Source organism: Syzygium oleosum, unplaced genomic scaffold, assembly GCF_021117445.2.
Source record: "Syzygium oleosum isolate NSW1041296 unplaced genomic scaffold, Sole_v2.1 Sole_v2.07, whole genome shotgun sequence".
NCBI lineage: Eukaryota > Viridiplantae > Streptophyta > Magnoliopsida > Myrtales > Myrtaceae > Syzygium > Syzygium oleosum.
Genome location: NW_026607491.1, coordinates 12,910,821 through 12,978,607, shown reverse-complemented (window position 1 = coordinate 12,978,607; position 67,787 = coordinate 12,910,821). Strand labels below are relative to the sequence as shown.

Sequence of the window (67,787 nt, the reverse complement as noted above, 5' to 3'; positions counted from 1 at the left end):
ATGGAGAGCCTGTGGGGAAATTTTGAAGCTATCTTGATTTAAATTCTGGCATGCGCAAATTTCTAGAAGTATATATTTGGGTTCAAAAGATTTCTTTTTTCTTTTTCTTTGCATTGATAAACTAAGCATGAGTGTGAGATTGCTTTGGTTCTCATGCATATTGCATATAATGCATAATCATAGATTGATTCGGTGAGAATCTTTTGATTTGAAAAAAATATACTGTTTTGGATGATTTTGCCATTATCTAACCAGTCAGTTTGTACTTACCTAATGTTATTATTTTTTTAAGTATAATTATGCATGAGAATATCCAACTTAAATCCGTAGTGTACCAAACAGTAGATAGGATAGGATATGAGAATATCCGATTTTAAATCCGCAGTTCACTAAATAGTGGATAGGATATGGAGAAATGCATAGATTTTTTGTCCTATCCTATCTAGTCATATCCTGTTTAGAATCCGGACGACCAAATACAGCTTTAGGATTTCTTTAGGATTACTATCAGTATGGATAAAGGAGAACTCTTACAAATAAGAGAGCAGATTATGGATAGGCCTCTCCCTTGAGAGAGTACATTAAGCATATCAATTTGAGCATGATCATGTTGGTAATTGCATAGTGAAATCAACTCGGATATGAGACGTTAATCAAATGGGACTCGTAGAACCCAACCATCAAATTGGGTCAATCGAACTCAAACATGAATTGAAAATCAAATGATTTTATAATGACTTGGCCAAAGGAAAAAGAGTGCATTTCTTCATAAATGTCATCATGGTAAAGCCACGAAGTGAATAAATGACTCCTCACGGAGTGTCCTCATGTGGCCTTATTGTCATGTCTTAAATACGATATTCATGTCATATTGCATTTAATTATTGTTATGTCACGTCATTTTGTTATTATATCTTGCATATGATTTATCATTCATGCCACATCTCATTATTGTCATGTCATATTATCTTGTTTTCATATTTTGTATTTTATTTGCCATCTCATGTTACATGTGATTATTGCCATGTCATATTATTATCATGTCTTATATCTAATTTGCCATGTCATGTTATATGTGATCATTGCCATGTCATGCCATCTTATCGTCATGTTTTGCAAATAATTTGCTAAATTGTATGTGATTATTGCTATATCATGTCATTTCATCAAGCTGTCTTGCATCTATGATTATTGTAATGTCATGTCACTCTCACATGTCGTGATTGAATTCTGTATTTCTCAACATTTACATCCTCACTTCCACCCACAAACAAAGTCACGCCATTGTACACGAGAAAACGACCTCGTTTTATCAATAACACCATCAAATAAGTATTTTTGTGACTTTTGAGGATTTAAAAACATAATGTCATGCATAATTAGGAAATTGATTGATGAGTGCTTAGGATTCAACAAATAAAAAAGGGTGAGGTTTGAAAGTGTTTCGTGGGATGCTAATCCGCCTCATGTGTAACCGAACTCCATGATCCATGATTTTACTATTAGTTTGACTAGTTCCTTCACAACTGTACCTAGTTAATTGACTTTTCCATTATTATATGGCTCTTTGCGTGCTCAATGGACTAATGTTTATCTAAATTGATTGGTGACGACTCGAGTCTATTATATAAGTTCACAGTCCTCTCTCCCATAGTTTACCTGAATCTAATATATGGAAAGATTTTAAGCTACGTTTGGTAGGTTGGATAAAACTTCGTATATGATAAATTTTATCATATCTAGTGTTTGGAGTTATGCGAAATCTGGATATGACCCAGGTAGGAATATGTGATATTTGGAAAACTGAAAAATAAGGTGTCATGCAATCTTTCCCAATTTTGCGCTTGCTGATCGCTTTTCCTCTCTTTTGCCTAGAGTCACCATCATCTCTCTCTCTCTATCTCTGTTTTCTATTTCCCACACTAGGATGGCCACCACAGAACTAGAGCATGAGCATCGCGAAGATACCCATAGAAGCCTACGCCAACTCTGATAACTCTATAAAAATAAAGTTATTTTACTTACTTTAGGCAACAAATAATATTTGTGAGAAAATATTTAGATTTCCTTCTACGTTCTCAAATTTTCCTTGTTTATGTAGAATAATGAGATATGGAGAAAATAAGGAAAAAAATGGCAAAAAGAAGGAAATGAATATGCTACTAGAGAAAAGTTAGAAGGTGAATACCAAATCAGGAATTCTGTGATTTATTCCCTATGGTTGCGTTTGGTTGTTTGGATTTCTAGTCAGGACAGAATTGGATAGCATAGGATATGAAATTCAAGAAATTTGTTATATCCTATATATTGTTTGGTGAATTGCAATAATAAAGCCGAAGATTTTCACATCTTACCATGTCTATTATTTGCTATGAACATCATAATAGTGTAAATGAACCTAAAAATTGCACAAACTGAGATAATAAAAATCTCTCACGACACTCTTACCTACTTCATTTTTATTTGCTTATTTTTTTATTATTTTTCCCTCTCTTTTTTAATTAATTTCTTTTTTTATTTCTTTTTCCCCTTCCATCATTCTCTAATAAAATTTTATTAAATTGAAAACTATACTAATGTACCTAAAATATTTAATAAATATAAATACTAAATGTATTTATTTATATATATGAAATTTATATCATAAGATAGGAAGAAAATTGAATATATAAATAAAAATAAGAATAAATAAAAAAGAAATTATTTTTATTTTTTGTTATTTTGAATTTTTATATTAAAATTCAAATATTATTTTTATTTTATTAATTTAACAAGTTTGTTATTCGAGAAAAATAACTTTTATTTTATGGACATTAGAAATCCTATCTACCCTTATCCCACCTCCCCTATTGGATAATTTTTTCCGAGCTATATCAATTTTATATCCGACTTTATTCTGTCTTGGGCAAGCACCAAATATGGGATAGGATAAAATATTTTATATCCTGAATTTTATTCCGACTACCAAACGTAGCCTAATTTTATGCGAAAAATAAGTAATTGCCTTGTGATAGGAGTCTTAGATGTTATCCTAATAAACATTGAGAGCTTGGGGGATAGCTAGTTTTTATTTTTATCATTTTTGCTTTCACTGTTCTTGGAGTTTTTCAAGTATTTTGAAGAGAAGACAAAAAGTGCTGATAGAATTCTTGTTCTTTGATTCAAGATGTTGGGTTTAATATATATTTCGTTTTTTCTTCTATTATGTTCAAATTTTCTTTTATTAGGGTTACGATGTAGTCTAACCATAATGATATGAATTTCATACTTTTTACGTTTTGTAAGTAATTTAATTCATGTAAATTATATATTATTGTGCTTAATGCCTTTAAGTGACTGGCCATCATTTGGATGATCGCATGTTTGAGATTAAGAAGTGATAATATGCAATTGCTCCTTATAATACATAACCTTGAATTAAATATGGATAGAACTATACGATGTTATTTGTATAGCTTTTGGTGATAAGGTGGTCCAAAAGATTCATTATAAACCGGGAATATTCACAGATTTTAATGCACTTATATTTATTTAAATTCACATAGAGATATAGTTTATTGATAAATTGAGTAGGTTTGTTATACCTAGAGATAGGATAGTAAATAGACTACGAAATTCCGTTATCACATGTTCTTGTATGCTTAATGATATGAAATTCAAATCTAGTGGTTATGGTGAAATTGGATGCTCTAACATATTTTATTTGATTGATTATCTGCCTTTAATTTCGATATTTCATTTTTAAAATTGTTAATTTTTATTTATTCTCAATTCTATTTTGATCTGTTAGATAAATTTTAGAATTAGTTTAATTTTAATATTTAATTGGTTTATTAATCATCAATCTCTATAGGATGATACTTTTCTCATTATTATATTACTTGTTTATGTTCATTGGCACGTTCATTTGTATTTAAAAGTTTACAAACAAACGCGTTCCTGAGGTGGACCTACCCCACAAAGGCCTGAGCAGACTCTAATGGCTATTGCTCCTCCCACCGGTGATGACCTGCTTCTCGCCTTCGGTCACTGGGAAAAGCAGGGAGCTCGCCCGGCCCTTCCTCTTCTTAGGTCACTCAACTCTATCTCGGCGGGGTGCTTCGTAATCTTGATCAAAGCTCGGCCCCTCCTCCGTGAAGAAGATGATCCGACAGAGGTGGCAACCGGGGCGATAGAGCTCCTCAATCGGGTCACTCGGAGCGAGTTGAATTGGAGGAGCTGCTCACTCGTGAATTGAATCTCGAGCGCTGTTACGGTAGAAGCTGTTGAGGCAACCAAACGAGTAAGAGCTTCACGCTCGTCAAAGGGATGGATTTGCCATGGAAGATGAAGGCATCGCGAGGTTTATTTTAATTTTAATTATGTAAATCAAACACTTATTTGGATAATATATATTTGAATCCATGCTATATTCGGACGTCAACAAACATTGGATGGGATATTTAAAATCCCATCTTATCCTTATTTTATCCGACATAATTCGATCCAACAAAAATGTTCGGCCGAGCAAACGCAGCCTTAAGAACCTAAGACGCTATTTGTCTATTAATTATCGTTGAAAAAATGAAAATAAAAAGAAATAACTTCAAAAATACAAAGATTAAAACTATAATCAACTTTACCTTTTAAAAAAGTTAAAATAGAACCCTAGCAAGTGATGACCGAGAAATGAAAGTGGCTTATAGGGTGATCAAGTTTAGGATAGAAACCCGGAATTAGACCGGGCAGAGTTGGTTCCCAATTTGTGAAATTAGGAATCGGCTCACCTGATCCTTGAACCAGATTGGACCGATCAGATTAGTTCCAAGTTTAGTCCCGGAATCGGTGGTGAATTTTTTTTTTTTTTGGTTTTTTCTATTCCCTAAAAAGTGGGAGTTTCCTAATATTACTAATTAGAGTTTACTTCAAAATTAAAAATAAAAAAAACGATTAAGAAATCTTGATCAATTTTGGCGATCACTTCCTTACTTGGAATCGAGAATTGGACTAGTTATTTTCGGTTCCTAAGTTGGACGGGACCGATGCACACTCTAGTTAGTGACATGCCCCCTTTTCTCTCTCCACTCCAAACATCAAATCGTCGAAAGATTACCCAAAGGAGCGAGAACTCGACTCAAACCTCAAAAGCATCAAAACATAAAGGGAAATTATCAAATAAGGACCCAAAGTGGGTGCCTTTTTTCAAAAGAGGACCTCAAGTGGACAAGGTATCAATTAAGGACCCAAAGTGCCAAATTAGTATCAAATAAGGACCTGAGCTCGCCGGGCGGCCAAATGTTATCCGGCCGGTGACCGGCCAACATTTCAGGCACCGGAATAGGGGCAATTTTGTCCAATTTTTTTTTCTTTTCTTTTCTTCTTCCCCGGTCGCCGGCCGGCAACCGCGACCGGGCGAGCCGAGGCCGGCGGAGCTTAAGCTCGCCGGCCATCTGGGCGAGCTCGGCCGGCGAGCTCTGCCCAGATCAGGGCGAGCTCGAGCTCACCGGCCATGGCGAGCTGCCGGTGAGCTCCGCCCAGATCTGGGTGAGCTTGAGGAGGCCGATCTCGCCCGGATCGCGTAGTCGAGAGCCTTGGCGGGGCCGTCGCCGGAGGCGATGGTGTCGCGCGTGAGCTTGAGGAGGAAGGGCCCGAGATCCGGGTTGTCGAGGGCCGTATCGGGTGGGGCGGGGCTGGCGGCGGAGCCCGGGGACTCCGGTGGGGGCTTCCGTGGGGAGAACTTGGAGCGGGAAGGGGAAGGGGAGGGTGCCATGGCCGGCGAGCTCGAGCTCGCTGAGACCGGCGGGAGCTCGAGCTCGCCGGCCATCTAGGCGAGCTCGGCCGACGAGCTCCGCCCAGATCTGGGCGAGCTCCGCCCTCGCCAGCCCGCACAGCCATGGCGAGGGCCGGCATGAGCTCGAGCTCTCCCAGATCTGGGCGGAGCTCGCCCAGATCTGGGCAGAGCTCGCCGGCGCCCGAGATGGCCGGCGAGCTCGAGCTCGCCCAGATGGCCGGCGAGCTCGAGCCCTCGCCCTCCGCCGGCGAGGTCGCCCTCGCCCGCCCGGCCCGGTCGAGGGCGACCCTCGCCGCGTCGGGCAAGAGGGCCTCCGCCCGAGGCCGGCGACCTCCACCGGCCCGGCTATGGCCTACGGAGGAAGAGAAACAAAAAAAAAAAAAAAAAAAGATGAAATGTCTTTGGTTCTTGAAATTGAATCGTGTCTTCAGCCGTACGGCGAACCAGCGCCCTTACCTGAGATAAATTGAGTATTTCGGACCCCTATTTGAGACTGATTGGGCACTTCAGGTCCTTATTTGATACTATGTTCACTTTGAGTCCTCTTTTGAGAAAAGGACCCCACTTGGTCCTTAATTGGAATTTTCCCAAACATAAAACCTATTTTGCCGGATAGTCTGCGATCGAGTCCAACTTGAGTCGACTCGCCTTCTCCTGTCGTAGCGCTAAAAAAATCTCGAAAAAACAAAAAATTTTGAAAAGAAGGATAAGAAAGGATTCCCGAAGCAGCTTATTTTGCTTAGAGATCAAGCGTGATCGTGTGAATTCCTCTGCGTCTAGTCCAAACTTAGGGTTTCGATTCGCTCCCTCCCGATCGAAACCCTAGCTGAAGCCAATGGATCCCTCTTCCAATCACTTGGATATATTCGACATCTACAGCCGATTCTGCGGTAACTTGAGACGTGCCGATCGATCGTTCAATCGCTGTTTTGCTTTGGCGAATTCATCTGGGTCGTTTCTTGCGAGTCTTGAACCCGATCTTGTCGTTTCTTGTTGTTTCGTTGGTTTGCCAGAACTAGGAAGGGTGGTGCCTGACGTGTGTTTTCTTGATTTTGATTGATGGTGTCTCAATTGCCCGTTTGTTTGTCTATGGTTCTTGGTGCGCTTTCGCTTTTGAGTTCCCAATTTTTTTTTTCAATTTGATGAATTGGCTTGCTCAAAGATAAATTAGAGCGAAACGGGAATGCAAGGTGTTTGATGGAATATCTAGCTGAATTGAGCTTGGTCATTTAGTCGATTGAGGTCTTGTATCCGTGCAGTAGTTCCCTTTTCTCTGTCTTCTACTTTGTGGGTGAATTGTTCACTGCTGCATTATCTAAAACTGGCTTGTTGCATGCGATGGATACGGGATGGCATCTGCTCGTTTTGTCTCCTGTCCGCCAGTTGAACTGGCTTAAATTTTGCTTGCAGACATTAAATCTGGAATTGCTTGCGCACGCGCGGAAAAATGTATGGGACGAGATGACGAGTCAGAAACAACGAAACTTTCAAGGGAGGCATTGGCTCAGCTCTTAAAATTTGTTGAATCAAGATTGCCATCGAGGTATGCAACTCTACGGCTTAGGCATGCTACATGATGGAAGCTGCCAGCGGTAGATTTGTCAGTGTTGGACACAAGAGAGCATATTGCACATTATTTTAGTCTTATCCCAATCCACGTAAACCCATAATTTGATTTGCAGTATTAAATCAAACTGTTGAGAATTATTGTTCCTTTTGTGCACTCTTTTGCTTGTAATGTGTCATGGGGCTGTATGGTTAGTTGAAATATGTTAGCCAATTCTATTGAGGGATTTTATCTGTAAAGATGCATCTTAGACTATTAAGAGGAGCTTGCTACAAGGCCCATTAGTTTGAGTTTAGAGGTTTTAGTATGTTTTTAACCATCAGCTTCGGGCATTTTCTTAAATATGTTCACTATGGTTTTCCTCAAGAAGTTTGGTTGCTTTTGTGACAGGGATTCGATTTTTAATGAGCTCTTCAAGCTTATGTCGCGATTGAACTTGCTGGTGAGATTATGTCCGTGGATTCTTATATTTTTGCCATTTTGAAATGAATATATATTGATAGAAACACTTTTCTAGCTCAGCATAAGCAGTTGTTTCAACCGTGTAGTTCATTTCATGCTTGAACGGATAGCAGCATGACTGGCATTGCTAGTTTTATATGTGGTTGATGGATTTTCTTGTTACTTCTACTCTGTTCCTGCAGGCAGATTTTGCAGAGTTTGCATGCTTCTATGAATTTGTTTTCTTCATCTGCCGTGAAAATGGACAAAAGAACATCAGTAAGCTGCTTCTTTTCATCTATATAATTTTCTATTGACTCTCTTTTTGCCAAATTATTCTCCTGAAAGAACCTCTTGCTCTAGGTTTGGTAGCTTTCATTTTATTAATGCGATCCTTCTATCCTGCATGATTGGCAGCTGTAAGCAAGGCTATTACTGCCTGGAAACTTGTATTAGCTGGGAGGTTTCGATTGCTTTACCAGTGGTGCGAATTTGTTCAGGTACTGTTACTCCATTCTTTGCTCGGTGTTCTTTCAGTATGGTAAACTAAATATACTCATTGCCAACAACAGAACCATTCACTATGGCACCCTAATCACCTGCAGAAATAAATGGGGTTTTTGCATCGTCTATCATTTGGCTATGTACTGCAATAGATCATCCGTTCCGCTGACTTTACAACATGGCTAATTAGTCACCTAGCCTGTATGAGTGTGCTATTTGATGAGTTGAGGAGAAATAGTCTTCAAGTGTTTCGTTCACAGCTGTAAAATTATTTCACAATCAATATTTGTTTTATCCTCCTTTTCATGGGTCTTCTCTTGTTTGATTCTTTCTCTTAACTAGTCCTTGATTTTGTAGTTGCTGTGTGTTATGTCTATTAATGGTTTATTCAGCTTATGTTTGTACTTGAGAATTCTCTTGAACATATTCTGGTATATAAGTTTGTCTTTGCATATGGGGAGGCACATGTGTCCCTTTTTCTCTGTTCCAATTTTCTGTCGGTTGGATCAAATTATGTAATATATGTGGAGATTCTCGCTTTCTTAATTCTTTGTTTAAGGGTGACGCTATTTCTGCAGCCATCTGAGTTGCATACCCAAATATTTCGGTGAGTTTATAGATATGCCCTAGCATCAAAACAGTGGAGCACGTTTAAACTGATGACGTTGAAAGAACTTTCTCTCTCTCTTTCTCTCTGTCTCTGTCTCTGTCTCTGTCTCTGTCTCTCTCTCTCTCAACTTAGCGTCAAAACAGACTGCAAATGTGCCACTTGGTGTTATTCTTCTCGCCCATAACTTAGTCCTTCCGAACGCTATTTGTAGAGTAAGTCGAGTGTGCCCTTTAAACATTCAAGACACTTCAAAAAATCTGAAAACTGCTAAAGCAGCTGAATTAGAGCACATTAACCTCAAATGCTGAGCCATCCACAATATCAAGCACATCATTATCTGGATCGATTAATAAGATGATCGCAGTTATGGGTCTGTGTGAAAAGAATGGAAGGGTTTTTCATTTCTGGACTTGGAGAATATGCAGTGGTAGCATTTTGAACTTTTTTGATTTATCACGGAGCAATTTTGAGTATTCTTTATTTCCTGAAAATTGTTGTCAATTGGTTTCAATGCTTCATTTTCATGGTATGATTGCCATTCCTTGTATAAAACCTGCATATCGATCCCCTTTTTTGCGCTTTCTAGACCAACAATCAACATTAGATCATGTCTTAAAAGGATGTGGTTAAGTGGAGAGAAGAATTGGTCATTACTGTTGAAATCTGTCTTGGGAACAAATGGTTTTTTTGTAAATCTCATTGCGGAGTACGACTCTTTGTTTCAAGGGGAATTTGCTGTTGCATCTAACCCTTAATAGGGCCTTAGGAATTCTTTTCTTCCTCTTTATTCTGAGACCGAGAGAGAGAGAGAGAGAGAGAGAGCGCACTTGACGGTTAACTCATGTTGAGGTCATGTATCAAAAACTGTTCTTTTCACAACCATTGTGGTCTTGGATATAGTATTACCTTTAATATGTTTGAAGTTGCTTTTAATAAGATCTCTGTGCTTTGAATTCAAACTTGGAGTTTATTAGTGAGTGCCCTGGAGGCACTTGTTGAGTATTATAAAGTATGCCCGACAGATGATGCTAGGACACTTGAGTGCCGGCTTGGCCTCCGATCCGGTTCAAAACTGGTCAAAACTGGCCAAATCGGTGAGAAACAGACTAACCAATTTGATTTAGACTGGCTCATTAGACTGATTTTGCACTTTGTAAAAAATAAGAGTGGGGATGACACACGTACAGTTGAATCATGACTTCCTTTCCCTTTATTGCCTCTCAACCAACTGGGCTATGAATGTCCTTGTTAATACGAAGGCTGTAAAATTCTTTTAAACATACACTGTTTTCTAAAAACGCGGGAAGGACCTTTGGAGATTTGAATCACGCTCTTTGAAATGTGCTCAAATGAATTTGCCAACTCAGTGATGCACTTAAGCTAATCCTGCATTTTGTAAGGTAGAAAATTATATAATTTTGAACAGTATGTTAAATAATCAAACGGCATGGTTGGACCTGTTAAAACCACGTACTGGTCGGCCATCCGTTATGGCTTTCAGCACTGTTGTTAAAACACTGATGATAATTGGAAATGATCGTTATCTACCATCTGTTATGCTGTGCTGAGCGTATATTTTTTAAGGCAAATTTCATCTTCTATTTGCTTTTTTTTGGTCAAACATCTTCTATTTGCTTGGAGCAGTCATGTTTGGGGGTTTTTTTGGCTGTTAACAAAGTTCCATGATCGGATGATAATTATTCAAACTTAATGAAGATGAACACTATACTGAAGTTACTTACCAAAAAAAACACTATACTGAAGTTTACTTACCAAAAAAAAAAACACTATACTGAAGTATAAATAGCGTTACTGTCGCTTCATCTTTTTTAAGTGGCCTTTAGTAAAAGAGAGTTCATGTGCTTTGAATTAGAATTAAGTAATCTTGTGGAAAATGCTTCTTAAGCTTTTCTAGCTCTGTGATTGGTCCTAGGTTGTGTGAAAGTAGTATAGATGTCAGTAGTACTGATCCCTGTGTTTAATGAGAAGTGAGTACAGTTATTGGATGAATGTGGTTAAGTCATAGCGGTTTTCTTAAAAAACTTGTGGTGATTGGAAATGATAATCATGTACCCTTTTAGGGTGTTTGGTGTTAACTATGCAAGTTAAGTACTCTATTTGCATGGAGCTGTCATGTTTAAGCATCTCTAACTGTTTTTGAAGATGCTTCAGATGTTCATTTTCTTGAATACTTGTTTTGGATCAAGGAAAATTAGTTTCATTTCTTCCTACATTTATGGTCCTGTTTCTGACATTTTGTTTGCATAAATTCTCTTTGGTTTCCCTATTCTTCTACCTCCTTTAGTTTTTCTAGTGATTCTCTTCAAGCATATTGAAATATTGGTTCCTCCAGAAAAACCAGCGATATAACATCTCTGAAGATACTTGGCAGCAAGTTCTAGCATTTAGCCGCTGCGTACATGAAACTCTAGAAGGTTATGATCCCGCAGGTATTGAATCTTTATAGGTCCTCCGAACTTCTATTGCAGTGTTGAAATGGTCATTTCTGTGATGTATTGTTGTTAAGCTACTTTTGGTCCACCAGTCGTGCTGCTTTTCAATTACTTCAAAGATGTGGCAATAACAGTTGCTTTTGCAACTTGACTTTCTATAGAAACAAGCAGAGACATTGTCGGCCAGGGCTTTTATGTGATTTTTTTCCTTATGTCCTAGAAATCAAATTTGGCATTTTCTTAACTCTAATAGTCTTTCCTGAAGGACTTCATCTTTGTAAAATTTGTCCGAGTATGGCATGTACACTTTGAGTTACACCTTTTATTTGAGTCTCTCCTCTAGTTTTCTTTTCTGCTTACTTCATTTGGTGGACCCACTTATTTCTGCTGGTCGCTGTAGCCTGTTAGAATAAATTACTTGGGTTTAGGATTATCATGATGTTGCTGTGAAAGATAACTTCTTCGATTAAATACATTCTCTATCATTTTTAATGAAGCTTCATGCCGTTAATTATCTCCGTTTACTGTTGTTTCTTTCCAGGTGCTTGGCCTGTCTTGATAGATGATTTTGTTGAGCATATGTACAGGTTCGTTAAATCTTCACCAATCTTCATAACCTTTTCGACAGAGGCTTGAATTGTTCAGGTCTTTCACTAATCAAAGTCTTTACTTTTCTGAAGCCTCCCTGACTACTACTTTCATAAAATCTAATGAGACTGTTTTGTTAAAACTTGTTGCTGTTTATGAAAAGTCATTTAGCAATAATTGTTTTTAGGGTAATTGGTGACTTTAGCTGCATATGCAGTTGTAGGGTGACAGTTCGAGCATGTGCTGATGCATATTTCCTTTTGGGCAGGGTATCGGGATCCGGCAACAATACTAACTTCCATTGTACCTGTGACGATTCAGAATCTCGTGATGACCCTCTCCCCAGTAAGCCAACTGCACGATTACTTAACTTTTCGTTTCCGTTGCTTCAGGGTAGCAATCATTTCCTGTAACTGGTGTTTTTTGCAGGATTGAAGAGCTATCATGGTTTGAAGAGGAAGTTTAATGACGACTTCACAAGGGTTAGTGAGGGACTCTCAGAAACATGCATTGAGGACTCGACTCATGATCATTGGTCCGTGATTTCCAAGAGAAGGCATAAGGTGAATTTGTCTTCACCCTTCGAGGATAGCCCTCCGACTGATACTCCAGATGACTTCATGGAAAATGTCAGACACAGTAGTCCGCTTGGCACCAAGTCTCCATGTGCAGTCGAAGGTTGCTTATCAAAGGGCTTCGCCGGGCTCTTCTCCGGGCGCTCCTATTTGCCATATAACCGGGAAAGAAGAGTTTCCTACACATGAGAGCTGTTATTTTAGCTATAAAGCGGGTTTTGGTAGATGACATAGTTTCGATATACCGATTTGCTATGCTTGGGATGACCATTCTTGCGCTCTCATGCCAATTACTGCGTTCCCCTCTTTGAAGTACTTGCGCTTGTTACAATTAAAGAAGTGATTGATTCATGGTTGTTGATATGATTTTGTCAAATACCAATATTGAGTATATGTTCTTTCTTTTTCTTGGCGTATACTGGGTTCCAAATCCAGCAAACGTCCCTGAACCCACCCCCACCCTTACCAAGGTACATGCTCTTCATTTCATCATACGTCGTGCTCAATATTGTCAATGTGTTTCTTCAGAACAGTTGCAAGTGGGCGTTGTCATGGATGGATTCAGCTTCTTTCTTCTTCAATTTCCGTTCCTTTTCTCTTTGGATGAAGCACAGAACTGATATTTCTTCATGGGCACGGTCGACCCACCCACTGACTAATCTAAACTAAACTTTTGTCTGTATTGTGTCGAGCCACGTCTCGTGCGATAATAAGATTTCATCCTACTATGTTCCATTTGTTTCGTTTAAAAAGACAAAAATTGCAAAAGATTGTTCCATATATCAGATTCTTGCCAGTTTCAAGAGATATGTGAGCTCCAATTTCATAAAATTTGGAGCCGGAAGAACTTGATTTAAAAATTTGTGCAAGTTCAAGTATAGACATTAAAAGTTCAAGGACTTGACTGTAAAAGAAGTACAAATTGAGAGACCAAAAGTGGAATTTGTCTGTTACATAATTTGCTATCCTAATTACATAAATTTGACTATTTTACATCATATTAGTAAATCGACATCTCCTATTATCGAAACCTTACATATTGCATCCTAAGATTTCAAAAACTTACATCATGTTCAGATACACTGTACATTTTATTTTTTGCTTAACTCATATCTTGTACAAGATGCAGCTTGACTTTTTCTTGACGTGAAACACCGGAAACTCACATATAAATGTTGATAGGTTGATTGATTTATAATTTTTTTTTCATATAATCTGGATGTTACTTAAATTTTGGTTGGCAAAAATGGTATTTTTATATTTGCTTAGTAGCAAACAAACAGACCATAACTTTATTTTTGGATAGGTTACAAAAACTTTGCCACATTACATCCTAAAACTATCGACAAACCTACTATTTGCATCTACAACTACATTCTTACGACCTGTTTGTTTGACCTTGATCAGGGGAATCATAAGTGTCTTGGGTTTTGAGCGTCTTCATGCTCTTTCTCAATTTCCAACATTTTAGAAATAAAATATACATTTCTGATATGAAAAATCATATGATTCACTATTTTACTGTTCGTATATTTTATAAGGTTTTAAATGATAAGATATTAAAGAAACTCAAATTATAAGCTCTACAAAAAATAAAGGAAAAGCAAAAAAAAAAATCTTTATAAACAGTCCCTAACATCTTAAGGAGTCATAACGTAATTTTTAACCTTTTCAATCATATCAATTTTAAATATTTATTAAATAATTTCACATAATTTCTAATGGGACTTCAAGGAAAATACTGATGCTGTTGTGAAAGATAAGGTGTAGGAATTAAATAAAATGAAATATGTTCCTAAAGATTATTTTAGAAAAATAATAACTTGCAAAAAAAAACGAAAAAATTGTTATCATAAAATTGTCAATGTTAAAAATTACGGTATACAAGGATGGTTACTCACTGAGGGTCCTTACATTTACGAACTGTATAGGAATGTTACTATCGTTGAGGTAAGTTACTAAGAAAAGGGAACAAAATTCACTATAAGTTCAGGTTATTTACGAGATTTCTTGACTAATAGTTTTTCATTTACAAAGTCATAAAAGAAAATTACAGTTATCATGGAAAATTACTACGTATTGATATTGTCACTCACGACAATTTTTGGTATTTTACTATACTGTTTTTTTTTTGGTAAGGGTATTTTACTATACTGTTGATTCAACCGAAAAAAGAAAAAACCATATTGTTGATTTATTGCTTCGGGTCAACATATTCAAGTTACACTCTCGATAACCAAATTATCATCCATAAAAGTAAATTACTTTGTTATAATGGCAAACGAATGACTAGATAAATTACAAATTTATAATATTAGATTACTACATATAGGTACGAGACTAGTCGCGTTTTTAATTTCTAGGGGACCGCAGAAGCGCCCTTCCATTCTCGATCACACTTTAATTTGTAATTATTGTTTTACTTTGGTCTCAAATTTGTAAAGATTTAATATACTGTTTCGTCGGAAATGTCCTCACGACGAAATATAATTCACCGAAAGTCGTTCTTCGGCTCTTAATGAAAGGAGACTGAGTTCTAGATCTAATTCCGGACAGGAGCAATCCAGGCGTGAATAAGGAACTTGATTTATATAGAACATCTAGACGAATCCATCCAATTGCTGGTGGCGTCCGAAGTTACAAAGACCTGAGCAACTATAACTAAGGAAACTGAAAGCACGGAATTGGAGAGTAAAGACTATAACTATGGAAGCTGAAAGTGCGAAACTTGGAAATAAAGATAAAAGACAACATTTGTTTTGTTCATGTATGCTGGGGTCCTTTTCTGTTGATCATTGGACGCTATTTATAGTGCAAACTTGGTAACCGTTCTTGGTGTTTTATCCAGCCTCTACCGTTGATTTTATCTTTACCGTTCATGTAATGACACATGTTCATCAACTATTATCGATCTTATCTTCTGTATGAAATGATAACCGCTTTCGAGCCCATTTAGTTTCTGAAAATGACAACCGTCATCAAGCCCATTAGTCCTCTAAGGCAACAACCGTCATCGAACTTTTCTCCGCTTAACACATGTCATGGTAACTGTTATCGAGCTTTCTCCGTTTAACACCTGTCTCTTGGGATGATAACCGTCATCGAACCTTTCTTCCGCTTGACATCTGTCTCTTGGGATGATAATCGTCATCGAACATTTCCTCCGTTTGACACTTGTTTTTCGGGATGATAACCGTCATTGAACCTTTCCTCCGTTTGACACTTGTCTTTCGGGATGATAAACGTCATTGAACCTTTCCTCCGTTTGACACATGTCTTTCGAGATGATAACCGTCATCGAACCTTTCCTCCATTTGACACCTGTCTTTCGGGATGATGTTATCATCATCGAACCTTTCCTCCGTTTGACACCTGTCTTTCGGGATGATAACCGTCATCGAACTCTTCCTCCGTTTGACACCTGTCTTTCGGAATGATAACCGTCATCGAACTCTTATTTTTTGTTGTGTCATACGTATTACGTACTTATTAAAGGCAGCACGTCCAACCATTACACCATAAGCTCCTTCCAACAAAGCCACATTCACCTGTATACACAAATATCCATGAAAAATTAGCGAGTCATGAATGTCATTTCAAATGATGGTGCTAGATCAGATGATTACACAAGCTCAAAACAAAATAACAGTTTCCCCAGCCTAAGTATCACCAAATGAAGATCTCAATCTATCCCTGAGCTACTCAAGGTCAGCTTAATTAGTTCGATTTCGATCAAGTTTGAACTGCCAGATAATTAAGTTGAGTCAGCTTGAGTTCAATTTTGAACTCAAGTAGCTCCTGAGCCTAATCTCGTAAATAAACTTTTATTTTGTTTTCGTTGCAAGACATTTAAACATAACATATTATCAATTATATTGTAGTTATAAAACTTGAGTTTGAGCTCAAGCTCGTGTTTGGGCTTAACTGAGCCGGGACTCATATTACGTAAGATAATTGATCAAGTCTCTCTTATTCAATTGGAGTTGAATTAAATAAATTGTCCGTGTCAACTCAACTCAGCTCCACTATGCCTAGCTACAGAAATAATAAAAACACGATTCCAAATCAAACTTATCATTGAGAATGTGAAGTACTTAAAACGATTTCCACATTCATAACAGATTGCTTAAAAGTTGCATTCTATACTCAAGCTCCACTTCTCACTTTGACATGCTTGCAGTCAAGCAGAATCTATCCTGGATAAACAAGAAAGTAAATCGCTTTGCCTCCTCCTATTGATCAAGGACATGGATCACCATGATATATAGTGGGCCAATCATTCATGTCCGCTTGCAGGCTCAATAATTCAATCTAAAATTAGCTTGACTAAAGTATGATTTTACCTCATCGATAGAGTTTATGCCTCCATATATTATAAACTTCAAGTACGGAAAGTCATGCAATAGAAAAAGTATTCATATCTGCATATGAGAAACTGAAATGATAAGATGAACATGTACTGTTTCCAGGTACGTACTTGAGAGGAGGAATCTGAAGATTGTCAGCAGGGCTGATGCCATTGAGTAGTGCCTTCCGAGAATGTATATTGAAATGTCTCGTTGGGGAGAGAGAAGAAACCTTGTAAATGAAATCACATGGAGAGGAATCAAGCACCATAAAGCTAGACATAAAGGCATCAGGACAGCTCACTTAAAGGTTATGATTTTACTGAAAACTATAGTGCAAAGAACTTTGGGGATGTAATGTGGCCAAATGAGCAAAATCAGACTTTACCAAACTTATACAGTAGTTAATCATCTTTGCTGAAATGCCCTTGAAGACCAGTGAACCGAGTCCAAAAGGAGGCAAACAATTGTAGTCGAGAAACTGTAAATAATTAAATATTTGTGCAATTAATATTTCCTTTGGTCCGTAAAAGCATCCCTTTTGCAATTGTTCACACTCGTATTGGATAAAGCCATAGCCCCAGCCTAGCAAAGCAAGAGCTTCGTAGTGGCGCTCCCTCTACCTTAACAGTTAACTCTAATCTTATAAGGGAGGCTCGATGCAAAGCAGTTGTAAATTTTTAATCGAAATTAAACATCGAATTTCCTCTAAGTGACCTATACAATGCCCATAGCTGAAACATCAGCTATAAATGGCCTAGACTAATGGATCTTAAATTTTTCCAATGGTGTTCTTCGATGCCTCCAATTCCAGGCTTGGTGTCATGCGTGAACAGTGTTCATTGTGATTTTTTCAAATTTCTCTTTGTTGTTGATCAGGTTTAGTGCAGAAGGTTAGGGACTAGATTTGCATTGCATCGAATTTGTGCTTTGTTTTGGTGTTCTGGTTGCTCGCAGTCTGAAGTTCTGAACTAGTGTCCGATTTGCTTTGATGTGATTAATTTGCACATTTGACGCTAAAGAATGAAGCTACTACATTAAAGTTGGATGATGTTCTGAACTGTATTAACTCTGTCCATCGTGTAATGCTTTAAGATAATAAGTTGTCACTGTCTGAAGAGTAGTTGTGAGGCCTCTTGTTTGTTGTAAGCCTTGGCTTTTGTTCTTTTTCATTGTAAGACAATGAAAAAGAGAGAAATGTGAATGAGGCTAAAGCTACAATTGGAAACAAACAGTGTTAAAGCTCGAAAGCAAAAAGCACCAGATGACAAAAGAACTCTCTCTCTCTCTCTCTCTCTCTCTCTCTCTCTCTCTCTCTCTCTCTGGGCTTCAAACTGGTTCATCATCTCCTGAGGGACGCTGGACAGTGACAGGTGGGATGACCATGCTTGAATGGGAAGAGTGGTTAAAGAGAATGAAGAAAGGCTGAAGTGAGATAAGGGATAGAATATACATCAGGAACAACAGTAAAAAGCGCTCTGCTTTCATTATTTTAATATAATTTGCTTTCCACCAGCTTCTCGCTGAATCCAGTTCTGCTCCTGATGAACTCAGCTAGAGTCCTGTTGCTTCTAGCTCCTTTATAGCTACGCATTGCTTGACACTCGGTTGCCCAAAGCAGGATGTCCGTTCCTATCTGATCTTATATAATTTTCAAGGTATTATCGACTCTTTGCAATCAATGGTCACCTTTTCTGTTATCATGTTCTCCAGTTTGCATATCTATTGTTGTTGCCTTACTGTGATACTCATGCTGTCTAAAAGATTTCCTTCCAGGATCAGGGGAGAGAGTGAGGATAAAATGGGCAATATGAAAATTCTTGCAGAAGCCAAGAAGTTATGGATGAAACTCAATCTCCGGGGGGCGATCCTTACGAGCTTTTCTCTGCAAGTCTTTCTCATATTTTTTGCACCCATTCGAAAGAGGTGTTCAAAAAGGTGGATCGTGACGCTCACCTGGTCAGCTTATTTGGTTGCTGACTTGGTCGCTGACTATGCCCTTGGACTCATTTCCAAAGCCCAAATCAGTGGTTGTGCTTCAGACTACGACACTGATGCAAATGGTGACCTTTCGGCATTTTGGGCTCCATTTCTTCTGCTGCACCTTGGAGGACCAGACACAATCACCGCTTTCGCGCTCGAGGATAATGAGCTGTGGCGTAGGCACTTGCTTAATCTCTTATTCCAGCTTGGCGCTGCAGGATATGTATTTTATCAAACGCTCCCCAGTAACAAGTTGATTGTCCCAACCATCCTCATGTTTATTGGTGGAACCACAAAATACATAGAGAGAATACGTGCACTGTATATTGCAAGCTTCAGTAAACTCCGTGACTTCTTGCTCACGTCTTTGGATGCTAGGCTGAATATCCGTGCCTCGATAGAGATGATGCCGGGGCCCGATATTGAATCCCCAGATGTCGGAGAAGAAGATAAAACCAAATTGAACGACAGAGAAGTGATAAAAGCCGCATGTTTTTACTCCATAAACTTCATAGGCCTCCTTGTGGATCTCCCCTTCAGCTTCCATGAACGTAACCAAAGCAGGGAATTTTTCAGGTGGAGAAGTGCAAAGGATGCTTTTCGGGTCATTGAGGCTGAGCTCAACTACTTTTATGATGTTCTTTATACCAAAGCTCTCGTGGTGCATTATCCAATAGGATTCCTTTCACGAGCTATCTCAATTGGCTCTGTGGTTACTGCTTTTGCACTTTTCTACGTCCTGCACAAGCATGGTTTTCACGAATATGATATACGGATTACATACACCTTGCTCCTCGGAGCTGTTGGCCTGGAATTTGTAGCTCTTATTATGCTGATCTGCTCTGACTGGACAATTGCACTTTTAGGGATATGTGAGGAACATCGTAAATGTTTGTCTATAGGAAGCACCTTCAGTGAGTTCCTCCTCAAATTCAAATCTGAAGGTTCGTCGTTTGCATTGCATATTCTCCACGCTAGATGGTCTAAAGTTATCTTCCAGTACAATTTGATAGATTCTCAGCTGAGAAGGTGGCCAAAATGGATTGAGCAACTACTCCGTCTCATCTGTCTGGATGAATTTCTTAAGGACTTGAGGTCTGGGCGAGTAGAACCATACAGTGACAAATTAGGTGAACTGATTTTTAATGAGCTGAAACGGAAGTCATCCAATGCAAATGATTTGGAAAGCATAAGGGAGATGTGTGCTGCTCGAGGTCAATGGGCTCTGGAGCATTCTAAAACACGGCAAATATGTGAAGACTTGATTCCATTCATCCGCGATGTCGATTATGATGAGAGCCTTTTACTGTGGCACGTTGCCACTGAGCTCTGTTACAATACTGACACTGATGAAAGTACCGACCCCGACACTGATGGAACTAGGAATGATCGTGTAAACAGTAAGGTCTTGTCGGATTATATGCTTCATCTTATGATCAAACAACCTGGTATGATGTCTGCAGTGGCTGGGTTTGGCAAAATAAGGTTCCGATGCACTTGTGCTGAGACGTACAAGTTATTCAGTGATAATAGTGAAGATATCTTTGATAAGAGCGAAGCGAACACGAGGACGGAAAATGCCTGCAAAATTCTTCTCTCTGTTAATCCAGAAGCGAAGCCAGCTGATGTGAAAGGAGACGGAATCGAATCTGCGCTTTTCAACGCGTGCATTCTCGCAAAAGAGCTGAGGAAATATGGGGAGACCAAATGGGTGATCGTGAGTGAAGTATGGGTGGAATTGCTGGCGTATGCCGCCATCCATTGCCGGCCGGACATGCATGCTCAACAGCTTAGTGAAGGAGGAGAACTTGTCACCGTGGTTTGGTTATTGATGGTACATCTTGGCTTGAGTGAACAGTTCCAAAGAGTCGAGGACCCTAGAGCAAAACTGATCGTTCAAAGATAATTGGTGCAAGTTGATGAATCGGCAGAAGATGAGGCTCCTACGTGCAAATTCCATTGCAAATCTCACTTTGTTTACACCTTTTGTTTCGTCTCTTCTTGTGTCGAGTGTTGCTCCTTTGCTCGGACTGCACATTGTTAAAAGTGTCTTTCCTTGAAATCTTCTCTTGCTGTTCGATTTCTATAATATCCAGCGATTCTGTGCATTTCTTTGAACCAAATGAGGGAAGCTCGGACAGATGACGTCCGATTGCTTTGGTTTAAAATTCGTGTTGCAAGTTTAACGTTGTACTGTTGATAAAACTTAACATTTAGTCAAAAATTAGAGAATATCGGTCACCTCCTCCAATACATATTCTTTATATAAATGATCATATCAATGTATATGCTGAAACGTCCGTGGTTGTATATCAGTGTTATGGTTAAAAATGGGGAAAACGTAAACCACAGCTAAGCTAAACCAATTGTTTTATTCTTTTTATTCCCCAGCCAAAACCAAACTGATGAACCTTGGTTTGATTTCGTCCAGACTATGTTTTTCTTGAACACCCCAAGGAAACATGTTTCTTCTCGAATAATTAAGCCAAATTTACTGTAAGAGCATGGTGTGGCGAAAAACACGCGATCGAACAATAAAGTAAACAAGAAAAATGAAATAAATCGGACATTCGATTTACGTTGTTCAGTCAATGTGACTTACTCCAAAGAAAGAGCAATATAGCATTCCTCCATAAATCAAGCGATATGATGGAAATTATAACCACGCTTGAGTCAATTCAAACACTTTCAGTATTTCTTAATCCCTAATTTTACCCAATAATTCGCACAGTGTTTAACCGTTACAATTACTCGCAAAATAATCACTCTTCATCGCACAAAGTAGTACACAAAATCTTACCCCTTCAACGCCCTTGAATTCCTTTAGGGTGCAGTCCACGAGTAAGCTGTACCTTTGGTGCCCAACTATTGGGCACACAAGACACACCGCTATGTACCAGTGGCATGAAGACCAAAACCCAAGATTGAATATAAATATATATACAACTAAATTAGGAAACCTTGTGTTCAACCTCTAAATCGAACGAGGAAAGTGATTTTTTTTTTTTTTTGCTAGGAAAATTAGTCCTCGACTCTTTTAGAATGTCACATCCGAGAATTGAACATTTGGCCGCATTTTTTGCAATGTTAGACCAGGTTTTATTCATGGGCTCAAATTTAAGACATATTCTGATAATATTCATCTTGGTTTAATGTTTGAGTCAAGTCACAATCGCTTTGCTGGAGCCTAAAAATTGCTACTCTCCCACGGCTCCTCATGGGCTCTATTGCCATAGAGATCTTCCAAGTCCAAGCTGCACTTGAATTTTGCCATAACCGTGCACCTTATCAAGATACCGACTCTACCTACAACATTAACCGCTAAACAAGAAATCGTGCACACAACCACCATTGTATCAATAACCGTCAAAAGATCAAACTCAGACCTTATCAAACTCTGCAACTACAGTCTCCATTGGCGCTACAGGTGGAGCCATGCTATAAGTATTGTTTGTGTCAATTACCATGCAAGTACCCCCTACCCTAGGATTTCTAGTTGCAACTCTATCTTGAGTTGAAAAACCGTCTAAATTTGTGTAAACACCGCCACAACCACTCGTACCCAAAAATATTGGAGACTCATCTATTGTAACTTTTTTACTCACAACAGGTGAATTTAATTATGAGCACCACAATCGATAGCCCTGCTCAACTTGTACACAGTTTAGAAATATACACTTTCTAACTTTCTTATCAAGCTTATCATAACTCACTCGAACACACAGGCAAGAATAGAATAATTAACAACTTTCTTTAGGAGTTCAATACCCAATCGCAATCAATAGGAATCTAGCTCGCTGTACTAATTGCATCTGCAAGGAATTTTCTACAATACCAGCATTAAAGAGGATTTTATGGAGCATCTTCTCCATGCATATTTATTTAATAGCGCCGAGCAAAACTCTATACTACTGTAAGTCTCCATGTACTTGATTACCGTATTGGTCTCCTTTTTTTTTTCTTTTTTCTTTTTATCAAAGCTCTTAACTTTGACATTGACAACTATATCAAACTCGTACCTCAACGCAAACATTCAAGACCTTCTCAACTAGCCTTGTTGTCTAATTGCATTAGATTAAGCTCCATCATTTTATTAGATCAGAAATATACTATAACATGATGAAATTTTTTAAATCACTATTAACTTCTTTAGGATGATCTTTTTTGTCTCTCTAATTAACCAAAAGAGAAGATGGTTCTTGGAAATTCAGTTGCCCTCACAAAGCGTCTACTGAATATCTGAACAGCTAAACATGATTGTAGCTCCTACGTTCACCCCTTTTTGGCAACTGTGGGGAGAAGATGAGACTATTTGTCTTAAGAACCTCACGAGTCATGATTACTCGAAAAACAACAAAAACAATGTGAAAAAATTGCATATACCAGGTGACACAGACAGAATAACCATGACCACTCCTTTGATTATACAGTACCTGATCACAAATGGGACATGGGATGACGGTGCAGACAGACCACCTCCCAAATTAGTAGCAAATTTCTCTCCTTTTCCTAACGACTTTGGAATTAAAAGATATCTGAGAGAGCTGTTGCACAAACAAAGAATGACTACGCATATAACACCTCTTGTTCTCTTTCCTTGTATGGAGGAGGCAGCACATCTCGTATATTAGCAAAAGGGTTTTCTGAACCGGACGGAACCTCCGCAATAGGTGCATCCAACACAAAGTCGGGAATTGCATCAAGTGTCTCCTCAAAGAAGGACTTCATCGTCTACACGGTCCAAAGACCGCATTAAAGTTAATCGAATGGTCAGGCTGAAATATACAAAAATTTAATATAATCGAAACGAATAGCCTAATGTACAAACTTACAGTGCAATGCAGGAAAGCTGCGTCAGCTTTCCGCTTCCACAAACCATTTCCAGGCTCCGAATGGAAAAGACCAAGCAAAGGCTGCAACATGTTAAAAATAAAATTATTGAAAAGAGCTTCATATGTGGCCAAACAAGAAACAGATGATTCATCACACCCGGCAACATTCCAACAGCAGAGAAGCAGGAAATCTGCTTCCAAATGCTAATGATGGCTTTACAGCAACAAATACTATATGTGGGATTTTAAAGATATTCATTGCGGATCCTCTCGGTGCTGGACTACTCTCCACCAAGGTCACGCTCAGATAAGTGACCTTTACAATGCCCATAGCTGAAATATTAGCTATAAATGGCCTAGACTAATGGATCTTAAATTTTTCCAACAGTCGCATAGTAAAGCAAAGGCTACTAAAATCCACCCTGGAACACAACAAAAGAAGAGATTATCTAGTTAAACCATTTCCGCCATCCATACCTTTGCCACATCACGCACAGTTGGTTTCTTTCCATACATTCCAAGAACAGAATCTCCATAAACTTCATACTCTTTGAGGATCTGAGAATTGGATAATTGTGAGGAGGGGAATACTCGAAGCAAACAGGAGGCAGTGACTAAGCAGATAATAATTATCCAGCCACATGTACAACTATACCTGACGGCGCGTGATACCACTGCTTGGAACACCATAAACGGCGCTATCTACATACGCCAAAGTCTGCCATGAGCTGTTAAATTTATAATCATTTTCAAATCACTGATCAAATTTTGCGAGCAATTAAGCAAGCACCGCTCAACTTAGCTAAAGATCTATTAAAGTATGATATATATCGTCGCATTTTATATCATAAAACAAAATAATTCAATACCATAAATATTCCCTTGGATTATTCATCCTGTTGCAGTATGGCCCTCAAATTTCAAAGATAAATGGCGAAACTAACTGAAGCAATTAATGCAGAACTGGGAGCACCAATACATAAGAATTTGATAAAGCCCTAGCTGCTAACTATGTGAAGACATGGATGGACCTATGAAACTTATTTTTTGTTGTGTCATACGTACTTATTAAAGGCAGCACGTCCAACCATTACACCATGAGCTCCTTCCACCAAAGCCGCATTCACCTGTATACACATATATCCATGAAAAATTAGTGAGTCACGAATGTCATTTCATATGATGGTGCTAAAAAGTTTACCAATCAGATGATTACACAAGCTCAAAACAAAATAACAGTTTCCCCAGCCTAAGTATCACCAAATCAAGATCTCAATCTATCCATGAGCTACTCAAGGTCAGCTTAATTAGTTCGATTTCGATCAAGTTTGAACTGCTAGATAATTTAGTTGAGTCAGCTTGAGTTCAATTTTTGAACTCAAGTAGTTCCTGAGCCTAATCTCGTAATTAAAATTTTATTTTTTTTCGTTGCAAGACATACAAACATAACAAATTATCAATTATATTGTAGTTATAAAACTTGAGTTTGAGCTCAAGCTCGTGTTTGCGCTTAACTGAGCGGAGACTTATATTTCATAAGGTAATTGATCAAGTCTCTATTATTCAATACGAGTTGAATTAAATTAATAGTCTGTGTCAACTCAACTCAGCTCCACTATGCCTTTGATACAGACATGAATAAAAACACAATTGCAAATCAAATTTTCCATTGAGAATGTGACGTACATAAACCAATTTCCACATTCATAATAGATTCCTTAAAAGCTGCATTATATACTTAAGCTCCACTTCTCACTTTGACATGCTTGCGGTCAAGCAGATTATATCCTGTATAAACAAGACAATTAAATTGCTTTGCCTCTTCTTATTGATCAAGGACATGGATCAACATGATATAGTGCGCCAACTATTCATGTCTGCTTCCAGGTTCAATAATTCAATCTAAAATTAACTTGACTAAAGTATGATTTTACCTCATTGATGGAGTTTATGCCTCCATTTATTGTAAACTTTAAGTCTGGAAAGTCTCGCAATAGACCAAAAAAGTATTCATATCTGCATATGAGAAACTGAAATGTTAAGCTGAACATACTGTACTGTTTCCCAAGCACAATAATTAAACCATTTGAGAAAATGCTCGGAACAAAAATATCAAACAACATTAAAAGAAAGAAACAAAAAACCAAAGATAGTTTTCCCTAACATATTTCCAGGTACGTACTTGAGTGGAGGAACCCGACGATTGTCAGCAGGGCTGATGCCATTGAGTAGTGCCTTACGAGAATGTATAATGAAATGTCTCGTTGGTGAGAGAGAAGAAACCTTATAAATAAAATCACCTGTACAATAGTCAAGCACCATAAAGTTAGACATAAAGGCATCTGGACAGCTCACTTAAAGGTTATAATTTTACTGAAAACTATAGTGCAAAGAACTTTGGGGATGTAATGTGGCCAAATGAGCAAAATCAGACTTTACCAAACTTATACAGTAGTTAATCATCTTTGCTGAAACGCCCTTGAAAACCAGTGAACCGAGTCCAAAAGGAGGCAAACAATTGTAGTCGAGAAACTGTAAATAATTAATTATATGTGCAATTAATATTTCTTTTGGTCCGAAAAAGCACCCCTTTTAGCTTGACATTATATAGTCCCCAACCAAGGCATTGCAAATTGTTCACACTCATATTGGATAAAGGCATAGCCCCAGCCTAGCAAAGCAAGTGCTTCATAGTGGAGCTCCCTCTACCTTAACTCTAATCTTATAAAGAAGGCTCGATGCAAAGCAGTCGTAATCCAAATTAAACATCGAATTTCCTCTAATAACTATCAATAGCTGGATGAGAATCCCACTATAAACTAAATGTTCAATATGTTCTCTCTTCAATTCTTGAACATTAAGATAAAGAAGAGACAATATTCTAGAAAGTAAGTCTTGCATTTGACTTGCTAAGCTAGAAGAAAATTGGACCTTACAGAGCTCATTGTATGAATCATGGTCATCAACACCAATTCGGCATTTCACACTGACTGGAGAATTTGTTTTGGCAGCAATCACTGACATGGCCTCACCAACAAACTTCCTCGCAGAGACCAACAACTCTATCAGAACACGCCGAAAATGATTCCAAAAAAGATAATACCAGTCCAGAACACTAATTAGCATGATAAACTCGAACCTTCGGATCAAGCATGAGACGAACACCAAAGCACCCATGTCCAGCTACCCTTGGACTAGGACACCCACAACTAGTGAATAAAGAAAGTAAGCATCAAAAGACTAATAGTAAATCATAAAAATGGGATCATCAGCTAAGAAAAGGAACATTCACTGACTTAAAATTGATCTCATCATAGGAATAGGCATTAGCAAGTTCAGTTGCTTTGGCCAGGTTTTCCAAATTGCTGCCTCCGATTTGTAACACTATTGGATGCTGTTCCGGAGAAAAAGCCAAGAACCTATCCTGACCATTATTAACAGTAGTGGATACTTAGTTTGACACGTCAGAGGAAATTCACCTGCATGATTTACATAAAAGACCACCAGGTACACTGCTTGTTTGTGCAGTCCACGAATATGAAGAATCTTGCCAACTTACCAAGTTATGTTCTTGATAAACAATTGTTTCAGCCGCAAGCATCTCAGTGTAAAGCCACGCATGTTTTGAGATGAGACGGGCTAGGGTCCTATAGTGATGGTCTGTCCACTCCATCATTGGAGCAACACTGCGAATAGGGAACCTCATGGATCACTACACCGGACTATGGTTCAAAATAATAGAAAGGAACAAATAGCTAAGCTACCTAAACAAAGGAGGAAGATAGTGCCCGGCAACCATTAGAGTTTTCGAATACGGTCGATGTTTCAGAGCGTCAGCTGATATGTTCCTTGAATTGGCCGGATTCAAACCAAATCGAAATCTGCGAGGGTTTTTAAGGATAATAGAATGAGTAGGAGTAAATGATGTTAGCAAAGTATATCCCGCAAACTTCATCATCTCTGTGATCAGATCAAGGCCTGCTCCTTAAGGTACCTATTCAAGAAAAGAGAAGTACTTACACAGGGATGTGTGGATAGAGTAAGCTCACTTAAATTCACACATGCCCACTTTCTGCCCTATACAAGCATTTTCCTAAACCCTACATGGACTGTTTCAGTTTTGACCTTCGTCAACTCCAATATTGAGTCCCATCATGCTACAAGATGCACCCTCACCGTTTTTTTTTTTTTTCTCCTTTTGACAACTATAAAGGCCAACCTTCGGTAGAGCAGACACATTTGAGGCTGAGCAGCTTTCAACTCTCTAATGTTTCCAATTACAGAAAAAGCATTTCCAAGAATCTGCTCACCGATCAATATTGCCTCCACAACCCGACAGAGAGCTAGAGAGAACTTTCCGCGAACATAACAAATCCAAATAGCAGCTTGACATGGAAAACAAAGAGACAATATCAAGGAGAACACCCAACGAAAACCCAGAAATTCGCCCAGAAGCTCAATGAACCAAAACTTGGTCCCGTGGAGCACCAAAACACAGCGGCATTTAATCAAACAGCTAGAGAACATTTGCATCCCCCAACACCCGAGCACCCCTCGCACAACACAGGCATTCGCGCATGAGTAGAGATGAACGAGACAGAGCATTACATGGTCAATGGTATCCTCTCCGGCAACTCTGGAGGAGCTCCTCCACAGCTTCAGCTCCGAATCGATGGTTGCCCCGACTCCCAAAAAGCTTCGGCCATTACGCTATCTTCCATTCACATAAAAGCACAGCATCTCTTCTCCCTGGCTCATCTGCGGCCCACGCGAGATGCGATACTCTTGGGCCGGGCCATGACGGGCCCTTTCCCATCATCCTGACGAAGCCCGTCCATTCACTACAGTCGATTTGAGCTGCTCTGGTCGTACGTGTGGTGGAGAGATAACTTACCCAAGAAAACCGCCATTCCTTCTTCTTATCATCACTCGCGTTGCAGGGAACTCTCCATGGCTGGTCTCAGCTTCAATCCCACCAGAGTCAGAACCCCTCCTCTGCAACCTCACCAACCGACATCCAACTTCGCCTCTTTCCCCAAGTTCACCGACATCCCTCGTCGTACTCCTCGAGGCCTCGCCGAAATCCAGCGGCTCGTGCACCGGTTCCGGCTGAACTCGGCGTCCGAAAGCTCCGTTTCCACAGAGAAGGAGCTCGAACTCTACAACGAGGACGAAGAAGGTCCAGAAGATGATGACCCAACAGCAGAACTGAGCTACCTTGACCCGGAAACCGATCCGGAGAGCATATCGGAGTGGGAGCTTGATTTTTGCTCCAGGCCCATTCTTGATATCAGGGGCAAGAAGTTGTGGGAGATTGTGGTGTGTGACAATTCGCTTTCTCTTCAACACACCAAGTATTTTCCTAACAATGTGATCAATAGCATCACTTTGAAGGATGCTATCGTGTCCATTAGCGATGAACTTGGCGTTCCTCTCCCAGAGAAGATTCGCTACTTCAGGTAATTTTATAGCATCATGAACAAAAATCACATGAACATCAGTGGATGCAACCACTCCCGTGCCTATAAAATTACTTGGCTGTGTTAATTCTTTTGTTCTGAGTGAGAACTTTTACTAAAAGCTTTGGTGCGTGGTCTAATAGGTCTCAGATGCAGACAATTATCACAAAGGCATGTAAGGAGCTCAGCATAAAGCCTGTTCCGAGTAAGCGGGTATGTGCAATTCGCTAGTTGTTATGGTTCCATTTGTATCTTCATGTCATGTTGTTCACTTTTGAATCCCTTTAGGTGGGAACTTTCACTGGTAGGATAAGCAAAAAGGATTCAATCTTGTCTCCGTCGAAAACGAAATGAAGTTGGATGAGCATATTAAAGTTCCCAAATGGTAGGACAGATACTGGGGTTCTGACATCTTCTTGACTTGAACTGAATATGCATGAAGGACAAGAGGAGTAACTGGGGCTTCGGATTGAATAGAAAGAATAGCACATCTATTTGATAGGAGCTTCCTCATCAGCCACGCTAACGTTCTCTTCACCCCAACCTGCTGTGTTTCTTCTATCTTCATATGCCTCGCTTTTAGATAAGCGAAAAATACTTCAGGATGTGATGGACATGGATGTGTTAACATGTTGCTGCTGCTTCCCTTTTGCTTAATGTGTAATGGATAATGTAGTTTCAGTTTCTTCCTTTGGGTATTGATTCTCTGGTTTCCTTGGTATCACATTAGGAAGAATATTTTCTACACGTTAACTTTGCATGCTCAATATGTACTGACTTTCATTCAGTAATGTTTCTATTTCAGTGTATATCACTACTTCTCTGGCTAGAAGAGCGGTATGAGACGGTGTATACACGTCACCCGGGTTTTCAAAAAGGATCCAAGCCCCTTCTGGCTCTTGATAACCCTTTCCCAATGGAACTTCCTGAAAATCTGTTCGGGGAGAAGTGGGCATTTGTCCAATTACCGTACACAGGTACGAACCCTTCAGTCATCAGTGTCCTCATGAATGCATTTAAAGGCATTACAATGATCCCTATAGACGCTTGTTAAGATTAGAAACGAGGGTGTGTGGTTAGTCTTTATATCATCACATCCATTGTTTCTGTGTACGAGCATACACATTTTTTAACTCCTTCAGGTGATGTATTGTTCTCTTTCTTTGTAGCTGTTCGTGAGGAAATCTCAGGCTTGGACACAAGATATGTGTTTGGTTCGGGTCTGGATTTGGATTTACTGGGCATTGAGATAGATGACAATACGTTGATACCAGGGTTGGCTGTTGCATCTTCACGTGCAAAACCGCTAGCAGGTGCATTCTTTTTCTGTATATCTATTGCATGGCATTAGCATGCTACTGATTCTATTACATCCTACCAGAATCTTCAAGTGATAATGAAGTATCTTGAGCTTCCATACTCACTTGAGATACAGCACAGCGGTGTGTGATTATGATTAAAGTTACGCCATCTGAGGTCCAATTTGGCATTAAGGAAAGGTTTATGAAGCTTGACTAACAGCAACTCCTCAAGTCCATGCATCATTAGATGAGGCTCACATCCTAGGACTTATAGCCAGCGGCAAAGAGTGACTGCACCTAATATTCTGACATTTATTCCCAGTGGCTTTGATGTCCACTAGTTAGCTGAACTGGAAATGAATCCAGATGATGCATTTATTGGAAAACAGGAGTACAATATTAGTATGCGACTGTCCTTGTGAGAGTGACGGAATTAAAAGCCACAGTTTGGTCTTCTCAGTACTCTATCTATTAATACTACGTTTTGTTTAAGGATTCATGGAATCATGAGTACATAACTATTTTCTAGCTATGCTTGATTGCATAGTCGCAGACTCGCAGTTGAGTTGATCTCTTCTTAACACTTGGCTGTATCTTAAGAGCTATCTCTACTCTAACCAATCACACTGATCATGTAACTGTAATTACACTTCGCCTCGTAAAATTTTATGATGGTATATTCGCTACAGCTCCCAAAGTTTAATTATATTATAATCTTTGTTCCACTGCTGCAGCTTGGATGAATGGACTGGAAGTCTGTTCAATTGAAGCTGATACTGGTCGAGCCAGCTTGATTCTTTCGGTTGGAATTTCAACACGTTATGTTTACGCAACCTACAAGAAAACTCCCATGACGACAACTGAAGCCGAAGCTTGGGAATCAGCAAAAAAGTCCTGTGGGGGCTTACATTTCCTCGCCATCCAAGAGGACCTGGATTCAGATGATTGTGTTGGATTCTGGCTGCTGCTAGACTTGCCACCACCTCCTGTATAACCTTCAGCATCAACAATATCTATGTACAATACATTGAATCTACTTTTTCCATTGAAGATATATCTGTGTTAATCTTCAGATATAGAAGAAATTGTTAGTCCACCTCTTTTGCTTAAATTCACCAATAGTCAATTTGGCAACTAGGTTAGCTATGCTAACTAGTATCTGTCAAATTACATATCAGATCCACATTCATGCAAAGAAATAGTAATACACCTAGGAAGGACAGAAGATGGCATCATTGAGGAGCCTATTATTATATTCGTTGCACTGATTAAAGGGTTTGTGCTTTTCACGGAAAAAAGGGTGATGATGTGAGAGGCAATTGGAACTAATTTGGCAGCAGAGAATTATTCGAGAAATTTTATGATTCTGCTACACAGTTTAAACCGCGTGGTCATTTAGGAACACCATCCCAACTGTTCCTTAATGATTACCCAGTAAGCAAATTTTTACCTAATATGCTTACTAGGTGATCAGCAATCAACTGGAACTTGCACCCTGTTAGTCCGTGATTGGCGAAATTCTATGTTCAATTCCATGGTAAATTATAGTAATCACAATCAAAATTCTGATTCTTGTGACTTTTTGTCAAGATTACAGGCCCGCTCCTGTCATGGAGAGGAGAAGATTCAATTTCAAACGTAATTGTTTGTGACTAAACTCTCCAGCATACATTGCAAGAGAACAGTTATAAGAGTTGCACACCGACAGTTTTCGTTAAGAAGGCATGTCAAAAAGTGAGCCCACTTTTATACAACAGAAATCTGAATGAGTTGCAACATATACCATGAAGATGCTTCCCTACATTATTACTAACAAGATTAGATTCTGGGAATGACGTACACAGTATCTAGCTCTTACAACAATAAAGATGCTTAACATCCTTATTACTAATTACCAAGGCTGCTTTGGCATGGACACCCAAGCACAGTAAGCACGAACAATCTTCTGAGATATGTACACGTAAACAGCAAAAGATAAACTCATCAAAGCTATATCTTTCCAGTCACCCTTCCTCTGTGGGCTCAAATTGTGCTTCAATCCCTTCCCTATCTTCTCAAAACCATCTAGAATTCCTGCAACAGTTGGCTTCTTGATCTGCTTTTCTTTCTTTGGCTTCTGTGCTATTGAATCGTCGTGTTCTTGGTCATGGCCCAGGCAAGAAACACTGATAATGTGCTTGGGACAGTCACCACGCTTGAGTTCTTGAATTGCAGTAGATCTGCCGCGGAAGTAGTGGTGATGGAAAGAGAAGGAAGCCATGGACAGAAGCGCAGAACTTCTAAAGGTCTGGACCTCGGAAGTCTGTCACTTGTAGTGGTTTGGCTAATTGGAACAAGAGTGGTCAGAGGACGTTCTAGGACACGGTGGGTTGGGTCTGTGCAGTGATCAAGATGCAGGACTTGACCCCCCCACTCCAAATGTTGATGAAGAAGATAACCTCCGCTCACATCCTTTCGAGAGAAGTTGGAGTGGAGCGGGGAACCATATGGGAATATCTGTCTTACGAATACGAACAAAAAGCAAGAGCTACCACAGATATTTCGAAGGCATAGCCGCAATGAGAACGGATAAGCCTAACATGATGAGGCGGATCGGGTCGGGACCAGCCCGGTTCCAAATTGAAACCCGATTCCAATTTTTCGTTTTTTAAGTTTTTCTTATCTGATTTATAAACCCTGCTTCCTTATTCACGCGTCTTCACTTGTAAGAAGGGTTCCAAGCTCCAAAGACCGTTTTTAACCGCTCAAGCTCAACCTCAATCTTGTAAACAAAGATCAGGTTGAAACTTGAAATTATTCCTACTTGATCATCTGAATTTCTAAGGGAATTCTTAATACATGTGATACGGACCGAACTCCTCTAATGTTTTTATTCATGTTATCGATCAATACCCATCAACAATATTCAATAATCTCATGTTGATGAGGAACTACTAATCATACTTATCACTCAATTTTCATATCCATCGTCACTGAAAAATTCTTATATTTCTCCATGCAGCTCTCAAAAACTGCCAAGTACTTAAAATTGAGCACTTGAATTTTTTTTAAAACCTATTTTTTCTTTTGTTCTACTGAAGGAGCCCCTTACTTAATGATTGAACATAGAAGAAAATATATAATATGGACTCTGGATTTGTCAACACCAACTGCATGCAATTCTAGCCATATATATATATGTATGTATATATAACAAATTGTTAAAGAAGCTGCAAAATTGGGAGGGGGGGGTTGACATATGTGATGATTCGGACGTGCTAAGTCCATCCACACCGCACAACACACTCTCTCTCTCTAGATCAGACGACCAATCATATTCGCTCCATCACCGCTCGGTGACGATAGTGCATTCCCCCCACCCACACACATCCCTCCCCCAGCAGTCCCACTTTTCAAATTTTTTTGATATATATATATTTTTGGGGAGACCACCAAAGTCAAAAAGCCTCGAGTGCGTTTCAATGCGGGCGAGGGTGGGGGCGATGCGCAGTGCGCACCTTGCGTATCCAAGTCGGCTTCCGCTTTCCGTCTCTGTCTCTGGAACGACGAAACAGTGGTTAAACTGCGTTGACTGATTTTCACTCCATCAATGACTTTTCTATGTTCTCTCTCCCTCTCTCTCTCTTTCCGCAATTTTGACCATCAATACCTAATCTCGATCAATTCACCTCCACGTGGGTCTCCTCCTTTGCCCTCATCTCCACCATCTCCTTCCTTCCTTTCCTCCTCCGGAGGATCCATCGTCGCTCCCTCCTCCGTCCTCCGCTCCTTCTGTCCTCGGCCGGTTCCACCTCCGTCCTCCGCCCTAACTACCTCGCCCGCCCGCCGTGCGAGATTCCCCCATGTTCCTTGCTTCCTTCGAGGTCCACCCCCATTTGGGCAATTAGGGTTTTCTCCCGAAATCCGCCCCCCACAAGGCTTGGTTTCCTTCGTAAAGCTCGAGTCTTTGGCTCTCCGCCTCCTCCTGCTGCTGCTGGTGCCGCCGCCGGAAGTGGAAATCGACATGATCCCGGGGCTGCGGATCGCGATTCTGGAGCCCGTCGCTGTTCTTCGGCAGCTTCTCCTTTGAGCTGTTCCTGCTTCTTCTTCTTCTTCTTCTTCTTCTTCCTTCTTTTTTTGTTTGGCTTGCGGGTTTGAAGTGGTTGGATCATGAAGAGATTGAGGTCGAGCGACGATCTCGATTACTACGGCGGCGGCGACAAGGGCGTCGGTAAAGACTCGGCTTCCAATCGCTCCTCCTCCTCCTCCCACCGTAGCGGCGGCTTCTACTCCGGCAAGCCCGGCGAAGCGGCTCCTCCTCGCAAGGTGTTACTGGCGTCTTACTCGTCTCGATACGACCGAGATCGGCCCCTGGACGACGACGGCGGCCGCGATGGCTTGAGGATCCCGCGCAAGCGCTCCGACCACGATTTGGAGCGCTACGATCGCAGGAAGGGGTTGGGCTTGGGGTTTGGGCCCGATAGGCACGCCGAGAGGAAGGGGCACGGTGTTGATTTCGCCGAAAGAGATGGGTACGGCGGAAATCGCGGATTTGCTCACCGATCAGATGGCTTCTGTGGCCCGAAGAAGGAGTTTCCCAAGGGATTCCGATCGGAGAGGGACAGATCGAGGCGCGAAGGGAGCACTTCGTCGTCCTCTTGGCAGAGATTTGGGAATGGGAGCAAGGATGTTGACGAGAGCAGAAGTATCAGACCTGGATTTATGGATGACAGGGACAGGAAGGCACTGAGGGATGCGAAATCTCCTACGTGGTCGAAAGATTCGGGGAGTGAGCAATCTCGAAGAGGTTTAAGAGATGGAAAAGTGAGGGAGAAAGAGAAGGATAAGTCGCCTAGCGTGTCGAAAGGTGATTCGGGTAGTGAACAGCAGTCTAAGATGAGGTCGCCGCCGAAAAATCTGGAGGCCAGAGAGGTCAAGGCGAAGGAGAAGGAGAAGTCCCCGAGCTGGTCGAGTGAGAGGTCGAGTGTGGAGACCAAGAAGCCTGAGGAGTTGCTAGCTGAGAGTGGGAGTAGTAGTGAAATGGAGGAAGGAGAGCTGGAACCGGAAGCGGCCGGTGAGGTTGGATTGGCTCCTGAAGTTGGGAATGGAGGAAGCCCCAAAAAGTCTGTCCAGTTGGAGTCTGATCATAGGGAAGTTGTAGAGAGTGAGGGTAGAGCTAAGGTTGCTGAAGTAGTCGGGAAGTCACTTTGTGAAGAAGAGAAGGAGTGCCCTGAAGAAAGTCCAGTTGAGGAGAAGAGGGAACACACAGACGAGGCCTTTCAAGATCATCGAAAGATTTCAAATGATGAGATGAGTGGGAGTAATGGTGAGGAAAGTGAAACTGAATCTGATAGTGCGATTGTTAAGGATCGGGAGATTCTGAAAGGGGAGGAAGAGAGTTGGGGAGGTCACTTGGAGTCTGCAGAGGAAGCTGTTCATTATAGGGTTCTTGGGAAGCACTTACAGGATGAAGAACCTCCTAAACAAGACAAAGGTTTTGATCTTGAACTCAAAGAAGAAGGTGCAGAATCACAGGAGTTCAAACTAGGAGAGCCGGAAGGGTCTGTGTTGCCTGAAGATAAAACTGGCCTGGCTGGAGAAAGGCTTGTACATAGCTTCAAGGACAAAGGCAAGAGCGTTGCTTTTGTGCCAATCGAAGTCGCTGAAGTTGCAGAAGAACGTTTATGGGTTGAAAGAGAATTTAGAGATGTCGTGAGTAGCAGGGACATGGACATGGAAGGGCCGAGCACTAGGGGTTTTGAGTTGTTCTCGAGCTCTCCTGTTAGAAAGGCAGAAAAATCAGATAATCCTGGCATTCCTAGGCAGAAAGATGACAAGCTCGGGATGGAGCAACTTGATCTCTCTCTGAGCTTGCCAAATGTGTTGTTACCTATTGGCGCTACAGGTGACAACACAGCTGCTGCTCCCGCCTCCCCTAGCCAATGCAGAAGTGTGCAGTCCTGGTCTACTTTTCGTACTAACTCTGAAGGCTTCACCCAATCAATGTCCTTTTCGGGATCTCAGTCCTTTTTTCACAATCCAAGTTGTTCTCTTACTCAGAATTCAGTAGATTATGAACAATCAGTGAAGAGTCGCCCTCTGTTTCAGGGAGTTGATTGGCAGGCACTAGCTCAGAACGAGGCAAAGCCTAAGGAAGCTCCGGTGTATCAAGGATCTCTCAGCAATGGAAACGGTTCTCTTTACCAGTCTCAGGCCGTGCAGGGAAATTCAAATGGTGAGCTCGTCCAAGGGCTGAATCTTAGGGTATCAGAGGGAAGCAGTAAAATGCTCAGTGGACTGGACAGGCAACTGAGTTTTAACAAACAGTTGATGGGAGGGCAGACAAAGCGACACGATGATGTCAAGTCCCCTTCACAGAGTGTTGGATCTCATGATCTGGGGACGAGTTATGGCTTCGACAAGAAGCGAGCGGCGAGGGAGAAACATGGTAGTAGCTTATACAGGAGTGGTAGCCAAAAGGAGCACGATCAACTGTTGATGGGTGGAAGTGGAACTGAATTTGTTGAGTCGCTAATTGAGAAGATAGTTTCGGAACCATTGTATGAAATTGCAAGGAAATTCCGCGAGATGAGAGAAGAATCTTTGACATGTTTCAAAGAGAGTATCCGGGAGTTAATGGTTAATAAAGATAAGCAACGGCAACTATGGGCTTTTCGAGAAGCGCTGCAGAACAGATCAGACATAACTATTGAGATGCTATTGAAATGCCATCGAGCTCAGCTGGAGATCTTGGTCGCCCTAAAAACTGGTTTGCCAGACTATCTTCAACTCCAATCTGGTCATCCATCGTCCGATTTGGCTGAGATTTTTCTGAACTTAAGATGCAGAAATCTTTCCTGTCGGAATGCTTTACCTGTTAATGAGTGCGACTGCAAGGTTTGTGTGAAGAAGAATGGCTTTTGCAGTGATTGTATGTGCCTAGTCTGCTCCAAGTTTGACATGGCATCCAACACATGTAGTTGGGTTGGTTGTGATGTTTGTCTTCATTGGTGTCATGTGGATTGTGCCATTAGGGAATCTTATATTAGGAATGGACATAGTGCAACCAGCACCCAAGGAATGACAGAGATGCAGTTTCACTGTGTTGCTTGCGATCATCCTTCTGAGATGTTTGGATTTGTTAAAGAGGTTTTTCAAAATTTTGCAAGGGGATGGAACGCTGAGAATTTTTACAGAGAGCTTGAATATGTCAAGAGGATTTTCCATGCGAGCAAGGACTTGAGAGGGAGACGATTATGTGAAGTTGCCGATCAGATGCTGATGAGATTGGCAAATAAAGCTAACCTTCCTGAAGTATACATTTACATCATGACTTTCCTGAATGGTAATGTTCTGTATCATGATTCTTTTTTTCTTTTTCTTTTATGTTTTTTGAGTGAAGCTTTATTTTGAAAGAGGAATGCAAATGTAAGGGATAAGGACACTGGTGAGTAAACTATGATGAAAAACATAGTTTTTTTCTGCATGTTCATTTAAAAATTATGGACGGCTATGATTTACTGTTTTCACTTGGATTACTTTCTGATGGATGATATACTGCCTCACTATATTTCTTCTCTATTTCAAATGCGTAGGTTGTATGGTGAATCAGATAGGTGGACTCGTACATTATTTAAATCCATCCCAGAATATTTCAGCTTATTTTGCTCCCCCCATCTTGCTAGGCTGGTTCTTGCTTTTGTTTCAATAGTCATAAAACTTCTACCTGAATCAGGAGTACTTGTTTATAGTGCAGGAATGGTTTTGCAAGAACTGCATGCAGGATATGGAAGATACAGTGGATAGAAATGCCATCAATATGATGTATATGTAGTTTGGAACTAGATTGGTTTAAGTTTGTGGGATGTTAATTAAATTAGTAGAAAGCTGACATTTCAGGATTTTGCATGATCGTGTTTTTGACCAAGTATTTTATTCTTCACTGTGGTGGCAGGATCTGATTCAGCCAAATATGATAAAACTCTGGATTCTGGCATTGAACGAGGGAAGGGAGTCAACAATGTGGCTGGATCTAGCCAGGATATGTCGTGGGTCACAGCTGCGGTAGCGGAAAAAGTTCCTTTTCAAGGCGAACGTGTATGCAGTACAATTCCAAGCCCCAATATGGGCCGGAGTGATAAGCATGCTTTGGAGTTGGAGCTGCAGAGGAGTGATAAGAAAGAACCATTGTTCGATGAGGTGGAAAGTATTGTCAGAATTAAACAAGCAGAAGCGAAGATGTTTCAAAATCGTGCTGATGATGCAAGAAGAGAAGCCGATGGATTGAAACGTATAGCAATGGCCAAGAATGAAAAGGTTGAAGAGGAGTACATGGCCCGAATTGCAAAACTGCGCTTGCCAGAGGCTGAGGAATTGCGCAGACAAAAATTTGAAGAGCTGCAGGCATTAGAAAGAGCCCATCGAGAATACTACAACATGAAGATCAGAATGGAAGCCGATATTAAGGATTTGCTATCGAAAATGGAAGCAACTCAAAGAAACCTTGCCCTGTGACATTGAATGTTTGACAGCACGTCTCTTGGAAGTGTCAATTTTTCAGTTAATTTTACCCGCTAATGGCAAAGACATATGCTCCCTGGGGTTTGGAGGCAAACCAGAATCTGTACAGGGACTGCAGCATCTCCTCACATGTAATTTAACCAGTTCCCTTAGTCTATGCAAATAGGACTAGGACATGTTCTAGCTTCTATCGACTTCTTTTTGTTAGCACGGGCTTACAATCAAATGTTTAGTTTAGGATTTCTTGAATGAAGGATTCTATATTCATGTGTTGGGCATGCAGTTTCCTGAACAAAGTTGGAATGAGATTTGTGAATTAGGAAATTTTGTCTCCTGGTTAACGCCCAATATGCGTTTGCTGATTGTTGCTACACTCGCTTGGAGGCCGCAGCAGATGAACTTTTGAGTATTCCGAATTGAACTCGATGGTTGTGTCGTGTGTATAGCTGTAATTTAGTACTCGATCCTTGCTCCATTGGAGTATGAACGACGTAATACTTTCATGTTATCGTCTCAATGATGAGCATTTACCTTGACATGATTTAGATTCAACAGATAGGAGCAAGTTCACCTGTGTTCGCTTATGGGTTTCTTATGGCCATTGAAAAGCCTTAGTGAAATAGGATAATCTTTCCACGCCTTTCCCCTGCTAGCCATCATAATCGAAATTGCGACTTGGATGGTTTTACGAGCGAAAAATATTACGAGTTGTGTTCAATTGGTGATGAAAACATTCTCAAGAGTAAAACAACGAGCAACGCCGGTTGAATCGTTAACATCACTAACATCACTAGAATTGCGAGTTGACTTGCCATGATTCGATCCCTCGGTTTTGTTTTGAACTTTCAAGAGCTTTAAGGCTCTTAGGTTCCGATCGAACAAAAGTCCCTTGGATCCACTAAGGGTGTGTTTGGTAATTTGTCAAATAGTGACTGATTCTATTATTTTATTCTCGGGAACAAAGAAAAAGAACAGAAATCCATTTGATAAATTTTTTATTCTTGGGGACAAATTTATTTCCAAAATCAGTTTTGGAACAGAATCAAAATTTTTAAAAAAGTTGATTCTTGATTCTAAAAACAAGAATCAGAAATAGAAGAGATTTTTTTTTTCTTTTTCTTCTTTCCTATTCTTCTTCTTTTCTAGCTGGTGGCCGGCAAGGGCGTCTCAGTCCTCGAGGCTCGCGGCCTGGGCGAGGGCCACCCTCATCGAATCTAGTGAGGGTGGCGGCGAGGGTCCAGCCCTTGCCAGATCCAGCGAGGGCGGCCCTCGCCTAGGCCGCGAGCCTCAATGGTGGCCCTCGCCGGCTCAAGCGAGGGCTGGAAAAGGCCGGCTTGGGCTGCCCTCACCGGCCATGGCAAAAAAGGAGAAGAAGAAAAGAAAAAAAAAGAAAAAAAAGAAAAGAAATATTAAAATATTTAAAAATATTATTAATAAAAAGAAATTTTATGCGGTTATCAAACACATTTATGTTCTTTTTCTGTTCCAGGAATGGAAATTTTGGGCCGTTATCAAACGCTTAGAAATTGTTTCCAGGAACAGAATAAAAAAAATAATTTATGAGCAAAAATTATTTTCTGGAACAGAATGATTACCAAACGCACCCTAATCGGTCCCTTGCCGTCCCTTGTCGTCCCAAACCCGCTGCCGCATGCAAGATTCCGTGGATGAGTCGTTCCATGTCCAAGTCTTTATGAGCAGGAAGCTCAAGCCACAAATGACAGTGATCATGCGCCGTCACCTGGGCATCGAAGAAAAATGGTCTGGCTAATGCTGATTTGCCAACTCCTGAACTGCCAACTATAGGCACGAAACAAGCTGATTCCTCTTAGTCGTCGTAATCTTCTCGTTGCAATACAATACATGGTAGGATCTGACCTCAGTCGTAAGCTCTCCCAGTATGTCATCACCTGCCCCTCCTAGCAGAAAAGGGTAAGCATTAGAAGCTTGCTACGAGATTGACGGCCCCGCTTCTGCTCCTGCTTCTACTTCTTCCTTGAAAAAGTCGAACTTCTCTATCTACTTATCAGCATCGCCATCCAACCCCATAACAGAGCGAATTTTCCCTTTCGTTTTTGTAACACAATGGGTTCTAGCTTCGGGAAGTGGAAGGACATCCTTAATTTACTCTATGAATACTAGACTGAAGCGCGTGGATGACGCTCTCAATTCATGTCAAAACGAAGACTGAGCCTGAGTTCCGAATGCATGTGGCTTGCAGAGGAAGGCGAGGCATACATTGGCGGGTAGCTGGATGAGACGAGCTTCATCCGCCTCATTGTGAAGGCGACATGATATCAAGTCTCTAGCAGCATACGTTGCGGTTAGATGCTCCAGGATAGCTTGTGGAGAACAGTAACACTCCAAGGGGAGTGGATATTGGACTTGGAGCAGCGTCAGGTCGCAGAGGACATGGAAGATTGGGTGTTCGAGATCTGCAATCTCGTTCTCAACTTCTACCATTGAGAAAACCGCCTGCATAAAAGGGGAGTGGTTCGAATGTAAACAGCCATGCAAGTCTTTTCGCAGACCCCATGATGTCTTCCGTGCCCTGCTTCATCTTCACCCCGGTCGAACTTGGAGATAAAGCTCTCTACTGCAAGCGGTCCTGGGGATCTAACAACTCTTCTTCCTGTCACGCAATCGCACTCTTTCTCCCGCAAGGATGTTTTTCAAGCGGTCGAGAAGGCGGGAAAGCCTCTTCGTGAGGTCCTTGATTCTCCTCCGTTGACCCATGGCACTAGCCTTGCTGCTTGAAAAACTAGCTACTGCTCCCACCCGTTGCTCCTCCACCATGTCTTCTGTCTCATAGGTTGCCCTTTCAAGCTCCCCTACATCTACCATGTTGGCAGGTGACATGGACGTGAGCAGTTGGAGTTCTGCAGCAGTATATCGGGCAGCAGGGAGCCTGAATTCAAAGCTCAGCGAGCTCATTCTGGATTCCGGATGCCACCTTTGCTATCACCAGGACACCCAATCCGCGGCTACTACTGCAAGATCATGATATGTGAAGCTTTGCCTCTGGCTCTCTGGGTGACACGTGATCAGAACCAAGGACTCCGAGTTCGTGAGGGATGAACACACTGAGACTGAGATCGAGACCAACACCTCCCTCATTTGCAGCTGCTACCTTTCTTTACTATTTGGTGATGATTTATTATAACAGTATATATCGCTTATTTCTTTTGGAACAATGGTCATGACAATCTATCTAATACTGTGTTAATGTGATCATAAATTTAACAAATAATAGATGATATTTGTTCTTGCTAATATTTTTTAGTTGTTAACAATGATTTCAGGGTAATTAGTGTCAAGTGAATCATTTCATAATTTAGTTATAGCTATATTGTTTACTATGATAAAGCTAGAGTGTTAAAATAAATGCAAGTATGTTACAAATCCTAAATTAAACTTATTGGACCCTCATCTATACTTACAAACTATCAAATAAAGAGATTGAAATCTGAAATCACTACTCCTATTCCTTTCTTTTACTCGGAAAACGACTCCATTTTGGAGAGGAATGGATGACAACTTTCAAAAATATTTATCCAACACTGAATGAGAATCGGAGGAAGATGATGAAGGACCCTTGATTGCTTCTGAAGAACCAAGAGTATCATCGATCTAAGAAAGGATAATTAGATTCCTCCATCATGCGGCAACAATAACATAAGGCACTTTCCTGCTAACATCTTGGCTTGCCTTTCATATTATACTTCGCTGGATTTACTCCGATTACACTCACAAAATCATTTACAACAACTCGAACCAAAAAGAGAGGGGGCGACCCTTTGAGAAGGTGCACTTTTGCCTGTGAATAAAGTCATAGAATCCCATGGTAGCATATAAAACATGTCACCACCATTTATAGAACAGACGAAAACAGGAGGTGTTAAGGCTAAAACATAAGTGGGAAAAAAGAATAGCGTTAAAATGACACAGCTGCTTGCTAAATAATGTACGTAATTTATGTCACACGCTTCAGAGTGATTCACAGACAAACTTGTGAAGAGTTTTCCATTGGACTTTCAAGAGCTGCATTTTCCTTGTTCCTTTTCACAGAGAAAGTACCTGAACTGACAGAAAAATGACATAAAAATAGCCAACAGTGTCTCTGACCTCCCACTTCAATTCTCTTCATCAGCCTGCTTTGTTGGCCTTTGAATCCGGTTTTTGTCCAGCTTCAATTCCCCCGGTTTTAACATCGCCTGAACAACACCCATCCCCATGATGATGGTGATGGTGATGATGGTGATGATGATGACCATGACCATGAGCATGCCCATGCCCATGACGATGGTGATGATGGTACTGCTTTCCCTTGAGCTGCTTCCTCATGTCATATGCATCCTCTCCATCTGCATAGTACTTCGCCTCCACGTCATGTATCTTGTACCCCAGCGTCTCAGTGTACAAATTGAATGCAGCGCGATTGCTTTTACGCACATGCAGAGAAACATACTCAGCCCCATAAACCTGTGGAGATCACTTAAAGGGATAAGCACGACACTTTTTGTACATGCTCTCACATGTTCAAGCATTTTATGGGTAATGATCAGGAGTGAATCCTATAAAGACTACTCACTTACTCGGATTTTTAAGAATGAAAATTTTTGCCACTTGTTAAGGCGACTTCCAACTAAAAGCTAACTGACAATGTTTCAGGGAACAATAACCAGAAATATTTCCACCTGTTAAGCTCAAGATAAGGGATTCACCAGCCCAATACATTGTTCGTCTAGTTACCACACACTCCGAACAAGCAGATAACTACCATCATTCACCGAAAGAAAAGATAACTACCAACATGGAGACAATTCTCTGCAGCATTTAAAAGAGAGACATGCACTCATATGAGCATAGATGATGTGAAATATCACCTAAAATAAAGTTGCTTATGATGTCTTCATTGCTATATTAGCACCACTAGCATTGGTATGTGAATTGCGTATGATATTAAAACTACACCGCAATGTGCATATTAAGATGCTTCACAAAAATATATCACAATAGATTCACATATACAAATATGCATGGACTTTTTCGGTTGTCATATGCTTCAGCAGAAGAAAAATTCATTAACAAATTCATGTACTTGATAGATGCTACCGTGTATATATACATCACATTCGCCACTCCTAACCCAAACAAATTAAACAATCTAATTCAAAAGCTTAATCAAACGAGAACACACGTTCTCCATCCGGATTCACACCTAACCATCAAAAGGGGACACGGAAGAAAGACTACTGCCCCAAAGTTATCCATAGTGAACTCTTAAGAATTTCCAACAATTCTCCTTGTCGACATAATTGAAGAAAAAAGGCTCAATTATCACAGAACGAACAATTCCATGCTATGCAAACAAATGTACCAAATAATCTCGCCAAATTAAGCTCTTCAATCGATTTTCCAGGCCTTAAATGATCTTCCATCAACACCATTCCCTGCTCTCCCAAACTTAACTCAATTCTGACTATAATCTACGGAAGACGAGTATGCTTCAATCAAAGAACCAAACAAGACCGACCCAAATAACAAATCCATCAAAAGCCCAAAACTTTACATCAAAAAACAGCATATCAAGCAAGATTAGAATATCGGCATGTACCCAAAAATAAAAGGGTTACGGAAAGAGAAAAAGGAAACCTGTTCCATGGCGTTCTGAGCAGCATTCATGAGCTTTGTAGCGAGTCCCAGCTTGCGATGAGTTCGGAGAACGGCGAGAGAGGTGATGTGGCCATGGCACTCGTTGGTCTCTTCCTCCATCTTCGCCAGAACGTACCCGACGATCCGGCCATTGTAGTCCTCCGCTACGTAGAGAAGCTGAGGCCAGGAGAGTATGTGGTACAAGTAGTACTTCATCTGGTAGTTCTCGGGCAAGCACATCAGGTTGCAAGCTTGCATGGCCAGCAGATCGTCCACCGTGGCCTTGCGAATGCACACCATGGTCGATCTGGTTCCGCCGGCTTCCAAAGCTTCGTGCGTTTTCTTGAGGGGAGATTGGGGTGCGTAGGGTTTTCTTCTCGCTCTCTTGGGAGAAGAAAAAGAGAGATGGAAAACAAAGAGAGAAAGAGAAAGATTTTTAGGCTTGGGCTTGCTTGGCCCATTATATCCTTTCTTAGCCCTGCAATATATATGGTTTAGTCTAATCTAGGAGTCATCATCATTCATCACTTTTATTTAAGCGAAAAAGCCACTGAAAACTTTAAATTATATCCGTGTTGTGATATATTTACTTTAAAATTTCTATTGTGACATAAAAAATTCCAAAATATACATGATCTGACATATTTATCCTAAACTTTTTATTTTGACACGTTTATCCTCTGTCAATGTTCCATCATATGATTTTTCGATTAAAATAACGTCGTTTTTATTTCACTTAAGCTGCGCGGACGCCATGTTAACATCGTTTGCTTTCGGGCAACCATATAGACATGTTTTTAATGGTATTAAATGACGAAATCTTGACGGAGAGTAAATATGTCATATAGGTACAAATTTGAATTTTTTGGTGTCACAGAAAAAAGGTTAATGATAAATGTGTCACAGTAAATATACTTTGTGATTTTTTGTGGTTTTTCCCTTTATTTTATTACAGAAATCTCCTCTTGACTGGCATAAACCTTTTTTCTTTTTTTTTGGAAGAAAAAATGTTGAACCAAGCAGTCCATTTGAACTGAACCAAAACCAAATCAAAGCTCTTTTTTAAGTTTTACTTCGTTTTTGTGTCTCTTGCCTTCGTTTATGTTTGCCCAATCATGATAGCACCATGTGAGTGCACTGGGAGGTATAGTGCAGGGTATTTACTTCTTGTCCTTTATTATATATTCGATTTGGGAAAATTTTCACTTCATAAAGGAAAAAGAGTGAACTTTTATAATGTCATGCTTTTTTTTATTATTTTGAATGAAAAATGGGTGTGAAAAGAGTACTGTGGAGGTCCTGTAAAAGAGAGTGAAGGACAAAATGTCGGTCCAACTTGCAATTACATATGACTTCTACCACATCTCCAGCCCTTGATATTGGTGAAGCTCATGCTAATTCCACTTACGATCTGAGGATTTAGATGCATAGTTAGAAGGCCTTACTTAACCTGGGAAAAGAATCTGAAGGTAACTAGTTCACAATTTCTAATAACCCCATGTCATGACATTGAATTGGAAGACATTCTCGTATGGCCTAAAAGTGGTAGATACCATGATACTTTCACTCTCATTTTCGTCTGTTTGTTACATTGAAGCTCCTACACCTGTTTCCTAGTTCCATTGTCTTGATCTTGAGCACTGAATTGATCCGAACATAGCAGTCCTATTATAAAAACACCGTTTCAGTACACTCTTAATCGATGCTAAGCTCCCTTGCGATGTTTCTGCTTGGTTTCACACTAGCGGGAATGCCCTTCAAGCTTGGAGATTTCTGCTGGTAACCATTTGGCTTGCCCCTTCTGTAGAAGCTAGGCACTTCACTTGCGATTGAAGATACAAGAGAGAGCTTATTCTTGTATGGGGAATAGCTATCGGAGTAAGCATCGAAAGCCCCGGGCCTCAGTTTGGGCGAGCTCAGTGATCTCGCTTTTGCCTTGGCCGACTCGGTTGTGGCCATGTAAGTCGGTATGGCAGGCGAACTTTGGAAGTTGTCATCTCCCATCGAGCACTGCTTTTTATGGCGAGGGTACCTTCTTGGAGCAGATTGAGGGGAGTCCAGTGGCTCGAACTGTTGTTTTCTCGGACTATTTTTAGGCTTAAATTGTCTTTTATCCTCATCCTTTGATTTTGGATGAGAAGTCAGAACAGGGTCTAGATCTTCAAATTCTTTGCTTTTAGCAAGTTGCGTGTCCACCCATTGCTCCAACCAATACCTCCACCTTCCGCTTGGTTTTCTATGTTCTGACTCTGCTGACTTCTGCATAATTTTTCCCTCTATTGAGAAATCAACTGAAGTGATAGGCTCAAAAAGGAGTATTAAGCACAGGTTATTCTTACACGATGGTTGAATGAGTATCCCTTTATGCGCTCTCTCTTCAATGCAGCCTCTTTCTTGCTTGAGAACAATGCCTCTGCATCTTTTTTAGACAATAAGCTGTCATCCCACCTTCTTTGGCTGTTTTTATCGACCTAAAGATTTTGAAACAAATTCACCAATATCTTTTTTTACCTTCAGATCAAGAGTAGAGTAGAATAGAAATATGCTGAACCACCTTAAAATGATCAGATTGAAAAAACTAAAAACCTAAAATGTCACAGCCTTTTCAAGTATAATGAAAGAATGTTTATATTCTCGAGGACGACTTGGTCATCCGAAGGAGCAGGGATAAGGAAAAACAGGGGGAGAGAAAGACCTGCCATATTTAAAAATACCATTACCTTGTACCTGATGTGTTTGATCTGACAATTCTCGTCGCAATGCAAATTCCTCTGAACGTTGTGTGATCTGGTTGCGCAGACCTGTGAATTTATATCCACAATGGATTGCAAGCGCTTAAGAGTGGTCATTGCTTGGCGTCTGACAGCCCGGCCTCGAATTATTGCTTGAAGCCTCACTATTCCCCTCAATGCCCTCAGAGCTTTCCTTGCCTGCAGATCTCTCCCCCAAGATATTATTAATCAAAGGCTATTCGGCTATTCATTCTGTTGATTAGGGAAAGAGAATGATCAAATCTGAAAATTAGGTAATCATTCCCATAATCCTTCCACATTGTTCTCTTCAAAATCATGGTTTAACTTGCCTAATGCCGCCGGCAAGTGTTACAGCCCAATCGATTACATAAGACGGGGAACAGATTTTTCCCTAGCTATTAGCATCAGATCCTTCTACATAGGCATGAAAATGAGTCTTCACACCCGCAGTTACAATGTAAATACCCTGACGTGCAACATTTTCTTAGATAAAAGCACAGGTAAGTCAATGAGATTGGCTGGATAGAGTAAACTCACAAGAAATCCCCGAAAGGCGGCTTGAATTCTAATAGCAGCCAATTCTTGGCCTTTCCTTTCATTTTGACGTGTGATGTGGGTTGTGTCCTGGTGTATTATAGCAATATAAGGTTCATCCACTTCTTTTTTGCATTGATGAGACGAAGGATGAGGGTTGCTTGTGAGCTTAGCAACCTCGGCAGCCACCTGAGCAGCCGCAGCAGCAGCTTCAGCAGCAGCTGCCGCGGCAAGAGCCACACTAAGGGCGTGCTTGCTGTGCACTTGTTCCTCCGCATCATCAACTGTCCTTGGGGGTGGTGGTGCTGCAATTGGCGGTAACGTTTTAACTTGAAGCTTCTCAAACACCCATTTCCTTCTTTCCTTCTGATCAAACACATTGATGTCAGAGCCACAAACTTAACAAGAAAAACTTGGAGGTTTCGCTAACACAATAATACAAAATTCACATGTTCATAACCTTCTCTGGCTTTGTTTGCTTCTCTAGCCTAAAGAATCTCTTCACTAGGGTGAACCAGCTCCTCTTTTTCGCCATTGAAGGGCTTCACATGTGAATGTGACCTGGAATGGTGCTATTGGAATGAGAGCGTGCTACTTGGTGATAGCATCAGAGATATGGCAGCACAACAAGCAAACTCAGAAGCAAGCAAGCATTGACGCTGGAGAGCAAGTGATTCATATGAAAGCTGGTAGCTAGTGGCCCAATGAGGAAAATCTGTCAGAATAAAAACTCAGAATGATATTTCTTGTACGAAGGTTCTACACGAGGACCCAAATTGAGGAGGCATAATGCTAAACTGCGCGGAAACCTATGTAGATTGGGAGTACTAACTGGTTTAACTGCTCACTAGGCTCGCCTTTTCTTGCAAAACTAGCAAAATCAATACAAAGTTCGCCACATGGAAAAGCCTTTTCCATTGGGATCTCGGACCAAAATTTCACAAGTACGAGAAAAAATTGCCTTAAATTCAGATCAAGATCAACCCTTTCTTATTTTTATCACATACCCAAAACGGTGATGACTGTGGAGTGTGGATGAATCGCAGACCAGATTTCTTCTCGAGACAATGGAATCACAAATCCCAAAGAGTGAATTTAACTAATGCTTTAAACTCACCAGTTGGGTATGTATGTCCTATAATATATCGATATTCTTCAATAGTATGATTCGCCTTTTTCACGATGAGTTGCATCTGTTGGGCAAGTGGGCCTTGAACAAAGCACTGTGTGGGGAAGGAGAGAAGCCATTTTTGCACTCAGGGAGAGAGAGAGAGAGAGAGAGAGAGCAAAGCTCTGTGAGTGCATTGAATTATTATTATTATTGTGAGAGAGAAGTCTTTTGGAGTTTGATGGGGCCCTGTATGCAGTCTATTATACTGTCAAAGGCATGTTCAAGTGTTTCGTTTTGGGAAGAATATAAACAAGGCTGACACTGCACTCATTCAGCTTTATTTTTCTTTTGTTCTGACCAAGAGCATCATCAATGCATGCAGAAGTGTCCCATCACGTATGATGAGGTTTTGTTTTACCCCTCATTCTTTTGCATACCCCAGCTAAATATCAGGGTGTCCTTGCCTGGGTCTTAAACAAGCGGCGTCCCATCCCAGATGCAATTGCTCTACACATGGCCAGCAAATTTAGAGAAAATGGTAGACAGTATAAACTAAGTTGGAGACCCCATTTTGCACACTTCCGAAGTTTCTTTCCTTCTTCTTCTGGACATTGTTGCCCCCTCTTGGAGACCAAATAGAATCGCACCTTGATCTGAAGTCATTGGTATCACTTGCTTTAATCACGGGGTGTGTGCGTGAACTGAATCAATGACTACAGCGGTGGGTTTCGCACAAATTCCAATTGACCGGATTAGATGTAATCATTATCGCACCCCAAAAAATTTAAACAATTGCAGAAACCTAATACACATGTGTGAAAGAGAGAGAGAGAACTATTATTGGGAGAGATGTGGGGCAGGTTGAATGTGCAAGGGACAGGAGAATGAAAAGAAGAAGACAAAGCAAACATGGGTTATGCAAGAGAGGAATACAGCTGGTGGATGGCCCCTCCAAAACCAAACAAGTCATGATACGTTCTCATCTTTGGCAAAGAAACAAAGAGAATTCCATCCCTTTGCTTTTTTCAGAAGCCCTAAGGGGAGTCCCTTTCGGGGTTACAATCATACAGTGACAGTTGGAGATCCTTCACAGTGTGATTGTTGCAACTTTAGTGTGATCAAGGAAGGCTCTCACATTGAGTCGTCTTTGGATGCCTGCACCTTTCTTGGTAGTTTCCACTTTTTCCAGTGACAATTCATGTTCCTCACTGCTACTGACAATATTGCTACTGTTTTTTTCGGTCTTCGAACAAAAAGAAGTAGAGCCGGCTTGTGTAACAATCGAGAAAGTCCTACGTCTTGTATTCAGTTCATGGGATAATATGCAAATTGCATATACTAATGGCTGCATTCGCATGCAGCTCTTTTAGTTCTTAGGCCAATGAAATGCATTAGATGATATAAGAAAAGGAATCTTGTCAGACATACATTAGACCAAAGAGAGCTATGTAATATACGCAGTGAGCAAGTAGACCTGAAATTTCTACTCTCCAAGCTTACCATTCATCATGTAATTGTAATAGATGGTCAAGTTGTTAAAATTCAGTTTGATAGAAATGTCACTTGCATCTTAACCATTCCTTTATTTGAGTAATTATCATCTCAATATGAAGGTATCGATGTACTCTTTGCCTCACCTAATCCAACAATCGCTTTCTTTCTTTAACTTACAGTTTCCACCATACTGCATTTGGTTTGTCACAAAAGTAGAGGCCCTTTTACATATACCTCAGCATCTCAATATTCATTTCACTGATGCTGGGGAGTTTTTCCAAATTTATGTGCGATCTGTAGTACCCCATAAATTCACATACTCTTCATAATACTCCAAAGACCAATGTTTTCATTGATTATTCCATTTGTACACCCCGAGAAAGCCTTGATAAAACTACAAAAACCAAAAGCATAACAGGAATCAGAAGCTACAAGCATTTGAAACCTCGTTATGTACCAAAGACTAAAGACCAAACGGAGTTCACTGCTTCACTCGATCATAACTCATTCAGCGAGGCTGATGAATGCGTCGAGGAGCGCACTTAACACTCACATTCTGAACTGACTTCTTGCAGAACTTTGGAGACCCCATTACTGGCGATTTGGGCGCTCTGTCCTTGGGTGGCTTTGGTATGCTCAGGTTCTTCAACAGAGCTTTGGCATCCATTTTCGCACCTGTTACCCAAAAAAAAGAAAAAGAAAGATCGAGAAACCAGTTTCAGAATTCAGAAATCCTTTACTCCAACAACAGTTTCCAGAACTATTGCAAAAAGGCTTCACTAAAAAAAAACAATCAAGGAAAAATCTCATCTTTCATCAAACATTGAAAAGCAACAGAGATACAACTACAGATTTATACAAGTAGCAGCACACTAGCAAGACCCAATATGTAACGTGTCAAAATCATCATCATCTTCTTTTTTTTTTTTTTTTTGGTAAGGATCTTCTTCTTCTTCTTTTTTGTCTCTATTTCCTCTTCAAATTCATATCTTGCACAAAATCACAACTTTGATTCGACGATTTCGCTTCACCAACTTATCCATACACCACAGAGGATCGTTACCACGGAGCAGTTTCCTCTCTTCTTCACCAACACCCATCGGATCTGATCCTCCATTCTCCCTCTTATCAACACCATCCAGCTCACCCACGAACATGATCTCCAGAATCATATCATCCTCCTCATCATAACCAAAGGCATCGTCGCAATCATCCGCTCCGAAATCGTCGTCCCCACGCTGGCTCAGCCAGTAATCGCGATACCAAGACGACGCCTTCACGAGCTCCCACCACGCGGGCGAGAAATCCTCCACCTGCCGATACGACATCGGGATGAACGGCTCCGCCTTCGGGTTCAGGCTCGATCTCGCCCCGGACACCAACGCCATCTCCTTGCTCTGCACCGTACCGAACGAAGCAAGCAAGCAAACCGACCAAGAAACCATCAAAAGCTGCGAAATTTGACGCAGTTGTGGAGATCCGTGAAGACTCAACAAGGAAACATCAGTGCTTTTTGCTCACCTCGATCGGGTTTGGATCGTCGAACGCTGATCTAGATTACCAAAGCCAAACAAGTCAAATGGTGACGACTGTTCAAGAGAGAGAATGGATAAGGAGGGAGAGAGAGAGAGGGAAGAAATCCGAGCCTCCTTGGTTCGGGGGTGCCGAACCAGAGGTATGGAGTGATGTGTCGCGACTTGACGATTTTCAAATCGACGGTGGAGCGTGGTTGGGTATGGATCGGACGGCTGCTTTTCGGATGAGACGGGAAGAGATATTTTGGTCAATTAGTCAACGACATTAATCCAGAAGATCATGCTTTGCTGATCATATTCATGACCAAAGGTCGGTCCAGTGCCATTACTCATTATTGATAATGACTTAAATAATTCAAAGATTTTCAAGATTACTGAGCAATTTCCTGAATTTTCATTACATTGCATCGCGTTCATGACGAGATTATCAAAAATTCGTGAATTGAAATCATAGATTATGAAACCTTTTATGAATTTGTGGTTCTAAACTTGCTTGGAAGGAGAGATCACTTTTGTATCGGACACATCTTGTTAGGTTGCTTACAGAAGTACTGAAATCAAGAATCTGTGTTATTAAGAGCATTCGATCAAGCCAGACAATCAAGAAGCACAGGTTATCTATACTGTTTGTCTGTGTAAAGAACAATGTAGAAGCACACGACTGTGCAGCTATGGCCGCTAATTGTTGTCTGTAATACCTTCCCGCTCACTTAAAAAGTCGGGTTATCGGGTGATGCGGAAGGTGTCTTGGACCTTCCTTGTGTCGGCATTCACATACTGCAAGCAACATGTAGATCGAAGTTAAACGAGCACGGAACACATGATCACCATGAATGCAGTAACATGTAGCTGCTCAATGTTCAAAACTCTACTCGCAGTGCAGGACATCAGAAGCTGGACATAGTTTCTGATTTTCACAGCATCACAAGAGGCCAGAACAGGTTATCAATAAATGGAGTCATCTATCGTAACAGATGGAATTAGCACTCATAAAGCCGAAAGGAACGATGATCATGGGAAGGGCGACGGAAAATTCGAGAGTGCTATGCAGTATGCAACATTCGAAAGCGGGTTACTGCTAACCTCTAACCGTAGCTCTTCTGGAGTCGCATGTCCTCTGAAATAGCCGAATTCAGAAATCCTTATCAAACTCCAGTCACTTGGCTGCAAAAAAATATCAATGGGGCTTCACTTGTACAGATCATATTCATGGAGCAACAAAATGGCTAATCCCCATGTAATCGTATAGATTTGAGTTGAATGATATGAGCAGCAGAACCAGCATAGAAAGTTTAATTTCTTAAGAGCAAGTGAAAGAATCTCTGGAATGTAGATATTTCAAGGCCCATGAATGATCAGAAAGCTGTTGTTAAGATGGCATTGTTTAGCTAAGCAGCATTCAACCAATGTAAATGCAGATATTTCAAGGCCCATAAATCAGAAAGCTGTTGTTAAGATGACATTGTTTAGCAAAGCAGCATTCAACCAATGTAAATGCAGTAAATGGAATCGCGATTAAGCACTGACGAATACAAGCACAGATTCTCGGAAAATGCCAAAAGATTGTGCATATTTAGACAAAAAACTATATTGGTTTACTATCTACAATGGGCATGAGGGAGGACAGACTCTAACCTTATCTTCGAATTTATCCAGAGTGAACCCGGCCATACCAATAACCACTTGCATGGGAGCGCTATAATTGCTGTGATCATAAGTATCGACCCCGTTTTGATCTTTCTTTGGCATAGCTTTACACTGATTTTGGTAAACCGAGCATGTTCTTTCATAGTTATGAACGTGGCCGACGAGAACTATATCAACCTGTGAAACAAATGCTCGATGAGTGCACTTTCTCAGATCAACGAATTGTTTAACGTGAAAACCGAATCAAGAAGTGGAAGGTTGCCTTGTTATCCAACAGCAATGGTTCTACAGCATCAAGAAACCTTTGGTCAGCACCTAATCCGGTACCAGAAGTGTACAGGGGCCTGTGACTGCAAGAGGCAACTGTTACACTTGATCTCTGTAGTCTTGAGATTTTTCAGTCTGAAAGTATGCAAAATCAAGTAGAAAAACACATGATCACCGAGAAGCAAATGTACTTACCCCATGAAAACTAACCAAGGAGTTTTAGATCGGTTGACTGAAGCCATGTCCCCTTTCATCCATTGATACTGACAACATGACATTCCCATCACATAAAATGACAGCTCATCGACATGCAAATGTGTTTACAAAAGGGTTCAGCTTGATCGCCCTTACCTGCTCTGAATTCTCGGACCAGTCGTGTTCGGTTGAAATCACGGTAAAATGAACACTGGCTTGTTCTATGGAATACCATGGCTTGTCCTTCGCTGGGGTTGGCATTGGGAAGTATGTCTCATAAGCAATGCCGCATTCCCCCCCGGAGTCCGGAGTTATATACACGGATCCCGAGTCCACATAATCTCTTCACGTAAAAGAAAATTAGAAATCATCATCAAGTCATGCTGCTAAGTATATGTTGGTTCAGCTGTTTACTGAGTCTTCTATAATGTGCAGCAAGAGAAACATATCGACCTGATTTAGTTACCTTTCATGGTTCCCAATTGCAGTCATGTAGGAAACTCGGGAAGCGAAAGGGCTGATGAGGTGGAGGAAGAAATCCCACTCCACTAAGAAGCCGGTGGCGTAGCTTATGTCACCAATATGAAAGATGGCATCCACATTGCCCGAGCCTACATCATCCAACACTGCCTTTGCCACCGACACTGATCCTGGCTATAGAGTCATATAAAGTCGCATTTTATGATACTTTCATAATCAGAAGTTTTAATTCTTACAAACAGCTTAGTCTCTGCCACTTCAGTTAATTCAGATGAATGAGGCGTGCTAATAATGTTTCAGGGAGAACCGGTTTTCAAGATGATACTCCACTCAAATCATGGTATATTTTGTCCCTTCTATCAGCTTTTCTTAAAAATTTGAAGGATACACCTTCCTCTTAGTGTATATCCAGTATGGATAGCATCTTTTCAGCTTTGCTTTCAGAAATGTGATTTTTCATTCTATGGAATGCATGTTTACCTGAATGTAGTGCTCGACTGAATCATCCAGAGGGGCTTTTCCCATATCCCCAAATGCAAGAAATTTGAGTTCATTTGATCCTCCTGCCGGGGGTGTCCTGAACTGAACTTGTTCACTCCAACCAGCTGAATCACTAGATGTCATAAAAGCATTACCAAAATAAATCCAATGTGCCAGCAAATGGTATGAATGCTTCTCATCAATTCAATTTCCAATCATCTAATTGATGCTGGAGAAAAATAGATCACTCCATCTACTTCCACTTGCAGAAACTCATTTGCAGTGTCAGCAATGTTACTCAATCTCAAGATAACAAGATACTCCTTTTTATTGAAAGCCCCAAACCCGATCCTCTCTCAATCAGACATGCAGCTATAGTACATCTTTAAGGACTAAAGCATATAGAAATATTTGCTGGTGCTCCGTCATCTGCCTAATGTTGTGAATTCATAGACAATTGTTATAAGGAACAAGTCCATTGCATGTCAATTCATTCACATTCACTGCAGATTCAATGACCCTGCATCAAGTAGACGTGCCACAGATATTGATTGCACTATGCTCAGCAAGAATAACTCAAGCTGATTTGAAACCGATCAGTCTCATGAACAACATGTTTCAGTCAGAATATTCTACCTTCCGTATTTGTGAGAATAAGAGGTAGAAGGCTGCAGTCCCGTCATCACGGCTGAATGAATGTAGCCGGGGTCATGCCAACCGAAGTCTTTGGCAGGACTAGGTAGCACCTTACCTGTCGAAAAATAGACCAACAAAACTAAATTCAGTGAAGAATGAGTCTTTACGAGGCATTGCGATTGTTTTGCGTGTGACAAGGAAGTCCTAGTGCATTTACACATTTTTCAAGGAAAGGTTTAAGGTTAACTCACTGCACATATCATCTTGGGAGAATGTACTAACTTCGGAAGTTTGTGATTTCCCATCTCCATATTGCACCTCTTGGGGCTCCTTGTCTCCACTAACCCATGTAATCCTCATCTGCATATTAAAGCATGTATGATTACCATTCGCAGTCTGCATTGCTTTCGAGTGTTTTATGCAAAGAGTTATTCCACGCTCAGGTGCAGTGTGTCAAGCAGTCATGGTACCGCGACTTCATGGGCTAATGATATAATTGACATTTTTCTTGACATCCATAGAGCCAAATGTTGGTGACACGACCCACACCAGCTCGACACACCAGTTGGTAGCCAATTGAGTGCTTACCGAGGTCCCGGTCGAGTCAATGCTGGAGAGATGGCCATAGAGCGGTTGGTTCGGGTTTGCAAAAGTCAAAGAGTTCGATCTATTTAACATGCATGGTGTGACAAACCCCCCGGTGAACAGCACAAACTCAATATCGGTTCTGATGTTTACGACGTGAAACGTCAAGGTGGCGCCACATGTGGCCACGGCACATTCACCGTCCTTGTACTCCTTGCACTCCTTCTTCTTGCAGCTCAGATAGTCCGGATCCTTGCTCACGTATTGTGCCTGAAAATGATGCATATAAGCATGCACCAAAGAGTTGAAGTGGAAACATTTCTCCTACTCTCAAACTAATTGGACAACTAATGGTAGGTATACTAGAAGATAAACGGAATTTGGCACATGGCAACTACATAAAGAAAAAGAGGTAGGTAAAATACCAATGGTTGCGATAAATGAAATTCTAAAGCATTTTGATAAGAATGGCTTGCTTAAATATTCAATATAATCGGGCTACATGCATCATTTTACATGTATAAAAAATACAAAAGAATTTGTAAACCTTTCTTGATATCTAGCATTACACAAATAAAAGTTACATATGGAATGTCGCCATTTGACTAATAAATGAAGGACGGTTCTATAAGTCAGTTTCTTATATGTTAAACGAAAACAACAAGGACAAAAGAATCGACAAAGAAAGAACATTGCAAATTATTTGAACCGGGACCAAAATCGACTTTTATTGATTGAACCTTTAGCAGATTATAGAACAACAGATTCTTTTGATTCCCTTTTGAACCCTAAAAAGAGACACTTTGACAAAAAAAGAGGAAGAAAAGAAATAGAAAAATAAAACGGACTCCTATCCTATTTTCTCCTCTTCTTTCGGTGGATGAAGACTTGACGAGGAATATTTCAAACCTTAAAAGCAGCTGCAACCGTTAAAGCTTGAGGTTGGATTGGTATATATACAAATTATAAAGTTGATTTTATTAATTTAGGCGATTCGCACTTAATGAAAATGCACCGCCCATCGGAATATTTCGAAAAGTGATATGCATTCCACATATTTTCCGCATTTTAATCGATTCCGTCTACGGCCACAACACAGTCATCGACATGTCCCTAAGCAAATGAAATTTTCGACATTCTGACGTGAACGCAATGGGACTCCATGACGTGACTTCGTTGGTCGATCATGAGGACTGAACCAAGTCTTGGCAAAAGGAGTTAGGCATGTGCCATGTGATTTCTTTTTCAGTTGCTTCTTCTATTCGGCCCCTGTTGATTCCACTATTTTCTCTAGAGCTCCTCGCTATTTTATGTTTCTATTACTATCATTCATCAAGAAGAAGGTAGATAAGTCATCAACGAAGCATGATTCAATGGTAGATAAATAACCTTGACAGGATAATGGCATAGAAGAGGAAGATCCTTAAGATCACCAGTCTGTACATACAGAGCCTTATTCAGTGGACAATCCGAGACCCTGCAACACAAAAGAAAACACAAGGACAAGATGGAGCTTGAATGAGTAACGATATGTTTCAAAACAAAAGGTTAAAAGTTTTGAGGACGAAAGAACTAGACATCAGGATGATCCGTACTTGGCACCCGATGGAGAAATCATGGCGACCCAGTCGGAATCCGATGGAACCAGGACCCCAGTTACATTAACCGTAAGGTACTCTTCATTCCCGATGGTGGCGTTGCCACTGACATTGATTTGGAGAAACGGGTTTGGGTCGGGACACTCGAGGATTCGCCTTCTGTTCAGCAACCGGAACTCGGATATGGCGGTGTAGTTGAGATGCTCGAGCATGGAGTCGACCACCAATGGGTGCAAGTTTGATGGTGACAAAGGAGACGACAAAGAAGAAGAAATTGAAGCAAAAAGTATGATGGTAATGGATAAGATGGCGACTTGTGTTGGAATGTGGAGTTCCATATTGGAGAAGCAAAATGCTTTGGATGGATGAAAACGAAGGCCTTCTTTGTATACTAACAAGAAAGAGAGGTATGATTTAGTCGAGAGAGAGAGAGGGGGGGGAATGTGTTTGGAGGATAGAGGTGTAAGTTGAATGTTTAGGATCCAATACTTATGGAAGTATATCCGGTATATATGGTTTCTATAGAGGAGGAGGATGCTATTTACCTTAAATAACCAAAAAAAGTGAAGAGGATACCATGTTTCTTGACGTTAACATATGCAGAGTTGCTGATAGTTCATCACATGCTCGACAATGCATTAATTAGTCCAGAGCTGAGATTTGTTAATTCTATCCAATGTGAATTGGATCAGCTTTCAATAGCTGGAACTATCGAATGGGTGGATCGGATTTGAGTCAAGTCGAAAATGGTCTAACCCATATTGACCCATTTAACTCGTTTTGACCCATTCCCATTCAACACAATTCTAGCGACTCATACTCAATTCAATCCATATCCGACCCATACCCAACCCAACTAATATCACTATATTAAATTCAATTTAGAAAACTTGTTTCTTATAAAATTTTAAAAATATATATTGCTAAAACATGTGGACAATTTTTATAATTTTTTAAAAAATTCTGATTTTTTAAAATAATTTTATATTCCTTTTCTTTTTCTTTCTTTTTTTCTTCTACATCTAGCGAATTACAGCCGATCGGCGACAACCAAAGATCGGCCGGCAATTGGCAACAACTGTCGATCGGTGACCGATGACCGGTGACCAATGGTTGACAACTGGCCAGCAACAATGGACGATCGACGGCCGATGGTGACCAAAGACCGGCAAGCGATGACCAGTGATCGACAGCCAGCGACCCTTGCTGGATTTCCTAGAAAAAAAAAAGGAAAAGAAAGAAAAAATCAAAAAATTAAAAGAATTAAAAAAATGACATGTATATCTATGACCCATTTAAAACCCATTTATGACCTATTAAGTTGTTAACTAACCCATTTATGACCCACTTAAACTTTGTTTTCAAAATTTAAGCCAACCCATTTATAACCCACTGTCGCGCCGCGCTTTTGGTACGCTAAGGAGGTACTTCCATTCGTCACGAATGGGAAAACTGTTCCCGAATGAGCTACTAGAGTCCGATATGGATATTTCGCTCAAACGTCCCACAGACATCCCATTACTAGACAAACGGGGCCCTCTCCCAGACCATACCTCACGTGATAGCAGCTTGTGATTTTTATCTTTCTATTTAATCTATGTTTTTGATTTGGAGTCGCTACTAGTCATTATTGGTAGTTGACTAGAAACCTAATCGAGGTACGGGAGAAATACCACGATTCTACGAACTAGAAATTCTGAATACGGGGACTTGGTTACGCTAATGATCCAGAATCGAGATCTCTAACGCCCTTTCAGTACCTAAAACGATATGATGTGTCTAACGTGCCGCACGAGTTTTCGAGGTCTATCCACTAATACTAACCATTCTAAACATGAGAACTCAATCAATCAATATAATCAACATAATCAATTGCAATCAAAGAAAACAATCCTAATTTGAGTTTCTACAAATAAATCAATTCAAAACACTCAAACCCTAGTAAAACACTAAAGGCTTGTTCATTAAGTGATGTGCTGTTTTTAGGGTTTAGGTTTTTTTTAGGGGTAAAAACCCCTAAACTAAAGATTTTCTAAAAATGCCGTTTAGGCGCCTCTAAAAATTATAATTTCACTTGCAAAGGTTGGCCACAATATTTTTGGGCCATTTTGTGAATTTTTGAATTTTTTGAATTTTTTTGATTCTTTTTTGAATTTTTTTTCTTTTTCCGAAGTCAGATCTTTTATTTTCTGAAAATTTTTATGGGATTTTTTCAAATTTTTAAGAATTTTCTAAATTTTTCTCATTTTCTATGAATTTTCTAAGAATTTTTTAGATTTTTGTGGATTTTCTAAAATTTTCGATTTTTTTTTTATGATTTTCTGAAATTTTCTGATTTTTTTTATTTTCTGGAATTTTCTGATATTTTTTAGAGTTTTTTTAGAATTTTTCAAAAAAAAAAATTTGATTTTCCCGTCGGTAATCGAACCGGGCCGAACCGGGTTTAGCGGCACTGGCGTCGGCCGGCGCTCCGGCGGGCACAGTGCCGAAACGGCACCGTTTTGGCCCCCTGTTCTTTGGGGCATTTCCCCGAACATGTGGTATGCATGTTTCTTCCTTTTGGGTTTTCAAGGTCGCTTATTCTAGCCTTCCTCCGGCGACCTTCCGATGACTTTCAAGACCTGATTATCGGTTTTATACCTAGACTAGATCATCCTCTATCAACATCAACTCATAGATTCGCCGTCGGATTATCACCGGTCGGCGAAATTCAGGCTTAAAAAACTTAAATTATTTCTGTCTAAAAAACTAACATTTCCAAAATTCAAATCATTATCCTAATCGTCCTAGCCGTCTGAATCGTTCAAAATGAACATGAAATCATCAAACAAGGCAAGAGTTGACTAACTTGAGTGGCCTAAGGCCATAGGAAGTACTTTGGCAAGGGTCCCCGAGCTCCGGCGAGGTTTAACAATAGCGGTCGACTTGGTTTTATGCATATTCAACCATTCCAAATGCAAATAATCAACGAAAATGTGATTAGAAATGTATTCTAAACATCTAGAACCTCAAAATTTAGAGAGAAAATCGCATAATCACCAAGATTGAACTCAATCGTGTTCTCTGGAATTCTGGAAAATCCGTTATGAGTATCGAACTTTACCTGCTTCGTTTGGAATTGAAACGTTATCCCCGGGCTAATCTGCGCCTGTGGACCTCTTCCTTGACACTTGTACTACGAGCTGATAATCTTAGATTCGCCAAAGGAGTTTTGGACGTGCCGGTCGAGCTCGATTTTCAGGCACCGGCGATCAAGCTTGTACCTATCGTCTCAGGTGAGGAAGCTCACCGTTTAGGCCGATTCGCTAGCGCTTTTCCAGCCAAAAAAGTGCCGATCACTCGGTCTTCGGAGCCTCAACTCACTCTCTCTTTCTCTCTAGAAATCTCTCTTTCTCTCTCTAACTCTCTCTCTCTTCTCTTTGGAATTTTTTCGAGCAGGTTCTCTGCCTTTTGGTAATGTTTCTCCAGTTTTTTCTAGCTAGATTTTCCCGCTTAAAGTTGGTTATCACCGACTTGGGGTTGGTTGGATCGAATCTTCGATGCCAGCCGGAGATTCTCCAGCTAGAATCGGAGTTTAAAACGTGCTTATTGGGTTGGATTAAGTCGGCAAAGAGGTGGGCATGAGTTGATTTTTCTAGGTATAGTATGCTTCGGGCGAGTCGGGTGTAGAAGGAGACTATCCCAGGTCAGGTCAAGTCGACTTGGTTGGCTCGGCAGACCCGGGTTGGTATAGATTCGCAAATTAAGCTCGATTTTGAACCAATTTTCATATTTAACCCCAAAATTGAATTCCTCATCACATTTCTCACCCAAATATGTGATTTGCCCTAATTTTTATCACAATTAAACCCAAAATTCTCAAATTGTAAATTCGAATCATTAGGGTTTTTGTTCAATTCAATATCCAAATGACCTGATTGGGCAAAATTGGTGCCAAAATTAGATTACCTATGACTGATTAACCCTAGAAATGATGGTCTCATGATTCGACAATTTCAAATTGATAATGATCCCCAATTTGGGCTAAAAATCCCTAATTTTCAATCGGATTTTAGGGCATTTTGATTTTCTTGGTAAATTATACAATTGGACCAACTATTATGTAATTCAAGATTCCAGGATCATTTGTTGTGAAGACACTACGACCGAAAAAAGACTGGAAATGAACTAATTGAATTTTTTATTCAATTTGGACTTGTTTTTACCCAATATTGGGAAAAACACATTCCCAATTGAAATTTTCTAAAATTGATGCTGTATTAATAAAATTGGATTTAAAAGAAGGCTAATGACTATTTTTATGGAATTTTTGGATTCCATTTGCTATTTTTCTTAATTTTCACCCTTATTTTGACCAAAAGAAATTAAAGAAAAATAAAAAAAATATTTTTGGTTTAGAAAATAGGTTCCTAAGCTTGGCCAAGGTTCCTAGTCCTAATTTTGTGATTTTTCGAAAAATCTGAAAAATGAGCTAAAAATCAGGTATCAACAACTGCCCCTATTTGAGATTGAGCTTGTTTAAGGTTGATTTCAAAGATAAGGTGATACCTGAGCTTTTAATAGACTCTACGGACAAAACAAATGAAAATTTCACGACAACTGATTAGGAATCTTGCTTGAAATTGATGATCCAACCCAAATTTCCTCTTTTGAATGCATCTAAGAGGTTCCTAATGATCAAGGGATAGAGAAACTTATCTGTTTGTGAGCAGTTTCCTTGTTGATTATCTCCAAAATGTGAATTGATGGTAGTGATGATGATGATTATGATGAATTGATTTATGATCTCGCGGTTTAAGGATATATCCAAGAACCATGAGTGCTTGAGGTTCCTCGCCTGAGGACTTAATGATTTTGCCTAGTAGCTCCTCGCCAGTAGGGCTTTGTATGATTTTTAGTTGACCAAAAACTATTTGAAATGTGGTTTTAAGTTTACCACCAACTACTCGGTTTAAAGTTGACCAAAAACTATTTGAAATGTGGTTTTGAGTTTACCACCAACTACTTGGTTTAAAGTTGACCAAAAACTATTTGAAAACTTGGGTGATTTTGAAACAATGCATTCTTTGTGTTAATGCATTTTGACAATCAGATTTCCTTTTAAGGGAAGCATTTGAGCAAATTGCTTGAAATCTATTTAGAATAATCATTTGGAAGACTTTCATTAGAAAGGACTTATCTCAATCTATGAATTTGGTCTTTTTCGCTAATTGAAATGGGAATCATCTTGAGACCCTCAATTCATCTCTCTCAATCGATCCTCATGTACTCAAAGATGTTCGTAATGTATACAATCCGATTGATCTGGTAAGATCTTCCAAAGGATTGTAATGTATGCTTGGTCAATGGCTATTCAAAGGATAGGATAGGCATTTTGAGGCCAAGAAAAGAATTTCATCATATTTTTTCGACTCACTTCGGGTCTATAAGTTAATAACCTCGAGGACAAGATAAGACACTATTGCACACACTTCTTTAAGTGATGGCTTCTGTTATGAAATCATGCTTTCACTCTCAACGTCCCAATCTGAAGAGTCTTTGGAGAGAGGTTGTAATATTGGTATTGGGTAGGCTCAAAAGGCTCATTTATTTTTGCATTCAGGTCTTTTGTGAAATTAGTGATCTTTTTGGCATCACCATTCCTTTTCCTCTTCTCCGTTAGGGATCTTTTTTTTTTCATGACCACAAGAGTCCTCTAAACACTCATCATGATCTTTTTTCTTTTCTCTTGTTATTGTGTTGCTTGTTGTGATCTTTGATCATTTTGAGCTTTCTTTCGAACTCTCCTTTTCGTTTCCTCATTTTCTTGGGCATTTGGCCTTGTTTTTACCAGGCACACTGTTTTTTCATGCCTCTGATTCTTTCGTATTTTCTAGATCTTTTGACTTCTGACCTTTTTGAGTTTTAAGGACTCTGTGTCATGCCTTTTGTTTCTTATTTATCCAAAATGGATCATATGCTCATGCTCCAGTGTGAAGAGATGATCATTAATTTAGGGTTCTGAAATGAATATTTAGGCTCAATCGGGCTTTTCAAAAAGGTAATATGTTTAGGGATAAGAAATGAAATGCTCTTCTTCCTTTTGGGATATTGCGAGCTTCTATATGACTTTATCTAAAGTTATCATAGAAAGATTGATGCAAGTGCATGCAATAAAATCATTCTTGATTCTTTTTTCCATAAATGTCAACCACAAACTTCCTAGTTTGCCCAAATGTGGGGTGGTTCTTAACAGGGTTGTTTTGAAAAACTTCTCCACTGTTTAAGCTCAAATTTAATTTGCAAAGGAATAATCATGTGTTTGGGATGGTGAAACGATTACCTTTCATCATTTCAATCTATGTAATCATTGTGAACATCCTCTATTTCCTCAAGATGAGGTTTTTTCTCACTTTTGGCACTCATTCTTTTATTCCACTCGAGTGTATAAAGAATGTGTTTGGATAGGGTTTACCTTTTATCATTTGAAGGTCTTTCCATTTGGTTTCATCCAAACGTTTTCCTTGAAATCTTCTAAAGCTTTTTGTCAAATCATCCTTTTTAGGGAATTCTGATGCACAGTGCATACTCAAAGAATGTACATTTCAAAACCTTTTTTTTTTGGTTGAAACTCTTTGAGATGATTTTTGAAACAAATTGTTTTGTTTTTGTTTTAGCTTTCATGTCAACCCGCCTGGGGAAAAAGAAGTTCAATCTTTTCAAAAAGGTAAATTTTTTTTTAAACCCAAACTATCTTGCTTTTTTGTTCAAATACTTAATCGTTTTGATGAAATTCCTTTTTGACTTGATGAAAGTCCTGCAAAATTAGGAATCAAGTGTTAAAATTTATTTGAGCAAATCTTTAACAACAATTGGAACAATTACCGCCAATTCTCTTGTATGTTTCCACTTTGATTCCACTAGGGATTTTCTTTTCGTTGCTTCCTATCTTTGAGCTCCCTGGGGATGGCAAAAAGGTAGAATATATTAAAAGATGATATCAAGGAAAGTAAATTGGGAACGATACTTTCCTTTATCTTTTATCAATTCCGTTGAGGATTTTGGAGATCTTTGATCATCTTAAACTCATTTTGTTTTATTCTGCAAAAATAACAAACATGTTTATGATATGCATGATATGCACATGTTCTAGAGTGACCCAAATCATTTCATTTCATGGGAAGAATATCTTGACAGCATCTGCATTTACAGGATGGGCCAATTTTGTTCCAACCATATCTACAAGAATTAATACTCATCCGGAAAGAACTTTCTTGACAACATATGGTCCCTCATAAATTTGGGGTGAATTTCCCATGGGGATCTAAATTATTGGGAATGACTTTCTTCGTTACCAAATCTTCCACCTTAAAATGCCTTGGCTTCACTTTTCGATTGAAGGATTTAGTAACTCTCTTCTGATAGGTTTGTCCATGATATAGCCTTCAACCTTTTTTCATCGATCATGTTAAGTTGTTCACATCTCTGCTGAATCCATTCTGCCTTTGAAAGCTTCAATTGAGATAAAATCATTAATGAAGGAATTTCCACTTCAATGGGTAATACTGCTTTCATCCCATAAATCAGGGAAAATGGAGTTGCCCCAGTTGATGTTCGAATTGAAGTTCGGTATGCCATTAAAGCATATGGTAGCCTTTCATGCCAGTTACGATAATTCTCAGCTATCTTAGATAATATCTTCTTAATATTCTTGTTTGCTGCTTCCACTAATCTGTTCATTTGTGGGCGATATGGGGATGAGTTCAAATGTCGAACGCGGAAATGTTCAAGCAAATCATCCACAATCTTGTTATTTAGATTTGAATGGTTGTCAGTAATAATTGCTTGTGGAACTCCATATCTGGCAATGATGTCTCGCCTAATGAACTTTGCGACATTTTTTGCGGTGACATTTATGTAAGAATTGGCTTCAATTCACTTGGTGAAATAATCAATTGCAACCAAAATGAAGCGATACCCATTTGAGGCCTTGGGGTTAATTGGGCCAATCACATTGATGTCCCGCATCGAAAATGGTCATGGCTCTGACATTTGGTGCAGCTCATTCGGCGATGAATTGATTCAGTTTCCATATACTTGACATTGATGACAACATCTCACATGTTGGATGCAATCCGTTTCTATTATCATCCAATAGTATCCCAACCTCATGATCTTTTGGGCTAAGAGATGGCCATTCATGTGTGGCCCACATTCGCTTTCATGAATTTCTTTCATGACATGTTCAGCTTCTTTAGCATCAACACATCTTAATAGGATTGAATCAAATGATTTTTTGTAAAGAGTTTGACCGCTAAGGAAAAATTTAGTGGCTATCTTCTTTATAAACTTTTTGTCTCTTGGTTGGCTTCTTTCGGGAAATTCTCCAATTTGGAGATACTTCTTGATATCATGGAACCACGGTTTGTTATCAAATTCATCTTGAATCACCATGCAATGAGTTGGTTGTTCAAGGATGTTGATTGTCAAGGGCTTTACATCTACACCATCTTCCACTTGCAGCAGAGATGATAACGTTGCAAGAGCATCTGCGAAGTGATTCTAAGCTCTTTGGAGATAATCAAATGTTATTTTTTCAAATTCCTCCACCATCCCTTCTAAGTATTTGTGACAAGGTATCAACTTGGTATCTCGAGTTTGCCACTCACAAGTTGTTTGCAATATGATGAGCATAAAATATCCATATACTTGCAATCTCCTCACCTTCATTGAGAGGGCTAATTGTAAGCCAAGAATACATGTTTCGTACTCAGTGATGTTCTTAGGGTCTATTTAGTAACGTTTCTGTTTCTTTGTTTTTCTGTCCTTTTGTTTCCCGGAACAGAAAAAGAACAGAAATCCGTTTAGTAAAAAAAATTTATTTTTTGTTTCTGGAACAAAAAAGTGTTCCAGAAATAGATTTGGAACATAAACAAGAAGCAAAAAAAATCTGCTTCTTGTTTCTGGAACAAGAAAAAAGAAACGATTTTTTTCTAGAATTCTCCAAAAATAAGAAACAATCCATTGGCCGCAACTCGCCCACCGCCGCCTCTCGCCGTCCTTCGCCGCCACCTACCGCCGCCACCTACCGCCCGCCTTCCGTTGCCGCCGCCCGCCGGCCAACGCTCGCCGGCCGCCTCCCACCCGCTGGCCGCCTCTTGTTGTCGACCACTGTTCTCCGCCACTCGACGCTTGTCGCCACCCGCCACCGGCCGCCGTCCTCCACCGCTGGCCGCCGTGCTCCATCGCCCGACGCAGACCGCCACTCGGCGCTAGCCGCCTCCCCCCGCCAACCACCCGACGCCGGCGATCACCCACTACCGGTTGCCGTCCTCCGCTACCGCCGGCCACCCACCACCGGCCGCCATCCTCCGCCGCCTGCCATTGTGCTCCACCGCCCGACGCCGGCCACCACCCGGTGCTGGCTGCCCTTGGCCGCCGGCCACCTCCCGCCTCTGGCCACCCGACGCCGGCGGTCACCCACCATCGGCCGCCATCCTTCGCCACTGGCCGTCATGCTCCATCGACCGACGATGGCCGCCCTCCGCCGCAAGCCACCTCCTGCCGCCGCCCCCCGCTGCCATCACCGCCGCCCGACGCCACCGTGCTCCGCCGCTGACCGCCGTGCTCCACTACCTCCCACCGCCGGCCGCCATCCTCTGCCGCCGCCGACCACCGTCCTCCGCCCCCCACTGCCACCGCCGTCCTCCGCCGGTAGCCCAGAAGGGAGAAACTCGTCCATGGAATAGAAATGGATCATTCGCGCCCTAAACGCGTTTCTATTCTTTTTCTATTCTAGGAATAGAAATAGTTACTAAACGCTATTTTTTACTCAGAAACTGTTCCAAGAAATAGAAATAGAAAAAACTATTTCTGATCAAAAATTATTTCTGGGAACAGAATCGTTGCT

At 40.4% G+C, this 67,787-nt stretch overlaps 10 protein-coding genes across 24 annotated transcripts; 4 read left to right on the top strand and 6 right to left on the bottom strand.

Moving 5' to 3' along the window:
* The first annotated feature begins 6,365 nt into the window (after positions 1 to 6,365).
* LOC115670669 (defective in cullin neddylation protein AAR3) lies at positions 6,366 to 12,899 on the top strand. The gene is made up of 9 exons (XM_030592001.2): positions 6,366 to 6,660; positions 7,181 to 7,313; positions 7,728 to 7,779; positions 7,982 to 8,057; positions 8,196 to 8,278; positions 11,246 to 11,342; positions 11,887 to 11,932; positions 12,202 to 12,278; positions 12,363 to 12,899. Exons 1-9 carry the CDS (start codon positions 6,606 to 6,608, stop codon positions 12,695 to 12,697), a joined length of 954 nt encoding a protein of 317 aa, XP_030447861.1. The 5' UTR covers positions 6,366 to 6,605; the 3' UTR covers positions 12,698 to 12,899.
* A 5,585-nt stretch (positions 12,900 to 18,484) lies between these two features.
* Positions 18,485 to 21,037, top strand: LOC130138668 (uncharacterized). Its single transcript, XM_056313441.1, has one exon. The coding sequence runs from the start codon at positions 18,536 to 18,538 to the stop codon at positions 20,741 to 20,743; it is 2,208 nt and encodes a 735-aa protein (XP_056169416.1). The 5' UTR covers positions 18,485 to 18,535; the 3' UTR covers positions 20,744 to 21,037.
* Positions 21,038 to 23,176: 2,139 nt separating this feature from the next.
* Positions 23,177 to 28,421, bottom strand: LOC115667176 (uncharacterized). Of its 7 annotated transcripts, none has more exons than XM_056313106.1 (14): positions 28,278 to 28,421; positions 27,889 to 28,054; positions 27,434 to 27,663; positions 27,229 to 27,355; positions 26,966 to 27,093; positions 26,809 to 26,878; positions 26,606 to 26,708; positions 25,852 to 25,969; positions 25,604 to 25,685; positions 24,735 to 24,796; positions 24,325 to 24,397; positions 24,147 to 24,227; positions 23,670 to 23,750; positions 23,177 to 23,568 (listed from the first exon to the last, which is right to left on the bottom strand). In XM_056313106.1, exons 3-14 carry the CDS (start codon positions 27,625 to 27,627, stop codon positions 23,404 to 23,406), a joined length of 1,284 nt encoding a protein of 427 aa, XP_056169081.1. In that variant the 5' UTR covers positions 27,628 to 27,663; positions 27,889 to 28,054; positions 28,278 to 28,421; the 3' UTR covers positions 23,177 to 23,403. The 7 variants fall into 7 exon arrangements, with proteins under 7 accessions (XP_056169081.1, XP_030444894.1, XP_056169080.1 ...); XM_030589034.2 differs by having other exon boundaries at positions 26,966 to 27,088; positions 27,434 to 27,550; positions 27,980 to 28,054; XM_056313105.1 differs by having other exon boundaries at positions 27,980 to 28,054; positions 28,278 to 28,420.
* Positions 28,422 to 28,558: 137 nt separating this feature from the next.
* Positions 28,559 to 31,525, top strand: LOC115667515 (protein TAB2 homolog, chloroplastic). Its single transcript, XM_030589101.2, has 5 exons — positions 28,559 to 29,128; positions 29,272 to 29,341; positions 29,934 to 30,105; positions 30,298 to 30,441; positions 31,164 to 31,525. Exons 1-5 carry the CDS (start codon positions 28,620 to 28,622, stop codon positions 31,421 to 31,423), a joined length of 1,155 nt encoding a protein of 384 aa, XP_030444961.1. The 5' UTR covers positions 28,559 to 28,619; the 3' UTR covers positions 31,424 to 31,525.
* A 684-nt stretch (positions 31,526 to 32,209) lies between these two features.
* Positions 32,210 to 32,953, bottom strand: LOC115667587 (uncharacterized). Its single transcript, XM_030589173.2, has one exon. It carries the CDS (start codon positions 32,687 to 32,689, stop codon positions 32,321 to 32,323), a length of 369 nt encoding a protein of 122 aa, XP_030445033.1. The 5' UTR covers positions 32,690 to 32,953; the 3' UTR covers positions 32,210 to 32,320.
* A 1,115-nt stretch (positions 32,954 to 34,068) lies between these two features.
* On the top strand, positions 34,069 to 39,252 carry LOC115678867 (protein OBERON 4). Its single transcript, XM_030602378.2, has 2 exons — positions 34,069 to 37,753; positions 38,363 to 39,252. The coding sequence occupies exons 1-2, from the start codon at positions 34,579 to 34,581 to the stop codon at positions 38,920 to 38,922; spliced, it is 3,735 nt and encodes a 1,244-aa protein (XP_030458238.1). The 5' UTR covers positions 34,069 to 34,578; the 3' UTR covers positions 38,923 to 39,252.
* Positions 39,253 to 42,880: 3,628 nt separating this feature from the next.
* On the bottom strand, positions 42,881 to 44,995 carry LOC115671057 (N-terminal acetyltransferase A complex catalytic subunit NAA10). The gene is made up of 2 exons (XM_030592525.2): positions 44,584 to 44,995; positions 42,881 to 43,410 (listed from the first exon to the last, which is right to left on the bottom strand). Exons 1-2 carry the CDS (start codon positions 44,881 to 44,883, stop codon positions 43,075 to 43,077), a joined length of 636 nt encoding a protein of 211 aa, XP_030448385.1. The 5' UTR covers positions 44,884 to 44,995; the 3' UTR covers positions 42,881 to 43,074.
* Positions 44,996 to 45,962: 967 nt separating this feature from the next.
* On the bottom strand, positions 45,963 to 49,244 carry LOC115672032 (protein IQ-DOMAIN 11). Of its 7 annotated transcripts, none has more exons than XM_030593785.2 (6): positions 48,878 to 49,244; positions 48,331 to 48,585; positions 47,874 to 48,236; positions 47,304 to 47,513; positions 46,923 to 47,054; positions 45,963 to 46,842 (listed from the first exon to the last, which is right to left on the bottom strand). In XM_030593785.2, the coding sequence occupies exons 2-6, from the start codon at positions 48,403 to 48,405 to the stop codon at positions 46,279 to 46,281; spliced, it is 1,344 nt and encodes a 447-aa protein (XP_030449645.1). In that variant the 5' UTR covers positions 48,406 to 48,585; positions 48,878 to 49,244; the 3' UTR covers positions 45,963 to 46,278. The 7 variants fall into 7 exon arrangements, with proteins under 7 accessions (XP_030449645.1, XP_030449677.1, XP_056169496.1 ...); XM_030593817.2 differs by having other exon boundaries at positions 48,331 to 48,431; positions 48,988 to 49,244; XM_056313521.1 differs by having other exon boundaries at positions 47,874 to 48,228; positions 48,320 to 48,585; positions 48,878 to 49,241.
* A 1,560-nt stretch (positions 49,245 to 50,804) lies between these two features.
* LOC115672219 (protein EARLY RESPONSIVE TO DEHYDRATION 15-like) lies at positions 50,805 to 52,155 on the bottom strand. Of its 3 annotated transcripts, none has more exons than XM_030593997.2 (3): positions 51,997 to 52,155; positions 51,539 to 51,872; positions 50,805 to 51,150 (listed from the first exon to the last, which is right to left on the bottom strand). In XM_030593997.2, exons 2-3 carry the CDS (start codon positions 51,861 to 51,863, stop codon positions 50,984 to 50,986), a joined length of 492 nt encoding a protein of 163 aa, XP_030449857.1. In that variant the 5' UTR covers positions 51,864 to 51,872; positions 51,997 to 52,155; the 3' UTR covers positions 50,805 to 50,983. The 3 variants fall into 3 exon arrangements, with proteins under 3 accessions (XP_030449857.1, XP_056169501.1, XP_056169500.1); XM_056313526.1 differs by having other exon boundaries at positions 51,539 to 51,926; positions 51,997 to 52,081; XM_056313525.1 differs by lacking the exon at positions 51,997 to 52,155 and having other exon boundaries at positions 51,539 to 51,990.
* A 404-nt stretch (positions 52,156 to 52,559) lies between these two features.
* Positions 52,560 to 58,272, bottom strand: LOC115671734 (probable inactive purple acid phosphatase 27). The gene is made up of 13 exons (XM_030593367.2): positions 57,896 to 58,272; positions 57,690 to 57,777; positions 56,304 to 56,570; positions 55,967 to 56,075; positions 55,716 to 55,830; positions 55,080 to 55,212; positions 54,586 to 54,773; positions 54,276 to 54,462; positions 54,120 to 54,187; positions 53,920 to 54,007; positions 53,646 to 53,834; positions 53,094 to 53,174; positions 52,560 to 52,787 (listed from the first exon to the last, which is right to left on the bottom strand). The coding sequence occupies exons 1-13, from the start codon at positions 58,234 to 58,236 to the stop codon at positions 52,734 to 52,736; spliced, it is 1,908 nt and encodes a 635-aa protein (XP_030449227.1). The 5' UTR covers positions 58,237 to 58,272; the 3' UTR covers positions 52,560 to 52,733.
* Between the last annotated feature and the right edge of the window lie 9,515 nt (positions 58,273 to 67,787).

Bases quoted from the DNA above. Each gene is read 5' to 3' on its own strand.
- LOC115670669 (XM_030592001.2), top strand. From the start codon at position 6,606: ATGGATCCCTCTTCCAATCACTTGGATATATTCGACATCTACAGCCGA. The intron at 8,279-11,245 runs GTACTGTTACTC...TGGTTCCTCCAG, and splicing joins AGTGGTGCGAATTTGTTCAG to AAAAACCAGCGATATAACAT. The intron at 12,279-12,362 runs GTAAGCCAACTG...TGTTTTTTGCAG, and splicing joins TCGTGATGACCCTCTCCCCA to GATTGAAGAGCTATCATGGT.
- LOC130138668 (XM_056313441.1), top strand. From the start codon at position 18,536: ATGGTCACCTTTTCTGTTATCATGTTCTCCAGTTTGCATATCTATTGT.
- LOC115667176 (XM_056313106.1), bottom strand. From the start codon at position 27,627: ATGATGAAGTTTGCGGGATATACTTTGCTAACATCATTTACTCCTACT. The intron at 26,709-26,808 runs GTTCGAGTTTAT...TCTGCGAGGAAG, and splicing joins GTCTCATGCTTGATCCGAAG to TTTGTTGGTGAGGCCATGTC. The intron at 25,686-25,851 runs GTACGTACCTGG...TCTCATATGCAG, and splicing joins CGTCGGGTTCCTCCACTCAA to ATATGAATACTTTTTTGGTC.
- LOC115667515 (XM_030589101.2), top strand. From the start codon at position 28,620: ATGGCTGGTCTCAGCTTCAATCCCACCAGAGTCAGAACCCCTCCTCTG. The intron at 29,342-29,933 runs GTATGTGCAATT...TTTCTATTTCAG, and splicing joins AGCCTGTTCCGAGTAAGCGG to TGTATATCACTACTTCTCTG. The intron at 30,106-30,297 runs GTACGAACCCTT...CTTTCTTTGTAG, and splicing joins TGTCCAATTACCGTACACAG to CTGTTCGTGAGGAAATCTCA.
- LOC115667587 (XM_030589173.2), bottom strand. From the start codon at position 32,689: ATGGCTTCCTTCTCTTTCCATCACCACTACTTCCGCGGCAGATCTACT.
- LOC115678867 (XM_030602378.2), top strand. From the start codon at position 34,579: ATGAAGAGATTGAGGTCGAGCGACGATCTCGATTACTACGGCGGCGGC. The intron at 37,754-38,362 runs GTAATGTTCTGT...CTGTGGTGGCAG, and splicing joins CATCATGACTTTCCTGAATG to GATCTGATTCAGCCAAATAT.
- LOC115671057 (XM_030592525.2), bottom strand. From the start codon at position 44,883: ATGGTGTGCATTCGCAAGGCCACGGTGGACGATCTGCTGGCCATGCAA. The intron at 43,411-44,583 runs GTTTCCTTTTTC...TGATCTCCACAG, and splicing joins CTCAGAACGCCATGGAACAG to GTTTATGGGGCTGAGTATGT.
- LOC115672032 (XM_056313521.1), bottom strand. From the start codon at position 48,405: ATGGCGAAAAAGAGGAGCTGGTTCACCCTAGTGAAGAGATTCTTTAGG. The intron at 47,514-47,873 runs GTGAGTTTACTC...AGAGATCTGCAG, and splicing joins CCGCCTTTCGGGGATTTCTT to GCAAGGAAAGCTCTGAGGGC. The intron at 46,843-46,922 runs GTAAGAATAACC...AAAATTATGCAG, and splicing joins GATACTCATTCAACCATCGT to AAGTCAGCAGAGTCAGAACA.
- LOC115672219 (XM_056313526.1), bottom strand. From the start codon at position 51,920: ATGGTTTCTTGGTCGGTTTGCTTGCTTGCTTCGTTCGGTACGGTGCAG. The intron at 51,151-51,538 runs GTAACGATCCTC...TTTGGGTAACAG, and splicing joins AGAGAGGAAACTGCTCCGTG to GTGCGAAAATGGATGCCAAA.
- LOC115671734 (XM_030593367.2), bottom strand. From the start codon at position 58,236: ATGGAACTCCACATTCCAACACAAGTCGCCATCTTATCCATTACCATC. The intron at 56,076-56,303 runs GTAAGCACTCAA...TTTAATATGCAG, and splicing joins TTGACTCGACCGGGACCTCG to ATGAGGATTACATGGGTTAG. The intron at 55,213-55,715 runs GTAGAATATTCT...TATGACATCTAG, and splicing joins TATTCTCACAAATACGGAAG to TGATTCAGCTGGTTGGAGTG.